The sequence below is a fragment of the Pinus tabuliformis genome, chromosome 3_1 (genome assembly GCF_031772625.1).
Source record: "Pinus tabuliformis cultivar Carrire ecotype Pingquan chromosome 3_1, CPIR1, whole genome shotgun sequence".
NCBI classification, from domain to species: domain Eukaryota; kingdom Viridiplantae; phylum Streptophyta; class Pinopsida; order Pinales; family Pinaceae; genus Pinus; species Pinus tabuliformis.
In genome coordinates, this window is record NC_142301.1 from 465,523,430 (window position 1) to 465,595,518 (window position 72,089).

General features: G+C 36.3%; 2 protein-coding genes across 2 annotated transcripts; both read left to right on the top strand.

Annotated features, from left to right (window-relative positions):
• The first annotated feature begins 36,833 nt into the window (after positions 1-36,833).
• LOC149187771 (uncharacterized) lies at positions 36,834-37,301 on the top strand. The gene has a single exon (XM_089409756.1). It carries the CDS (start codon positions 36,834-36,836, stop codon positions 37,299-37,301), a length of 468 nt encoding a protein of 155 aa, XP_089265882.1.
• A 776-nt stretch (positions 37,302-38,077) lies between these two features.
• Positions 38,078-39,262, top strand: LOC149187772 (uncharacterized). Its single transcript, XM_089409757.1, has 2 exons — positions 38,078-38,725; positions 38,870-39,262. The coding sequence occupies exons 1-2, from the start codon at positions 38,078-38,080 to the stop codon at positions 39,260-39,262; spliced, it is 1,041 nt and encodes a 346-aa protein (XP_089265883.1).
• Positions 39,263-72,089: the final 32,827 nt, after the last annotated feature.

Sequence of the window (72,089 nt, forward strand, 5' to 3'; positions counted from 1 at the left end):
ATATGATTTTATGAAATGATTTATGAATGTTAAATGGTGTAAATATCGAAATAATTAAAACGTTTTTGTTTTTGTTTTTATTTTTATTAATTTCATATATATATATATATATATATATTTTTTTTTTTTATTTTTTTGATTTATAATTTTATTTTATATATATAATTATATAGTTATTTTATATATTGATTTATAATTATAGTTATGGTTAATTATTATATATAACGAAATGTAGGTATAAATTTTATCAAATTTATTTAAGATAAATTTAAGTTATAATTTTAGAAAAATATTATCACAAAATTTATATTGAGAAATGCATTCTAATTAGAGTATTACAACAAATTAAATATACATTTGTAAGGACTATAACGTTTACATAACTAGGTATATTTTTTCAATCATGATATCTCTTCATACTTAAAGTACATCAGAAGAAATCTTACTTACAACTAAGGTACATCAACTACTCATAATACATGAAGTTTAATGTAAATAAGATATGTCACTAAACAATCTTAAGCACCTAAGGTTGTAACTTGCATGTAACACATTCCAATGAAAGATTTATATTGGATAATAAGTTAAATAGGTCCTTTACCACACATCCTCCAATTAAAAAGTGGTAAGGCGGAGTAATCTCAATAGAGAGGATGGTTGGAAAATCAGTAGATGTTGGGTCCTCGCTCTCTCTTCCTAGTCGCTTCCTTCCTTTCCGCCCCTCCTCCTCCCCTCCCCTCATTTCTGGGCTCTTCTCTTTATAATCATTTAATAATTTTTTTATTTTATTTATTTATTTTTTTAGGTTTTTATTTATTTTTTATTTTTCACATTGTGCCTGTAAGTTATTTATTTATTTATTTATTATCATTATTATTATTATTATTTAAATGTGTTTTATTCGTTTATTTTTTTTTTTTTTTCTTGGGTCTTATTTCTTATTTATTTTTGCTATATATTTTAATTTGTTAATGACTCTATTTATAGTTAATTATACATTCTTTTCTAATAGTTATAGTTTCTATATATTTATCCCTTTTAACAACCAATTAATTAAACTATTTATTTAGTCCCTTATTACATCTAACTTCCTATTAATTTAAATTATTTAAATTATTTATATAGTTATTTTCGAGGTTAGGACCCTAGTCCATTTTAGCCGTTGGCCTAGCTAGCTATTTAACATGCAAAGTTGGATCTGGTTCTTCAACTTGCCCTAACGATGAACCATATTGGCTCGTTGGAAAAGCGTGGACAAATGATAGATATTGCGATTTACGCCGAAAAATCTCTCGTAAACCTGATATGGATCACAGAAGCCTCAATTCAACAAAGATACTTGAATGTAAGAAGCATTACTTCTTGTTTTCCATCAAATATTGACATTAACACATTTACACATACACAACAACACATAATTGTCATACATCAATCATGCCATCAGTAAGCATGTGATTCCTTTACGCCCCAATAATCTAGTAGCTAATTGTAATTTAATGTACAAAGACTAGTATAATATTACATATTCCGCAAATAGAAATCTTACCATATTTTTTCTTATTTTACTCATATTTAAAAAAAAATTCCCTTTCGAAACTCAATAATGACTCCATTATCACTAACGAAGAGCTTGTGATAGGCTAGAACTCTTAGAATAAATTATGTTACAATGAAATCAACCTCATAAACATAATCCACATAGTAACGACCATTAGAAGAAAATGCAGTAGTTAGATATAATACACCGAACTCAACCATTTTGATTTTGATTGTGATTTTCTGCAAAAGCACTAATAGCCGTGTTGTCACATGGTTTTACGTGAATTCTTTGACGGCCACCGCGATCCTGTCCTATATACTTGGCCACCGCGATCCTGTCCTATATACTTTATCCTTGTAGCCGTAAACGTATAATAGGATATATTTTGAAACTACATGTTTTCATAAATGGAATTCATATCTTCTGATATCGATGCTTTTTTATAAATTTAATTGGGAGTGAAAATCAAACATATACAGTTTATCCACAAATACCAATATTGCTTTAAAACTGTGGGATATATCTTTTAAGGGTCTGCTCACAGTTATTCTAAATTTTATTTTAATTGTTTTGGTAAATAATATAAATTAAATAATTGTGAAATATATATAAACATTTATTTACAATAAAAATCAAAATCAAAATATATATTGTCCATATGGGGTAGTTCAAGTGGCAAGGGCCGTGGAAATGAAGTCTCACCGAACCGGAAGTCTTGGGTTCAAATCTTGGGTTACTCTTCCCCCGTAGAGGGGTACATAATGGACATGTAAATCGGAGAGTCCCACCCCAGCTTACAAAAAATCAAAAAATATATTTATTTGTAATAAAAATCAAAATATTTTTATATAATACATTTTATATTTTTAATATGATTAAAAATTTCATAGAATCTAACTAAATTATAATTTTATTCTAAATTATCATTACTATTAATTATAAAAACAATTAATATATATATATATATATATATATATATATATATATATATATATATAATTATTTAAAAAAATATGAAGCAAGATTCTTAACTATGTAAATTCACTTTTACTTTATCATGAGCATTTTTAACCTCTAAATAAACTTTGTTATAATACTAAGGTTATCAATACCACATACCCTAAAAATCATAATTCATTCCATATTACACTTTAAATACTGGTATGACATTTTTTTAATTAATTAATTTAATTAAAAGGAGAAAAAGGACATAACTACTCTAGAATAAATTTCAACTTTGATGTGTGACTACTACCAACAGAAACGTTCTCTTCAATCCATCTAATAATACCATGGGCCAATACCATCGCTTATCAATACCACATGCCATAAAAACCATAACTCATTTCATATCACACTTTGGATACTCTTATCATATTTTTTTAATTAATTAATTTAATTAAAAGGACAAAAAAGACATAACTATTCAAGAATAAATTTCAGCTTTGATGTGTGACTACTACCAACAAAACTATTTTCTACCATAAACCTAATAATAATTGATAATTAAATTAAAATTCTCAATACCTTATTTTAAAATATATATATCTTTGCTACCATGGTTACCCATTCATTCCATCTTTGTCAACATAATTACCCATTCATTCTAGTTTTAAAAAATAACTATTAAAATGATCGTCATAATTATCCATTCACCACCTTAAAAAAAAATAAAATAAGCCCCAAGGCTTAGCTCAACTGGTCAAATAAGTGCCTTGTACTTCAGGAGGTCGCAGGGTCAATTCTCCGCGAAGCCCTTAGGGTTAGGCCTAGCTATTGGCCCAAGCTCAGATATTTGCGGGGTCACAGGGTCAAGGCCTAGCTATTGGCCCAAGCTCAGTATTTGCGGGGTCACAGGGTCAAGGCCTAGCTATTGGCCCAAGCTCAGATATTTGCGGGGTCACAGGGTCAAGGCCTAGCTATTGGCCCAAGCTCAGATATTTGCGGGGTCACAGGGTCAATTCGGGGAGAAGCCCTTGGGGTTAGGCCTAGCTATTGGCCCAAGCTCAGATATTTGTGGGGCTTCATATTCTTGATCAATTGCGGGCCTTCATACCCTTGATCAAGCTCAGTGGATGTAGCGGGGCTTGATACCCTTCATCAAGCTCAGATATTTCTGTGGATGTAGCGGGGCTTGATGCTCTTGATCAAGCTCAGTGGACGGTGGATGTAGCGAGGCTTGATACCCTTGATCAAGCTTAGATATTTCCATGAACGTAGCAGTGCTTGATGCCCTCGATCAAGCTCAGTGGATGTATTGGGGCTTGATCCCTTGATCAAGCTCAGATATTTCTGTGGACATAGCGGGCCTTCACGTAGCGGGGCTTGATACCCTTGATCAAGCTCAGATATTTCCATGGACGTAGCGTGGCTTGATACCCTTGATCAAGCTCAGATATTTCCGTGGACGTAGGCTTGATACCCTTGATCAAGCTTAAATATTTCCGTGGATGTAGCAGCCATGCGAATGTCAGTGAACCACCAGAAATAAATAAATTAATTAAAATTAAAAAAAAAATATTATAAAAATATTAAAATAACTATCAAATTCCGTATGCACACCCAAAAAAATTAAATTAGTTTTATAATGTTTATTTTGTAAAATAAGTTTTAGTGTTGAGTTTTAGTGTATTAGTCATTTGATTTATGATAATTGTTATATTGATAATATCATTACTACATTAAACAATACTAATAATATTATTAATTTCGCTTAATTTTTTTATCAAAATATATTATAAACTTATTATATATGCATGTATAAACAAACAAAAATTTCAGTGAATTAAGATTTTAGTTTTGAATTTTACTTGGTTAGTTATTTGATCTATTTTATTATTATTATTATGTTGATAATACACTAATAACATTTTTGATTTCATGAAAAACATATGTTATAGATATTAACTATTCATTATATTTCTAACTTAAAACGGAGAAACAAATAAAAAATTAGACAAAAAAAGTGTCATTATTAAAATAATCATTAAATTGAACATAGGCATACGCATATTTTATAAAATTTAGTTTAATTTTTTTTTGAGTTTTATTTAATTAGTTATTTGATTTATGATATGTGTTATGTTATAATGTTATTACCACATTAAATTATACTGCTTTTACATATAAATAACATTATTAATTTCAAAAAAAATTCGTAGAAAAGTAAGTTTTAAATATTTATACTCTGATAAATATTTATTATAATTCATAGAAAAGTAAGTTTTAAATATTTATACTCTTATAAATATTTATTATTAATTCTATTTCAGTGTATATATATATATATATATATATATATATATATATATATATGCGCTTGCTATTAAATATTTATACTCTTATAAATATTTATTATTAATTCTATTTCAGTGTTATATATTTATATTTATATATATATATATATATATATATGCGTTTGCTAGAGAGACAAATGTTTTTAATTTAATATTTGATATTTTATGTAAGATATTTAGAATTATAGATTTTATAAATTTATGTTTTTACCAAAAAATTCCATCTACTAAATCATTTTATCAAACTAGTTTAAAAAAAAGTTTGTGTAGATATTCATAACTAGTTTTAACAATAATATTGTTATAGATAAAATAAAATAAAAGAATTATAGTTTAGGATCAACATTAACAATAATATCTTGTCCAAACAATTTTTTGCCTTTATTGGATTAGTTACATTCTTAGTAAGAGTAACAAAGACAGACTCACTCAAATATTTTGGTAGGCCATCAGTAAGAGGTAGGGGGATATGCTTCCAGATTTTATTATAAGGTTTGATATTTTTCCAGCGAAGTTGAGAACTCTAGTCTCCTTACATATGAAAGCTCTTACTCTTGACGGCCAGCATCTCCACAACATTGGAAGACTGTGGAAAATTGTAGGATGAGAGCATGCAAATTTAGACTTCATTGCAGGAAGATCCAAATGTTCAAAACTGCAGGAGGAAATGTAGTAAAAGTAGCATCAATTGGAGGAGAGTCAGACAAGTACAAAGACTTTTCCAATCTTGTAGAGGCTTGCAAAAATTAATGAATCAAAGCAACTACAAAATAAAATCGAAGAGTTGAAGAAGGAGGAGCAAATATTGATAGAAAGGAATCAACTTTAGTAGGATGAGGCCCTCCAACTATCACAACCAATGGATGAGAAGCTTCAGCAACTTCAACAAAAGAAGACATAATTGGATAAGATGGGTTCAGAACACGTCACATAAGCATTATTAGAAGAAGTTCGCAGTGAGAAAAAGTAGCTGGTAGATATTCTGAAGCAATTAGACAATACATACAACAATATTGCAGACAAGATCAAAGGAAAAGTAGCTAAGTGACTCGATATGAGTCACATGTGAGTGTTGGGGGCCTCCCGGGGGCAACACAACTTAAACATGTTTTGGGCAAGGAATCCGAATTTTGTGGGTAAAGCATGCAATATAAATGGTGCCGCAGAGTGCGAAGTGGACCACGCAGTAGAGCAGCAGAGAATAATGAGGACTGCATAAAAAAACCACCACACAGTATAGGGGCTTTGTGGCGAATCCCCTCCCTTTTTGTAGAAGCATATAATATTTTGTAAAAGTTGAATGGTTTTGGACAATAGTCCCTTGTATTTTGGAAACAATGGTATTGTGTCCATGGCAATGTAGCGATGTAATCATTCAATGTAATAGTATATATAGGGATGAATAATAAAGAAGGAATGCATGAATCAGATCAAAATCTATGTTTATGGTTGTATTTTTGTGATTTGTACTTCAGAGAAAGAGACAGGGCTTTGCTGTTGAGTGCGTAGAGGCTTGGGTCTACAACTTAGTGCGTAGACAACCTACAACTGTGTGCAAAGGTGAAGAACTATTTGTTGTGCCAAATTCTCTATTATAAGCAACAATTATTATGGACGTAGTCCAACATTGGGATGAACCATGGTAAAGTATGTGTCTTCATGTGTTTCTTTGCTTATTATCTGCATGTTATTTCAGTACAAAGAAGTTTATGGATGTTTATGATATGTTTAAGTGATTAATGTAATTATGTGAAGTAATATATAAGTGTGAAGTAGTTCATGAATGAAAATTAGTTTATAAGTGTTAAAGCATAAGAAAATACAAATTTACCATATTGTAGTATCCCTCAAGGCTACAGAAACCTTGTTATGCAACCTCCCATAATCACTTCGGGTGAGACTGTGATCTTCTTTCATGTGATTGCTGAAAGGGCCAGTGATTGAGGGTTTTGTTGGTGCGCAATAAAATTCGAACTTGGGTCAGCCCAACCTAGACCAACACTCCCACATGATCCAATCATTTCTCTCCCTTCGTGAATGAATGTGAGAGTCAAATCCCCCTCCTCCTTGCCTAGTCTCATCCTCCATAATTTTCTTGTCCTCGTTTCCTTATGAAGGTTCCAAATTGTGTGGGCCTTTGTACCTTCCTTTGTAGCTTATTCAATTATAAGAACCAATTCATTAATTTTATGCACCATCCATCTTTTAATGGTTGTCTAACAATTCACATTTTCCGCACAAGAAAACCTCAACAACCCAAACAAGTAATCCTCCTCCTCAACTTTGGAATATGTGTCCCTTTAACTCAGTCCCATTTTTAAATTTCACATATTTGTAAAAAAATTATTTAGAATGCATTTTATGATAGAGCCATGGGTGGGGATGTCACATCCTCAACACTTGAGTAGTTTTGGATGCTTTTGCATAAAATACTCTTCCTTCCATGTGTAATATTTAGTAGGTATGTTCTTCCACTTAATGAGATACTATAAAATCAATATATTTTGTATCTACCATATTCTTCTTTTCATGATTGCTTCAGACTCCATTATTATTTTTCCTTCCTTGTCAAGTTCTACCAATATACTTTGAACTAGGATCTTGTCACCTATAACCTTATTTAAGCACGAAACATGGAAAATTGGGTGTACTCGCGAAGATGCAGACAACTCCAATTTGTATGTCATAATACAAATCTTTTACAAAACCTTCTAAGGACCATCGTACTCATGGGATAATTTATTATCCTTCTTATTTTTCTTGAGGGACATTTATTTGTATGGTTGTAGCCATAAAATTACCCAATCACCCACATCAAAACATCTTTCACTATGATGTTGATTATTTTGTTGTTTCATTTGATTTTGTGTTTGATTTAGATTATCCTTTAAGATCTAGAGAACTTATTGTTGATGCTCGATGTGATATTCCACTGCTTGAACCTTAGAATTGTCTCTTAAAACCAATGTGATGGATGATGGATGATATCCATAAAGCACCATAAATGGGGTCATTTTTGCTCTGGTATGGAAGGAAGTGTTATACCACCATTCTGCCAGAGGTAACCACTTGACCCATTGTGTTTGTCTATTAGACACAAAACAGTTAAGATATTGTTCCAAACATTTGTTTAGTATCTCATTTTTCCTATTAGATTGAGGATGATAAGATGAGTTATGAGCTAGTTGAGTACCAAGAAAAGAAAATAATTTTGTCCATAAGTTTCCAATGAAAATGGGATCTCTATCACTTACAATAATCTTTGGGTTTCCATGTAGCTTTTGAATTGTTTCATGAAATTCAATAGCAACTGTATTGGCTTTGAAAGGATGAGATAGTGCACAAAAGTGTGCATACTTGGTAAGTATATCAACTACCAACATCATGACACTCTTTCCTTCAGAGTTGGGTAAACCTATGATAAAATCCATTGAGACCTCCTCCAAATGTTGACTTGGAAAGGATAATGGTTGTAAAAGACTCGAGGTATGAATTATCTCACTTTATCTTGTTGGCAACCCAAATGTTCTATTGAAAAACTCTAAATATCGTATTTAAGGCCATCCCACAAAAAATACTTCTTGACCCTGTGGTAAGTTTTTTAAAATCTTGAGTGCCCTCCTATAGGAGACGTGTGCAATTCCAAAAAAACTTTTTGTTTGAGTTGGGATCTATTACATGGATATAAGAATGTTTTGTACCACAACGAATCTTTTTTCCAAATAAATGTATAAGATACACTAGGATCTTAGTAGTGTTGCTCTAGGTACCATCTCAATAGAGAAATCTATCTCCCTATGAGGAGGTAACCCAAGAACCTCAATTGAGAAGACATCTATATATTTATGCAAAACAAGTTACCTCTTTAGAAGCTCTGCTTACTCATATTCAATTTCACCGCCAACTTTATCATTATAGGAAACTTGTACTGCTAACAGCATGCATCCTTTCCTACTCCTATGTTTATTTTTCATAGCAGTGGTTAGTCATACTGAAATGCGATTTTTCCTTCCCTACAACACTCTTTCTTCTCCTTTCTTATCTAAGCATTCAATTACCTTTCCATAGAAATATACCTTTTCCCAGTGTAAGTACAACCTGTCCATACCTAAAAACATGCCATACACACCCAATGAAAATAAATTTAAGTGTTTCATTGTGTAAATGTAGCTGAGCTCAAATGCATAGGACCTTACATAATGGCTGGCCTTCCTTTTTGTCCCAGTTGCTAGAAACATTGCCCATGGTTCTTCATGCAATTCCCTAACTAGGTTGCATTTGTGAACAATCTCTCGGCTAACATAACTATAGTTAGAACCTAGATCAATTAAAATGGAAACAATTTTATCATGCACCTTACCTTCCATCTTAATGATGGATGCCTGGTGATCTAGCTAGCGGTTATCCATTGCTCCATAAATTCTTGGCATGCTCTCAGCTACCTCACCCACTGTGAAAGCTTCTTGAGAAATATATATATTTGGTCCAATTTTTTTTTTATGTGGACAATCCCTTATTTTGTGGTAATCACCACAAGTCCAGCATCTAAGTGGTTCTCGAACTTCAAATTTTCACTGACCTGACATTAGTTTCTGTACATTGTTCTTAACAACAACATCAAATTTCTATTAAAAAAATTGTCTTCCATGTGTTTATTGCTTACCTTATCTCTTCTTTGAGCTTTTCTTGAGCCAACTATTCTTGTGTCCAACACTTCTTTTGGACTACATATAACTCTTGATTTCTAGCCAACATTTTTCCTACTGATAGTAGTACATCAACACTTCAATAACATCCTTCAACATAGGTGGTTCTAGCAACTTGATTTTATCTTTGAATGTTATAGGCAACCTACTAATAAACCTTTTGAATTTTGGCTTTCTTTTTTTGTGAGATATGGTATGTAACTGAATAGTCCTAGGAAGTCACTGACATATTTCTCATATGATAGCTACCCCATATTGATTTCATAGAACTCCTTTTCCTTTCTATCCTAATAACATCCAGACAGGCATTGTTCTTTGAAGAGCTGCTCAAACGCATCCGAGATCAATTCTTTCTAAACAATGGTTGTAACATTTTTCAAATCCGCCTACCATATATATACATTTCCCTTGAGGCTATAAGTGGTGATTATAGCTTTCATATTTTCATTACAGTCGTGTATTATAAAAAACTTCTTCATACCCAATAGCCAAGCTTCTACATCCAATGCTTCCTTCATTTCCCCATCAAATGTGGGTTGCTTGGATTTCTTAAATTCTTCAAGAATGTAATTCTTTCCCTTGCTTTCTAGATGATGTTCATGATGGTGGTGTGAATGGTGATGGAGCTTCCTAACAGTAGAACTATATATTCTACTAGAATTATTCACTTGTGTGCTAGTTCCTCCTCTTGGCATGCTTAAAGATACATCTATTGGCATAGTGTCCTCGCTTCCATGCTTGTGCCTTTTCTTAGACCTACCAAAATATGATCCATTTTCTTTCCCTTTTGTTGCATGATGACTCTATATGTCTCTATGACTAGACCTCATCTCAGACTCCCACTGTCTCTACCAATCCGATAGACTTTGCAGGATAACTACATTAATATTCTCTTTCATTTCCTAGGATTTTACTAGCCTCTTAGTATCGGCCTTGAAGCTTCTCACCTTAGTGCTCGAGCTTCTTAATGTGTCCATCCAGTATGGGGAGTGATTCTCTCCCGCTTGGTCCATTGAAATTTCTTCTACACTAACTTTGACTCAATCACTTCCATGTTGTGATTGATCATAGTTGTACTCAACCATTCCAGTCACCATTGCTATATTTCCTTTGTCTTATGTTGCCTGCGATGTGTTGTCAACCACACACACTATTAGATTTTTCATGTGAGAATCAATTAAACATCATAATAATCATGAACCTTGCATTCATGGAGCTTCCATGGAGAACCTTACTATGAGACAACAATCATGTTAACATACTAACCACATTTAATAATTCATATGCATTAATCACACAATATGTAATTTCATCAACAAATAAGAAACTAGATTGTGTACACCTCTCCATAAAAACAATCCATATTAGCATATAATTTTCAAATAAGTAGCAATTATTAATTTCACATTCAAGCCTATGATCTTAGCTCAACAGGGTACTACTAGCTCATAGCTCGCATAGTCAGGGCACCCATTAAACCTAGAATTAATTAGTTAGGTCAACTTTCAACACCTAATAATTTAGTGGTTAGTATTCTATAAATCATTACTCACTCATGATACCATCCAATCCAACTGTTGAACCTAGATCCTCTGATATGGCCTGTAACATACCCAACCCCTCAAATACTATTAGGGGAATGATGTAAAATTCCCCTTTCTTTCTCTCCACTGAATTTTACTTAGGCTTCCCAACTTATCATCAAAGCCTCACAACTAGAGCTTTCACTCTACGTGTTTATGTGTGTGTGTGTGTGTGTGTGTGTGTGTGTGTGTGTATGTGTGTGTGTGTGTGTGTGTGTGTGTGTGTTTGTGTGTGTATGTGTGCGCGCGCTTGTATGTATTTATTGGGCCTTGCCGAATGCAATGACCTTTTCTTTCTGCATCAAACTGACACCTTTAATCATAACACCCTTATGCTTCTAGGGTGGCTAGCACTGGACATGCCACCCTGCTTACCTTGTCCTGACAACTCCTAAGCATGTTCCTTGATACCCTTTAGGATATCCCTTTCTAGCTTATGAGAATGGTGGGATCACACCACCCTCTTCCAATTGGCCCATAGTAATCCGACTATTAATTATTGCCATAACCTCCCACGTCACCCCGAGCTTACCATCCTGACACTCTTCTTGTTTCACTTCTTGGTATGTCCACAGTCGATCCATCAAGATAACCTGCTATGTGGTTCCATTTCCCAACCAATAGGTTCTTAGCCTTAGTGCAAGCCCTGCCATGCACCCGCCTTATGTCTCCCTACTTCTCCCATCCTCACAATTTCTAAAGAGTGACCCTTTGTTGACCGTCGAGCTTACGAGTAAAAGGTGGTTGCTCCCAACCAATGGGGATGCATTATAGCTGACGAGCCTCTCCATGAGGTTATGCCTACATCATCTCACTAATCACCTCCATTCCCTTTCCTTTGTTGCTCCTCTTGCACCTATAAGTGAGAATCATCAAGCTTACTTGGCATGTGGGCCTTTCCACACCAATCTTTCTTCACCTAGTGTATGTGGAGGCCCTCGTAGCTTTACCCCACCAACTCACCTTTGGTCAATGGCACAGATATTAGGCATACGCCATCCTTATTTCCTATCCCAGTTCCTTTTCACTCGCATCCACCTTCATTTCTCTAGTTTCATAGGAATGGGTTGACATGTCCTAGGTCTAGTTCCGACCAATCAAAATACCACCAGCTCACCTATCACATGACCCACTTCCCCACGAATAGTAGCCCCATCCAGTACGAGCACTTCCACTCACCTACCTTACATCATCCTACAAGGTCCTACCTGACAGTTTCCATAGCCACTCCCCTTTGTACTTCTAGATGAGGGCCACTCGGAAGACTTGGCAGATAGGGCCTCCTCTCAGCCAATATTGTACCCACTAGATTTTATGGCCACTGACATCATCCTACTATCTCTTGGCACCAATAAACAAGATACTTTGGGCTACGTTGTTTGGTCCGCACCACCCCTAGACAATGAACCCTCGCCAAGAATTTGTGTCATCCTTTTCATCCCTCACTGACATCACCCTTCTCAATACTTTTACTGCACCATATGAGTCTTTATGTTAATCTGTCTAGGTTGGAGGTTCTAGGCCACATTGCCACTTCTTCATCCAATCATGTTAAAGGAAAATCAAGTGCGCCAATCTATGGCTACCACAACTACAGTTTTGATCAGTGCAAGGATAATATTTTCTAGATCTTCGTTATAATTTAAATGCTTCCCAAATTGCACTACATTTATCTGGCTCTTATCTCTACCATGGCCTAGCTAGTAGAACCCTAATAACCTTTAACTATGAGCCTGATCTAGTTTTTGAGTAGCATCGCAAGAGCTTGCCTCAACTCCTTATTGATTGGTCCTGATTGGTTATTTTGACTATGGAGTTGCCAAAAACTTTCAGTAAACACTGTGAATGGCATCATCATCCAATGTCAACAGTGATGAAATTTGCTTACTAATTCACCCCACATTGCTACCCCTCTTGAGTTCATGACTTGATATTGACGAGTTCTTAGCCATCTAATATTCTTTGTGTCAAAGCAAGGAATTCTAAGTGTGCCGATGTAGGTGATCCTATAGTTCTGTTCTATCATGGGCTTGCAGTGAATCCCTGAAGAGATTCACCTCTCCTTCCACACAACAAGTGTTTCTAACTTCAATTCAAGAATACAAGAATCTCTATGGCACTTTGCCGAATCAACTGGTACGCTACCAATGATGCAAGGAAGCTAGTGAAAGACATCTGGGTTTCCCATAATGCAAGTTTGACTAATCCTTCATGCAACACATTCGACTACCCTTGCACTTAAAAGATAGGGTATCTCTTCTAGTGTTTAAGAAACAACTCTTGCGTAAAAATCGCATGCTTATAACCATACGAATAATTATATGTATGCAACCATAGACCCTACAAAGCAAGCAACCTCCTTGTAATCACTTCACAATAATAAAAAGGGACTCTATGCCCAAGGTTTCCAAGTGTTATTCCATATCCTTATGGATCCTTTCACTGCTTGTGGTAGTCATGGTGATGTTAAGCTATTCACATATTTACTATTAGCAACATTATTTTGTATTTCATACAAAACATAATTCCAATGTAGAGTTGTAGCATAGTCTATGTTCTCAAGTTCATTCGTTTATATTTTTTTGCATATTATAGGTTATGCCAACATTAGAAAATTCTTCAAATATCACCTTTTTCCATTCCAAAGGCGCATTCTTGAGAAATTCATTTAACAACAAAAGTACTTTCATAAATGCAACACATACATATATCTATGCATATTTTTCATAACCATAAAAGCCGTCTCCACATAGAGGTGTAAGCACATTCTCACTACATCAAAAAACATATTACATTCCAGAGATATAGAACCATTTGAAGCAAAACTACACCATAAAATTATCAATGTGTAAACAAGAACATATGGTTGCTTATTTTTTAAATTTGTAGGAAAACTCAGTCTAGGATTAGGACTCTGCACCCAACCCTAGACACTTGGATCCACACTTACTTGCAGATATCACCCCCCAGCCAGATTCTAGAGACTAAGGGGCATGCTTGAGGGATTATAACACTAATTTCCAACTAGAATAAGGAATCCAAAGGACCACTTCCTCAATCCCACCAGTGGACCACCGCCATCTTCTTAGCACAGGGATATGAGAGGTTCTTACCTCATCTTGAGTGCATACACAGTGATTCATTCCCTTCTAGGGCGTCCAAATGCCACTATAAGAGTAATGCAGTAAACATAGACCTTAAATCAAGGCTTCCTTTTATGTTGCTTTAGGATCAGCCTCTTACCAAGATTTAGAGGGCTCTAGAGTCTGTAATCTCAAGCCATAGCCTCCAGGGGACCCAGGCTACTACAGGGCTCTAGCCATATCATTCCATCCTAGAGCCTCCAAGGATCCAAACTATTACAGGGCTCTAGAGGATTTTTCTCAACCCACAACCTCCAAGGACCCAATTTTTTATAGGGCTCCAAGTATCCTATCTCAACCTACAACCTCTAGGGAATCGAAGTTGTTACCGGGCTACAATGACTAGGAGCTCAATCCACAGCCGGCGGGGAACCCAAGAGACAATCACATTCTCTTCTCTTCTCTTATGTTCTACATTGCCTATGTTGAATTCTCTTTGTTTGGTGTCATGGTACTTTCTTCTCCCACTCCTCCCTCATGCTTCAATCATTTCTTTCCCTTCATGAATGAATGCGAGAATCCAATCCCCCTCCTCCTTGCCTAGTCTTTTCCTCCATAAGTTTATTTTCCTCTTTTCATTGTGAAGGTTCCCAAGTGCATGGGCTTGTGTACTATTGCAACTCATTCCATTTTAAGAACCAGTTCCCTAATTTCATCAATGAATGAGCTTTTAATGACTATCCAACAATATAGATTTTCTACACAAGCAAACCTCAACATCAAAGCAAGAATTCCTCCTCTTCATCTCTGGAATATGTGCCCCTTTCACTTAGGCCCCTTTTTAAATTTCACATATTTGTAAAAGAAATATTTGCAATGCATCTTATGAGAGAACCATGGGTGGGGCTATCACATCCTCAACACTTGAGTATTCTGGATGGTTCTTTATAAAATACTCATCCTCACATGTGGAACGTTTAGTAGGTAAGTTCTTCCACTTAATGAGACACTTTGAAATAAATATATTACATAGCTATCATATTTTTGTTCTTGTCATTGTTTTAGTTCCCAATATGATGTTTCCTTCCTCTGCAAGTTATGCCAATATAGTTTGAACTAGGAGCTTGTTCCTTATAACCTTCTTTAAGCATGAAACATGGAAAATTGGGTGTATTCACAAAGATGTAGGCAACTCAAATTTATATGCCATAGTACCAATATTTTTAAACACCTTGTAAGGGCTATAATACTTCTGTGATAAATTATTATCCTTCTTATTTTTCTTGAGTCACATTTGTTTGTATTGTTATATCTGTAAAATTATCCAATCACCCACATCAAAACTTCTTTCACTGCGATGTTCATATGTTTGTTGTTTCATTGGATTCTATGTCACCATTAGGTTATCCTTTAAGAGTTGGAAAACTAGTTGTCGATGTTTATTGTGATATTCCATTGCTTGAACCTTAGAATTTTCTCTTAAATATGATGTGATGGATAGTGGATGTTATCCATAAACAACCATAAATGGCTTTATTTTTGATGTGGTATGGAAGCAATTGTTATACGACCATTCTACCAGAGGTAGGAACTTGACCCATTGTGTTTTTTTATTAGATACAAAGCAATGAATATATCATTCAAAACATTTTTTCACTATCTCATTTTTCCCATTAGATTGAGGATGATACGTAATAAGACAAGAAAGTAATTTTGTCCAAAAATTTCCAATGAAAATTGGATCTCTATAACTTACAATAATATTTGGGTTTCCATGTAGCTTTTGAACTATTTCCACAAATTCAGTAGCAATTGTATTCGCTTTAAAAGGATGAGATAATGAAAAAAAGTGTAGATACTTGGTAAGTCTATCAACTAACACCTTGATGACACTCTTTCCTTCATACTTGGTTAAACATGTTATAAAATCCATTGAGACCTCCTCCCAACATTGACTTGGAATAGGTACTAGTCGTAAAAGGTTCAGGATCTAAATTATCTCAACTTTATTTTGCTGGAAAACCAAACATTATCCTATAAACCTCTGAATATCATATTTAAGGCCATCGCAAAAGAATTCCTTCTTGACCATGTTGTAAGTTTTTAAAATCTTGAGTTCCTTCCTATAGGAGAGGTGTGCAATTCTAAAAGAACCTTTTGTTTGAGTTGGGATTTCTTACATAGATATAAGTGATCTTCGTACCACAATCAATCATTTTCCTAGATTAATGTAGAAGATTCATTAGAAGGCTTGCCACAACTTTTTAATGAGTGTCCAAACCTCTTCATCATTCTTCTACTCATCCCTTGATTTTGTTATCCAATCAGGTTTGATATTAGAAATGACAAAGAGAAATTCCTTTACATCCCCATCCCTTCTTGAATGTACATATACAAAACAATTTTGTTTCCCTCTCTAGTAGATGATTTCAAAGCAATAACCCAACATCTTTGTGACTTATTTTTTCTACACTTCTAAGGATAATCTTTGTTCCAAGAAGCATTTAAGACTATCATGATTTTTTTTTTTTACTTTGAAGAGTCTTCCAATTAGCTAAGGGCACCATTGCTTCAAAGCATGTAGTATTTCCAACATTTCCTTCTAATAAATAGTTTTGTGTAAATACTTTCCCTTGATTGTTTGACTTTCAAAAGAAATGGGTCTTCCTTCTTGTATTAAAATATTACGAATTACATTTCCTAAGGCATCACATTCCACAATAAAGTTTTTTATGAAGTCTAGTGTAGCTAAGAATGGAGCTCAGGACATTGCCTCTTTAAGATGTTCTAAGGACTTAGTTGCCTCTAGAGTCGAAAAAAAATCATCTTTCTTTAGTAATGTTGTTAGATGTGATGGTATTTTCCCATAATTCTTAACAAACATGAGAGAATACCCTGTCAACTCGAGAAATGCTCGAAGATGCCTTAAGGTTGTGGGGATTTTCCATTCCTTTATGGATTTAATTTTGTTAGAATCTACCTTAACACCCTTATGAGATACAAAATGGCCCAAATATTCCACTTATCATACCCCAAACAAACATTTGGAGGGTTTTGCATAAAATTGTTTGTCCTGCAATAGTTTGAGCACCCTATCAACATATTGAACATGATCTTTCCAAGACTTGTTATAGATCAATATATCATAAAAAAATACTAACAAAAAATTTCTAAGAGTTTGAAACTAGAATTCATCAAACCTTGAAATGTGGAAGGTGCATTAATAAGGATAAAAGGCATGGCCAAAAATTCATAATGACCTTCATTTGTTCTAAATGTTGTTTTTGGAATGTCTTTTGTCTTCCTTCAAATTTGATGATATCTTGAACGAAGATCCAACTTGGTGAAATAAATTGCTCCATGTAGTTCATCAAACAATTCTTAATGATAGGGATGGGAAATTTATCTTTAATAATTAGCTTGTTGAGGTATTTATAATCTAAACACATATGAAATGATCCATCCTTCTTGTTGACCAATTTTACTGGAGAAGAGAAAGAACATTATCTAGGTTTAATTATACCTACCTCTAGAATTCCTGCAACCATATGGTCAATTTCACTCTTCTAGACATAGGGATATCTATAAGTCTTGATTTTTGGAGGAACACTTCCTACAATTAAGTGAATAGCATGACCATGATTAGGAATAGGTGGGAGAATATCAAATACCTTGGAATGATTTTCAAGGACTCTTTGGAGATTCAGAGAAATGGATTACTTAGATGTTTGAACATTTAGTGAGCTCAATTATGCAATTACCCCACATTGTTCTTTCCTTAAAATATTTTTCATGCCATTAGAGTTCATTTTATTCCTAGTTTTCCCTATGATACCTCTTAATTCAACCTCCTTTCCTTCCTGAAAAAATTTCAAGAAAAGTTCTTGAAAATTAAAATCTATCATCCCAAAAGATTGTAACCATTGGACTCATGATACAACATTAGTACCACCCATTGGAATGGAAAGAATCATACTATTCAATACATATTCCCCCATGCTTATATTGATATTATGGCACTGCCATAAAAATTTATATTTCCTCCATTTATAACCATCATTTGACACTTTGGTGTTGGATATAGAAATAAATTAAAATCCTTGGCTATCTTAGAATGAATAGAATTATGGGTACTACTTGAATCAATTAGAAATATTACCCTTTTCTTCTTGATATATCCTTCTATCTTGAGAGTTTTGGGAGTGGTAATTCCCACCAATGCATTAAAAGATATGGTTGGATACATTTCTTCGTTTTCAACCCCCAGGGTTGGTTCTTGGTGTATATATTCTTCTTTCGACGTTTCTTATTACATTTCTTCATCTTGTTCACAATCCATGTAAAATAATTTCTTCTCAACACACTTATGACCTTTAGTGTGTTTTCTATCACAACTTAAACAAACACCTTTTGCTCTTTTTTCCTCTAGTTTTCGTGGTGTCAACCTTGTAGGTCATTGGAGGCTAGGAGCAGCAACAATTCCATCTTTATAGTTGTGAGTGTGTTGTACCAGTTACAACCACCCTCCAAATTTTGGCCTGTACCAATTTCGGAGCCTGCCTTGAGATTTTCACTTGATAACTAAACACACGCAGGTTCGCTCCGTGACCTCATGTGAGTGCTCACATCCTCCTTTCATTTCATTCAAGTTTCTGCATGGTGGTATCTAAGTCATGCTTGCCACCATATTCTGGTTATGATCGAAGTCTTCACTTTGTATGTGCTTGTTGTGATCACTATGAAAACCTCTGTCACACTCACACGTGGAGTCATATTCATTGTCATGCAAGTGTCATCTTGATCAATGACCAGTCAATCATGGGTGTCATGCTTGTCACTTGCACCATCGGTCAGTCATGTTGAACATGTGTGTCTGTATGGTTTGGGTCATTTTGTCATCGAGTCATGTGAGTGTGTGTTCGTATCATCACCTATGCGTATTTTGATCGTTTACACACTTAGTCATTTTTGTTGAAGTTGTGATAACCAGACTCCCCTCTGATACCCAAACTATCACCCTGCTTTTGTTCCAATCAACTGTCCACCAGAAACAGTGCAAAAGCACCAAGCTAGTCTTTTCAAGTTGTGCTGCCAGCAAGAATTTCAATCAACCCTCATGCTAGCCACCTAGACAGTCAGACCTGACAATCACCCCGGGACTGACTCCCCTCAAAATTTGTGCAGAGGCCACTAACCTTACTCCCTTAGCTGATAGAGGAAATTGCACAGATAGGTCAAATAGGCACCAAGTGCCCGTCCCTGTTTACCTCGGAAAATTGTTCAGTTTTCCCAGTCATTCATCCCGATAGTTGACTGACTGTTCATCTTAGAAATTGCGCAGTGTTCATGAGCAGACCTTTCGCTACCCATCAGTCAGCTCAGCTCAGAAATTGCACAAAGATGATCAGTAGGCCGACCTCCTGGTCATAGTGTCGTTTCCCTTGCCAGCAAACCCTAACAGCACAGTATCAGTTCCCTACAGGAATTGCGCAGTTTCTACTACCAGTGTCTCCAACAGCCAACTGGCGGTCCCCTCCGGGAATTGCACAATTTTGGCTACCAGTGACCCCAGCACCTAGTTGCCAGTTCCCTCTAGGAATTGCATAGTTTTGGCTGCCAATCTTCTGGGCAGTTTCGCCAAAAAATTACGCAATCCCTGTCTGCTGACCCTTCATGCAGCCCAACCCACTCTTTTGGAAAATTGAGGAAATCTGGCCGTCCAGCCCCTGCTACCCGTCCATTCTGAAAAATGTACAGATCATCCCTTCCTTGCCTTCATGTAGCCCAAACTATCCCTCCAAAAATTTCCACTATTTTGTCTCCTAGCTGAGCTAGACCTCGCAGACAGTCACTGTCGACTCATATTTTTCGTCTTCATCAGTCAGTGACTTTTGCATAGTTTTCATTAGCAATGCCCGGAGCCATCTTCCTGCTTCGCAACCTTACTGCCTCTCCCAGTCACCTAGATCTAAAATGATCATGTATCATGGTAGACTAAGAGGTTTTGGATTTGATGTCATCTTGTCATGAGTGACTGCAGTTATAGGTACACCAAGAAACATGGCAAGATGACAAACATGATTAATGAAGGGAGCACATGCAGAAGGACAGGTTCACCAAGAGATGAATGAATGATGCATGTGAAACGGACGAACGCGACGAACATGCACCTTCACGAATAGATGAGCCTTTCAAGCCGTCCAACATGCAAGCAAGGAACAACATGTTAAAGCTTCATTAAGTGAACTAAGGACCATTGAAGACTCCGCACACTTTTCCGTGCGGATGTGAAGCTATGATACACCATAAAGACATCCATCACCCAACAACACTGTAGCTTGACATGCACTCCAGTAGCAGCATGAATGTACCAACACTGTCATGTCAAGTCATGTTGAGTCATGTCACCCACATCTCCACTATTGGCTTGTTGTCTATCAATGTGATGTAACATGGAAGTTCAAGAGACCCACTTGTTGAACAAAGAGGACTTCATGTATGTCAAAAAATCATGGAAGTCAAATTTTCATGAGGGTAGTTGAACAACCATAAGGGTCAGTTTCACCCCTTGGCTATAAATACCCCCTCATTGGTACATGGAAGGACCTTTCCACCTTAGCTCCTCCCACATAGCCAAGAAAGCCTATAATATTTTCCTTGAGTAAGTAGTGGCTCTAACGCCCCGCACTCAGGGTTAGTGATGTATGGTGTAATAATGTGCCTTGGAACTTTCACTTAATTCAGAAGCCTGGTAACAGGCCAACATGTTTTCACACATGTATTGTATCTATTGTAAGATTGATCTTTAACACTTGTAATGCATTTTTCTTTAACATGTGTTCTACATCTGAACTATTTCATTTCTTGTAATGCATAATCTATTAATGGAAATGTGTTGTATATGCTGTTAACATTGTCTCGCTTATGTAGTCTGCTCTCCCGGACATCAGACAAACCTTTCACATGAATCTTACTGTAAAAACTGTTGCACTCATTCAGACTGATCTGTTGAGTGCTTTACGTGTTATCTTACCTTGTATGTTGTGGTTTTCACATCAGTTTGGACTACTCCTCCGGAAGCTGTGCATGTCTTATTGTGTTGTGTGTTCCTAGTAGTGTTGGGACTACTCCCAGTCAACCTGAAACTCACTCTCGCCCTCTCCCTCGACAGTGAAAGAACCACTGACACAAGTGACACTTACACTCATCAAGCATGCATACCTCACTTCTCGAAGACAAAGGAAACAACTCTCCTATGTTGATAAGCAAGAGTTGAGGAAGATCTTTAAGATAATGGCAACTGGGCCATCATACTGGATGGGATTCCTACACCAAACGATGTGAGGTCTATTTGGGACTTCATACCTGTGAGATCCCTTGATGTTGGCGGGTCCAGCACCATGAACATTTTGGCGCTAGAAGGAGGGCCAGATGACAAGCCGAGTCCTCACATCTGTTTTGAATCTCTACATATATATCATGACTAACTACTGAGTTTCTCTTCTAGAATGTATGTCTTATTGAAACAATTTCATCGTCTCGAAAAAGCTCTCGGATAACGTGTCTCATAAAACATTTGATGGTGGAGGCTACGTAGCCTTGGTTAGGCACACAGTCGGTATTGTAGGCTCATGTGAAAGACATGGATTCCTTGAAGAATACATTCATTCTCTTGCTCATCTAGTCGCAGAGATAGACCGTGCTTTTAATCACTTTAACTAGAAACAACTTGATCAAGAAATTTTGAAATTACAAAAAGCACCTGATGAATCCGTTGATCAGTTCTACACACACTTTTGTAATCTTGCATACTGATTCCCTGAAGATGAAATTGATTGGGAATTTCTTTGTGGAATATTTGAATATATTCTTCATGTATCTGAACCCCACTCAACACGCTTCAGTGATGGAGCTATGCAATCATAGGCAGGCATAGTCACAGTCACAAGTGATTGTCTGCCTTCACCTCATCAAACAGCTCCACCACTGCATAGTGATGTGGGAGACCATGCACATGCCTCTATTGATCTGTCACACTCTCCCACCCCACCTGCTCTTGAGATTTGCACAATTTTTTCTTGCAAGCCTATTGGCGACTCTTTCCCTCGATCTCTATCCTCGCGTTCTGTTGATCCTCTAGATTGTACTGTCTTGTGTTCTCCCATTCTAGACTCCTCACCTATTCTGAACGAGGATCAAGCTATCGACAAAGTTCGTGTTATGCAGCCAACCTGTGCCATCAATCATGATGAGTGTGTGTGCGAATATAAAGAAGAACCTGCGGTGAAGGATGACTCGCTTCCAGCCTTGCCACATTCGCTTCATCCTACTAGTGTTGATTTCCCTTGTGAAAACACAGTTATGGATGTTTCTACTTCTGATCATTCACAAGACACCTCATATTTCAGTCTGTAATTACAGTGTGGAGAGCACTCATCTTACTCAGAAAATATATTCAATCTGTCATTTATCTTTCTTGAGAACACAGAGGGTGAACATCTTCACTTCTCATCTACCCCTCTTCCTGATTCATCAAATCATGAGGATGTCGAAAAACATCTTGAATTTTCTGATCTTGGTTGCCGTGATCTATCCACTTCCTCATTCGATCTTGATGTTGATTTAACTGTTATCAATCTATCCAAGGCATTGGTCTATGATGATATACCTTTCAACGAATTCAAAACCCTGTATACTATTGAGGCACTTCAGCTCGAGCTGATGGTTATGTCAGGCCCTCGCTCTCCTGACATTGGTTTCACTTTCGGTCAGGAAATTTTTGAAACACTTAAGGCTCCTCATCACTCTCTACCTTGCATTAAAGGTCAACCAAACACCTATATTTCACTTCCTCCACTCAAGCTACACGATCCCATCGCTCATGAGTTGGAGGAATATTACAGAGCAAGCACACATGCACAACATAAGTGGCCTACCATTCTCACATTTGCTTGCACGTCATAGTCAAGAGAATGCACACAATAAACATCTGCATGCAATGTAGCACAACACCATGGCAACTCCTGGGAGAGCATGTCATGTGCGATCACTCATCTTTGTTCTGAGGTTGCTCATAAACTCAGAGTGTGTTTATCTTCACTATTATATCTTTCTTGTTTATTGGCTTGTATAGTTATCTTGTTCACGAACCATGCCTTCACCAACATGGGTCAACCAATGCACTGGTGGCCACATTGGAAGTATCACCTCACGTGAGATGGCCCATGCACCATTAGTTTAGGAGTAGGAATAGTGTTTGCTTTTTTTCTTGTCTTTGGTTTCTAGTTTGCATGATTGTTTGCTTGTTGACTTGGTTGCTTTGCTTGCTTGTTGTTGTTTTCACTTTGTTTACTTTTCTTACTATATTTATTTATGTTGTTTTGTATGATTGGTATATTAATATTTATGTTCTCGAAAATAAGTTCTACCAACTACTACGTTCTAGCTTTTGAATAGAGTATGTGGCTGAAATTTGAGGAAAACTCATGACACTACAACACTTGGCCAATATTGTGTTCGGCTTCTCTGTGCTTGGTTGTAGCCTTCGACTAATGAAGTCTTGACGGAAAATACCAACCATTTACAAGGTCCAACCATGAACCTGTGTCCACACTAGGAAGCTCCATGCCTATACTCAACCTTATTCTCTTTGTGTTCAAGCTCATCCAACTAGTAGAAATGGAGAAAGGGAAAATCTAAATGAGAAAACCTATGTCAAAGGTCCTACATCCTTCCTTGAAGGAACAACCTCTTCTTCTCCCAATAATTCAAGATCCCTCTTCCACCCCAAAAATAAATAAGTGCCTATGCATAGTCCTCTTCAAAAATACAAGGACGAAAGAAGAGAAAGGCTTCCTACGTAGAGAGGTGAAGCATGCAACTCCACCGGGGTACTGACTAGGATCGCTGGTAGTGGAGTAATTTGTGTGTTCTTGTGTGACTCTGTGGGGATACTGTCGAGGCTTGGTGGCAGTGGAGCAACACCAGAGATGAAAACATATACTTTGAAAATCTTCAACTTACGAGCTAATCTACCCTTCCGAGATTTGAAACACTGAGATCTAAGCTGAACATTTGATTGTATTTCATTTAGTTGGCAAAGATTGAACCATATATATCCATGGGGTAAGTGGGGAAGCCGAACTAACCCACACAATGATTCAATACTCCCCAAAAGACCAATGCCCTTTGCTAGCAATGAATCGAAACAAAGAAGCTGGAGTTCTACTAGTGTGTCGCCAAGTGCTGTAGCAGCTACAACCACCCTCCAAAATTTTGGCCTATACCAACTACGGAGCCTCCCTTGAGAGTTTCACTTGATGACTGCACACATTCAATTTCACTTCATGAGCTCGTGTGAGTCCTCGCATCCACCTTGCTTGTTCATTTTTTTCAAGTTTCTACATTCTGGTGTCTAAGTCATGCCTACGACCATGTGCTGGTTAAGCTCAAAGTCTTTTCTTTGTATCTGCTTGTTTTGATCGCTAAGAAAACATCTGTCACACTCAAAAATGGAGTCACATTCACTGTTGTGTAAGAATTGTCTCGATCAATGAACAATCAATCGTGAGTGTCGCACTTTTCACTTGCACCATCGATCAATCATGTTGAACATGTGTGTCTGGATGGTTTGGGTCATGTCATCATCGTGTAATGTGAGTGTGTGTTCGTATAATCACCTATGCATATTTCGATCATTCACACACTTAGTCATTTTTGTTTAAGTTCTAATGACCAGACTCCCCTCTCACACCTTCACAATCACCCCGCTTTTGACTCGATCGACTATCCACTAGAAACAACACAGAAGCACCAAGCTAGTATTTTCAAGTTGTGCGGCCCACAAGCATTTCAATCAACCCTCATGCTGGTCACCCAAATAGTCAGACCCAATAGTCACCTCGCGACTGACTCCCCTCAAAATTTGTGTAGAGGCCAATAACCTTACTCGCTCAGCTGACTGAGGAAATTGAGCAGACAGGCTAGACATACACCAAGTGCCCATCCCTGTCTACCTCCAAAAATTGTGCAGCTTTCCTAGTCAGTCATCCTGACAGTCGACCGACAGTTCATCTAAAAAATTGTGTAGTGTTCATGAGCAGGCCTTCTATTTCCCATTAATTAGCTTAGCTCAAAAATTGTGTAGAGATGATGAGCAGGCCATTACCAGCAACCTGTTGCGGAAGACTATCAGTTCCCTCCAGGAATTGTACAGTTTCTACTGCCAGTGTCTCCAGTAGCCAACTAGGATTTCCCTCTAGGAATTACATAGTTTTTACTACTAGTGACCCCAATAGCCAGTTGCTAGTTCCCTTTGGGAATTATGCAGTTTTGGCTGCCAGTCTCCCGGGCAGTTCCCCCAAAAAACTGCGCAATCCCTACATGTTGACCATTCATGTAGCCTGGCCCACTCATTTGGAAAAATGAGCAAATATGGTTGTCCAGACCCGTTACCTGTGAATCGCAAAAAATTCACAGAGCATGCCTGCCTTGCCTTCCTACAGCTCGAACTATCCCTCCAAAAACTTGCGAAATTTTGTCTCCTAGCTAAGCCAGACCTCACAGAAAATCACTCTCGACTTATATTGCTCGTCTTCATCACTCAGTGACTCTTGTGTAGTTTTCCTCAATAGTTCCCGGAGCCATCTTCCCGCTTCGCAACCTTGTTACCTCTCTCAGTCACCTACATCCAAAATGATCATGTGTCACGATAGACTAGGAGGTTTTGGATTTGATGTCATCTCGTCATAAGTGACTGCAGGTACAGGTACACCAACAAATATGGAAAGAATAGGAACAGGATGAATGAAGGGAACAAATGAATAAGGACAAGTTAAGCAATAGACGAATTAAAGATGCATGAAAAACAGATGAACGCGACGAACATACACCTTCGCGAACAGATGAGCTTGTCAAGCCTTCCAACATGCAAGCAAGGAACAACATGGTAAAGCTTCATCAAGCAAACCAAGGACCATCAAAGACCTTATGCACTTCAACATGCAGAGGTGAAGCTATGATACACCATGAAGACATCCATTACCCAACAACATTGTACTCAAAATGCGCTCAAATAGTAGCACGAATGTACTAGCACTATCATGTCAATTCATGTCGAGCAATGTCATGGGTCATGCCACCCACATCTCCACTATAGGCTTGTTTTAAATCAATGCGATGTAATGTGGAAGTCCAAGACACCCACTTGTTGAACAAAGAGTCATGTAAGTCGAAAATTCATGGAAGTCAAATGGTCATGAGGGTAGTCGAAAAACCAAAAGGGTCAGTTTCACCCCTTGGCTATAAATACCCCCTCATTTGTACATGAAAGGACCTTTTCACCTCAGCTCCTCCCACATAGCCAAGATAGTTTGTAATCTTTTCTTTGAGGAGTAAGTAGTGGCTCCAACACCCCGCACTCGGGGTTAGTGATGTATGGTGTAACAATGTGTCTTGGAACTTTCTCTTAATTCAAAATCCTGCTAGCAATCTAGAACGTTTTCACACATGTATTATATATGTTTTAAGATATATCTTTAACACTTGTAATGCATGTTGCTTTAACCTGTGTTCTACATCTGAATTGTTTCATTTGTTGTAATGAATAATCTATTAATGGAAATGTGTTGTATATGTTGTTAACATTGCCTCACCCATGTATACTTGTCTCCCGGACATCAGAAAGACTTCTCACATGCAGCTTGCTATAAAAATTGTTGCAGTCACTCAGACTCATCTGTTGAGTGTTGTACTTTTTATCTTACCTTGTATGTTGTGATTGCCACATTCGTGTGGACTATTCCTTTGGAAGTTGTACATGTCTTGTTGTCTTGTGTGTTCCTAGCAGTGTTGTGACCACTCTGAGTCAACCTGGAACTCACTCTCACCCTCTCCCTCGACAATGAAAGAACCATTGACACAAGTGACACTTACACTTACCAAGCACGCATACCTCACTTCTCAAAGACAAAGAAAACCACTCTCCTATGTTGATAAGAAAGAGTTTAGGCAAATATCTAAGATAATGGCAACCAAGCCATCATATTGAATGGGACTGCTACACCAAACTGTGTGAGGTCTAGTTGGGACTTCATACAGGGGAGATCCCCTGATGTTGGTGGGTCCAACACCATCAACAGAGTGGAAGACCTCTTTGTTTCCTTAATTTTTCTCTCAAATTTTCTTGCAATCTTGAATGCATTCTCCAATGACTTAGGTTCCCAAAGGTGAACCTCATGCGCAATGTTATCCTTTAAGGTACCTATGAAGACATCCATAATATTCTCTTTTCTAATATTAGTTACCTTGATATTCACTCTTTGGAAGTCCTCTATGTGCTCCCCAACTAAACTCTTTTGCATGAGATTTATCAATTTCCTTAAGATGGTATTTCTCTTTGTATCCTCATAATGTGCTATCAATTCCTCCATACAAATTTCCAAATGAGAAGCGATTTGTGAGAACAAATTCATCGATAATATACACACTAATTTGGTTATTAATATGAAGATTGTGTACCTTTTGTTTATGTTGCACATCATGTAGATCAAAGAACTGATCCATCTATAGTATCTATGTTATCAGATCCTTGCCATCAAACTTTCTCATAAGACATTTTTAGTATGGTTGGTCTTCAACCCAAAGTTGGAGTCTCTAAAATAATGATTCACATTCCTTTTTTTCATCATGATTTTCATGGAATAGCTTGTCACCATTAGGAAGCCTTTCTTGTAAAAATTTCGTCAAGAATTCCTTCAAGCCTTCCACGCTTTCTTTTAAACCTTCCATGTATAATTTTAAACCTTCCATGTCCCCATTTAAACCATTCATGTCCTCTTTTATGTTGGCTTTCAAACCTTCCATGTCCCATTTTAAACCATCTATCTTAACATTCATCATTTCTTCCAGTTCATTTATCGGTTGCTCTTTGTGAGAGCGAAATTTTTTGCACTTGGTCCCATAATTTTGATATTTTATGTTGCATGTATTCCTCTTCTTCATGTGTCACAATAGAGATTTCTGAGGGATTAATGAGCATAGAATTTTTTGTTTTGGAGGAATTTTGGAAATAATTAATGATATTTGTGCTTCACTATGCCCTTTGAATCACCTCAAATTGATTTTTTGAACAAAAGTTATGCAAATTTAAAATATACACCTTTTAGAACTTAATTTTGAGCTTGTTGATAAGGCTAAACTTGAAACTATTTTATCTCTATCATTGTTTCCTCCCAAGGTCTAAAATTTGATCCTACGATAGCCCTTTGTGTCATCTTTCCAACTGCAACAATTAGACTGAGATTTGTTTCTTCAATATAACATTATGCCAATTCTCCCATGATGACCTCATAATGTACTGGTTCAGTAGATAAAAATTGTATAGGATGCTAAGTTTCATTGTTTTAACCTTTGGCCTTAAACGTGTACCCACCAAACTATAGTTTGTGCACCTTTATTCAATTTTAATCGATGCTCCAAGAGAAACTTATGATGATTACAAGAATTATGGAGCATGCAGTAACCCTAACTCCATTGGAGCATATCTCTGAAAATATAGTGAACCCACATATTAAATTGTAACCAGATGTTCATCAATATTTCACCTTCATGTGGTATCGATTCCAGGGTCTGAAGCTTCACAGAATAAAACAAGTTATATCGAAAATTCCATGATGACCCGTTTGAAGTAGAAAAACCATGGAATCAAGATATATGATACCAAATGTTATGTATCTAGATAAAAGAATAATACATAAACATAAGAAAAGGTAGATAAAAGGCTAGATAATAAGCCACTTCAAGGGGAGAACCTCTCTTCACATAAATTAAAAATTATTGGCTGATTCAAATGACAACACCTCCTTGGTATATATAAGAGTCTAAAGGGTCAAAATATAATTAGGGATTACATAACAATAATAATGTAGGGGCACAAAAATAACAATATGGGGCTACACTAGTATTATAGGGACCTCATAATTTAGATCACAACCTATCTTGTATCAACAACATTCTAATTCTCAAACCTTTGTAGAAAAATGAACCAATTTTGAACCTCAACTAACAAATATAATCAACGTACAATCTTCATTGGTAAGAAATATTCATATAATAGGCCTTTACAATAAAAACAATGGAGTTCCCAATAATATAAACATAATCCTACAACCTCTACAACAATAATACTCAACCCATTTATCAAATTACAATTCTAGTCATTAGAAATAACTTCATTCATTAACAATTTCAACAGGTCAACAGCTCCAAACCCTAGCAAGGTTTGGCATTTTGTTAGCCTAAATACCTAGATCACCTATTCAAAAAAATAGTGTGTGTTTAGAGATAAGACTCTAGATAGATGCATTCTTTTATACATCAAGAAATATTATGTTAGTTAGTTTTGTATATTAGAAATCAATTGTGTATCCTTTCTATGATCATATATACTATATTGAATAAAAAAAGTGTTCAAAATTATCCTTTGTTGTTATGTTTATATTTGGAGCCAATAATAATGAAAATACTGTATTTGGTGGCTCTCTTGATTTTTTTAACCTTCCAAATACCAATGTCCACATCCAATCCAACTTTTGAGAGTTAGTGCTCAGCCTAGTTCATTTCCATGTAACCATCATTGAAGGTGACATGAGGGAAATTAGATACTGTATGTTTGAATTTTTTGGAATAAATTATATAGTGATTAGTTATGTAGTTGAGAGGATCCCTTCATCAAATTCACCACACGAGGAGAATATGCATATATATGAATTTTATAAATCCCCTATTCATGGAAAATGTGAAGTAGAATATTTAGAGGAATAAGATCAACAAATTTGTTTGATGATCTAGCCTACGTCAAAAAATCCCAAGGTGGCTAGTTTGTATATATACTTTAGGTTGAGGTTGTTATGGCTAAGAGCTAATACGAGTCCAAAGAGAATCTAGGATAGCCAGACTTTTGATATCAATTTTGAGATATGGGAGTACCTTGTTTCCAAATATGGTATGGTTATGATCTAGCCAAACCCCCAAATCTATTCGAAAGTGGAAGTTCTTTATGCCACTTCATGTATCATGAGAAAAAATATTTTTGAAAGGGTTTAATCAATCTAATGTCCCTCCCAAATATAGGGCATTCCCTATTATTGTCAAATTTATACCCAGACTAATTTTATTGAGGAGAAATCAAGGTAAAGGTGGAATATTTATTCTTCTACTTGATGACTATAGAAAGCACATGTGGGGTTCTAGAAATAATATTTTTTAAAGGTTATCCCATGTTGAAGCCTTGTTTCAAATGAGAAGACACATAAAGAGTGTTACTTTTGCAAGGAATTTGAGTTCTCATAGATTATTCCCTGCTACGGAGATGGAATTAGTGGACATATTGTGTAAGGGATAATATATATACTTAGAATTATATTCCCTAGTTCAGCTTGTGCCCATATAAGTTGGTAAGATTGAAATAATAGGGAAATTAACGAGTGTTGGAGAGTTTCAACATACAAATCCCAATCACGTGCCAGATCAGCTTCAATTCATAACTCAATGCTAGAGGCCCATATTTTCATACCACGAATCACAATCCTTTTGGGAGACTTAATTAATAAATGGAAAACCTCACTCTTTAACCTAAGAATCAATTGTTTATGGAGGAGCTATTTATTTGAGCTCATAATCCATGGATGTTTCCCTATCAGTACCTGAGATCCATCATTAATTTTCCATTGAAGGCTATGACAAACGAGGGTAGAATCCTAGGTCATGGCTTTCTAGATGATATAACCATTATAATATTATTTGGTTGGGTTCCTAATATAATCCATTATTGTGGATAGAGTTATGTATTTGTTTTGTGTTAATTATTCCCATAATCCTTCCCCTTGAATTTGGCACTAGATACTCTTGCTAGCAAGTTCCCTTGAGAAAAAGGAGATGTTTATGAGACGTCATCCCCACTATACCATGGGTATACCTTGGGGACTGCAAGTGATCTCCACGATGCCAGCACCAATGGACCTCTATCCTCCCCTCTTGTTGATAGGAAATGGAAATATAATTATTAGATATTGTCTAATATTCCTTTCAGGATCCATGTGAGGGACGCCTAATAAATATTTAAATCCTTTATTACAAATTTATAAGGACCCACTTTTCTATGCAATGAAACCAAATATTTTACTATACATGTATTATCTCTTCAATATTTTCTAGTAGCCATAAACAATCCAACTTCAAATAGTTTATTAATTTCAGAATGAATCACTAGAATTTAATGCCTATCTAAATTTCCTCAGATTGGAAATATAGTTTATTTGAATTACCATGTAGTTGATTTTCTATGAGTCCCCACTAGTATATTAAATATTTATATATATTTATAGCTATACCTATGGAAAAATAAAAATCATGGAGCGATCTAATCTACTCAAGGTGCCATAGATTCCCTTCACAAAAAATTAAGTAATTATCAACAAGGAGTAATGGTGAGAGAATAAATGATGCCCAACTATGATACCTCTAAAATCATTCCTATTATAGACATATTTTATAAGTATACTATAAATTCCTTTGACAATTAGAAGAAAGAGATAGAATGAGAGAGGGAAACCCTATTGTTGTCATCTTTCAAAATTAAAGAAACAAATGGTTGCACCATTTATAATTACTGCAAAAGCATATGAACTAATGTAGTTTAAAACCCAAGACACAAAATAGTGGAATAAACCTAAATGAATAAGAAGCAAGTGAATGTAGAGCTAGTTGATTATGTCAAATTTCTTTCATAGATCCACCTTGTACACCACTACTTTCTAATGAATAGAGTGAATGGAGTGTGGCACCTCTTGAGCTTTAAGTATGGATCTCTGAATTTCTCTTCCTTTTAAAAATATGTATTGTTATAAAGAGATATTGGTAGAGAGAATATCCTTGAGGTGGAGAGCAATGATCTCAAATATTATCTTTTATACGAAATTGTAGAGGGATACTCTTCTAAATTGCTCAAGAGAGGATGGGTTGTTTATTTTGAGAATGAGGGAAATATAAGTGGTGTTAAAATGTGCTAGGATCTAACCATAGATTATGGAGTATTTGTATTCTACCACCTTGACCAAGTCATCCTGATCCATAATGTAATAAAAATATCTAATAAAGAATTATATCAAAATCCTATCAGGTTTTGGGATTTTCCCTTTTTTTTTTTAACTATGAAGGATCCATTCCTACTTCGTTGGATACATCAACCATCATCTATTCATTCCCTTCTTGGTCTATAAATCATGTGAAATGAGATATCGCCTGAAGAATTTTGTTGATTTGAGCTCTTAAGTCTTCCTTGTATAAGATATTGATGTGATACCTTCCTCCACCATGCCACTGAAGCAATTATCTGGGGAGTCATCATATTTTTCTATTTCCTATATGGAATTAATGGTCATTCAATGGTTGGAAATGTTATGGAAATATTTTGTATTCGTTTCCTGATTATAGATAGAATTCCTAATTTCATTCTCCAATCCTTCTATCAGTCTAATAGAATGTTCCTATTAAAATACTCCAATATTTTTACCTATTTCCTTTGGAGATTGAAAAAGAATCCCTTTCCCTCTCCTTCAATACATTTCTTTATTTTATTTTTTTTGTTTCTTCAAGTAGATTTGAATTCCCCTTTTTTTTCATATTTTCCCATGAGATGGTAGTATATTTTTATCTTTGAAGGTTCTTTTGGAAATGAAGAGGGTGAATTGCTTCATTATAAAAACTATAGGGTCACTATACATCCTCAATTACTTGATCAAAGGTGGTATCTTCAATCTAATGGATGTTAAGCTTGAAGGGACTAGGATGCTTATGTAAAGAGATGTCCATTTCTACAATGGTAGGGAAATGATTTGACTCACCACTAACAAAGACCTAGTCATGAATTTTGAGTTTATCCTCTAGGAAATATTTAAGAATTTAAGAATATCCAACATTTTTGTAATCCTCGCATCTTCCACCATTTAATTCATCCATGTGGGCAGTAATTTTGGGAATGAATGTTAAGTAAACCCACCCCCTCAAGGAGGTTGAGGAGGAACTCTAGGAGAGGATTTAGATAAGTAGTTTGACCCCAGTGCGAAGATAAGATCTCCCCTAATAATCACTCTATCTCCACTAATTAGGGAATTTTGGAATGCAGAGTCCCAAAATTACTTCCTTTCTAAGTAGGTCTCTGCTAATGGTGCTAGATATCACCAACATACAGGGGGTATCACTGATGTGAAGTCCAAAATAAAACTTACACCATTTGGATTATGAGCCCCATTCAGAGTATTTGCCTGACCACCATAACGAAAAGGTTCATCTTGGTTTCAATGGATAATAGAAGAGATTATATGCATAAACCTTGAATAAGTAAGTAAGTTGACACTGTGAAGTACCAATTGCAGGATGTAAAAGGAAACCTTCATGAGGGGAGACATGAAGTGAGTCTCTAGGAGGAAAGTAATAGAATTATCTTAGAAGAGGCACATGATAACATGGAAATATTAGTTAGTGAAATAGTTCACACAACGATATTAAACTGAATAAAACACACACTCAACAATAAGAGTACCAATGCCACCAAAATATTTCAATTTCTCCAGTACATATAAACACAACATATACTGTAAGCATCCCAAGAATAGACCTAAAACATTTGTGATACATGCATGAAAATGTGTTGACTTATAGAGATTCACTTATAAGGTGAAAAATCCAAGTACATCAATTACAATGGTGAACACTAGTTCCAATTGTGGAACATTAAGTCACTCCTTGCTTCTCCAAAGAATATTTTTTCTCTCCAATGCCAAGTAGAGAAGCCAATATTGGCTCTCCAAATATTAAGCCTCCAGAAGTCTTTTTCTTGAGTTATGAGGTTTCTTTTATAATAAGGGCAATGAAATTTCATATCCCCATGACTCTTGAATTACCCTCATGACTCTTGTACTACTAATGTGTCCTTTTGAATTCTAAACAACTATTGAACTTCCAATTTCTTTTGGAATTCTCTATATGATTTCTCGATCGTAAAGACATTTTCTCCATATATGACTAATTGAATTTCCACATTCCACATATGACTCCTAGACTTCCACACATTACATTATGTCTTTTACAATTATTACAATACTACATCATGACTTCCACATCATCATATGATGAGACTTGACATGTCACTATCTTTGATGACTGGGACTAATAGTGACTGATGACTTGGAATTTTTCTAGTGGTGAAATGGCTGCCACTTATGTCTTGATTTATTCAAGAAACTTTAATCTCTTATGTCATCACCCTCCAAAGGGTATTTTATGTACTGGAGTGTTTGTGGTATTTTGATCATTAAGGTTCAGGTGTGCTCTTCGTCCTTCAAGTAACTTAATTTTTTCTCTTTGCCCTATATTCCCCATGCATTTCTACCATGATGTTTCTCGAATACCTACTTCCGCAATCATTCATGATAAGGAACGATGAGATTGAAAATATCCTATTCTACCATGCTTTATGCATGTTTTCTATTCATTAATTTTCAGTGTGCCTGAGGGGGAAAAGGGGCTTATGGGCACATGGGTGTACTTCAAAAGGCTGAAGGGCTAAAGGGGAAATGATTCATGTCTTAGGCATGCACTCATGTGCTCAGAATAGGGAGACAGTTAAGGCATGATGCATGACGCAAATATAAAGGATGAAGGGGAAGGCTATGGGGTTCCTAACTGCATTGTGCGCTCAAGCGAGAGAAAGAGGGTGTAGAGCACTCTTGTAGGCTAAATTATGTACCTTCATGCCTTCAGAGTGTGCTCATGCACTCAAGAAAATAAGAAGCCTCATTCCTTTAGGTTGAAGGAGTGCTCTCAAGGAGTGCACATTCCTTTGGGTCGAAGGAGGGCACATCCCTTTAGGTGAAAGGGGTGAGATCAAAGGAAAATATTGAGGGTGCATAGCGAAAGTATGAAGCTTGATGCCTTGAGAGTGTTCTCATGCACTCAAGAGACCAAAGAAGGCACATGATGCAAGTTTGAAGGCTGAAGGATGAAGCTTCGTGCCTTGGAAGTGTGTTTATGCACTCAAAGGGTCAAGAGGGTGTATGGTGCATTATGGAAGGTTGATAGATGGATGTTAAGGCCTCTGAGGTTTGCTCATGCGCTCAAGGAGGGTGCATTCCTTTGGGTCAAAGGAGTCCCAAGGAGGCTGCATTCCTTCAGATCGAAGGAGTGCGCTCAAAGGAAGGCTTGGTTTTAGAAGGGCACAAATTGGAACAAGGAAGGGGAAATATGGATTAAGGAGTGCTCTTTTCACTCTTTGAGGGTGCATGACGTAATTTTGAAAAAAAAAGGATCTCCCATCAAGGCTTTGGGTTGTGCTCATGCGCTCTTAGCCTTAATGAGCTCATTTTGCAATTGAAATTTGTCAAAGGTTGGGTGATAAGGCAAGGGGCGAATAAGATGCGTTTAAAAGTAAAACCATGTGTGACTGATACCAGATCTTCGAGAAATTATAGAAAATCTTTAGAAATGATAAATGTGCATCAAAATTACACTTTTTACACATTCCCTAAATACCACGAGTGAAGTGTGTGCGACTGCAACCCAAAATTATCGTTTTACAACAACAAAGATGTTATGACCATGAAATGAACCTAAATATGTTCTAATCAATGCAACAACACTTGATGTCGGACATGGATGGCACAATAATAGCACAAGATGAGAAGGTAGTGTTTGGTGAGGAAGGATGGAGTCTGCAGTGCGAGGCGGATATGGTTAGGGTTTCGGTCGTATCTCTTGTCTGCAGCTCACCGCGCCCGTACCCGGTTATCTCTCCCGGTTCCCGCACCTACATCCCCGCCGCGCCTACGAGTCTATCCTCCATATGACGCTCTGCAGTTACCGTCTTCGCATCGCCCTGTTTCCTACCGTTTGATGCCCTCCCTTCCGTTACGTCTCGCTATCGATACCCGTATCACACCTTGGATACCTGTGCTCCGAGGCTCTCACCGTTTCGAGGGTTCCGCTAGCTGGCAGTATGGAGGACCTTGATGCTGTCGATTACACCGAAGATCCGTTGAACAGCGTCTCCATCTGGCGTACCCCCTCTTCCAACTCACAAGGTATGTATCTCCCGGAACCTTCGGATGATTTTGCTGCTTTCTCTGCTGGTGACTCCCCGCATCCTCCCGTTATTCTCCCGATATTCCCCCCTCTTGGCCTGCATTGTCTACTCCTCCCCTCTCGCCGGCCTCCCTGGGGTTTGTCACGGGTTGCCTAAAACCTAACCCTAGTTCCTCTCATTCTGCAACGTATCAATGGCCCTACCCTACCGCTCCGTCTTCGACTCCCACTCACCCCGCCGCCGGTTCACATTCGGGTTGTTTCTCTGATATTCCTCCTCTCTCGGATCCACTCCCCATCACTGGTTCCTTCCCCCTGCCCTCACACCCATTACTAACCCTCCTCGCAGCCTTGACTCCCCCCCGGCTCCGTCTCCCCCTCTGCCTCCTCCTCCGAGAACAGGACCGGGTAAAAAGTACCGTTGCTTCAGATCCAGGGAGGAAGACATTTTCCTCCGGCTCGAGGAGGACATCCAGTGGGGAGACATCATGGAATTTGCTGATAGGATTATGGTGGGTCGCATCAGAGGCCGAAATTACTCGGCTGCACGTTTAAAGGCTTGGGCCACAGAAGTTTGGGGACAACACTTGGTTGACATACCCTTCGTGCAAACCTTTGTGAGGGGATGGTTCGCATTACGTTTTGCTCGTGCGGATCACACAAATTGGGTACTCTCCTCTTTCTGGCACTTTGAACATGCTCCGGTTCTTCTGAAACGCTGGACTCCCATGTTCGATCCGGCCACGGAACAGATCGGAATCGGCCCCGTTTGGATCAGACTCCCAGGTCTTCCCCTGCAATTTTGGTCCGAAGATATCTTCCGCAGAATTGGCAATGCAATTGGGGTCTACATGGATTATGACAAATCATATCTTCACACAGGCATGATGGCATATGCGCGGCTTCTCATTAATCTGGATACCAGGGGGGGGCTTCAAGAATATATCACTATCTAGTGGAAGGACTTCTCCAGGAAACAGATCATAGACTACGAAGGGATCCCTTACAGATGCCGCCGTTGTCATAAGGTTGGTCACCTCTATCGGGACTGCCCACTTTTGAGAAAAGGGCCGGCACAAGCACAGGGTGCGGCACAGGAACGACCCTCCCCACCTCCAAGTCAATCTTAGACTGCGGTGCCCGCCGGGACTCCAGTACAAGCTGAAGCTGCTCCTCCCATACCGACTGGATCACTGGCGGAAGAACCCACCCGTGCATCGCCTGCTCCCGTCCCAGATGACTCTGAACCGGCGGGCGACGATACACCGGGTATGTCAGCTGTCTCCACTTCTATTTTACTCTCTTCTTTGCATGATCTGGCTACATCTGTCACTTTGCATCGGGCTGTACCCACTACTCCTCCCGCATCCATATCATCCATTCCCTCCTCCCGAGTGCCCTTTCCTCCCTCCACCCTCAATTGTCCCATCCCCTCCCCCTCTCTCTATGACTCGCCTTGTCCACCATCTCTCCCCCCGCTGGCGACCGATCCGCCACCGGGGTCCGTCTCCCCGGCCCCCCCTCGGTACTCTCTCCGCCCCCGGACTAGAGGGATTGGTACTGACGCTATTGGGCTGATCCTCGACCCTTCCCCTTCTCACCAGAAGCTCTCGCGAGGGCGTCCATCCCGTCTTTCAAAAGCCAGACATGCGGCTGATGCCGAAGTCGCACTTGGTCGACAGCAGACCATCTTCAGTGCCCTTAGAGCAAAAAGCCCTGCCACTCATCCGACATGAAGACCTTATCCTTCAACTGCAGGGGGTTTGCTAGTACACCCAAAAAACTAGCCCTTCGAAGACTTCTCTCCCTCTCTCTTCCAGACATCATCTTTCTACAAGAAACGCTCTGTAATGCAGACACCCTTATACCATCCCTCGAGGCCTGGTTACCTAACTGGACCTTCCACGCTATAGATGCATCAGGGAGATCGGGGGGTCTGGAAATTGGTATCAATAACAGAGCGTTGAGAATAATTAACTCCTGGGGTGGCAGAGGATTCATTGGCATCGATGCCTATGTACAGTCTATGGAAACAGTCCTTAGACTCATTAATATATATGGCCCTTGCTCTGACAGAGCGGCCTACTGGCATTCTCTCTTGAACTCTGTTCTCTTTCAACAGGATAACATCATCCTAGGAGGGGATTTGAACTTCACATTGGGCTTCTGTGAATCATGGGGGCATGCAGCCAGGATTGACCCTTTCTCGGATACCATATCCACCCTTCTGGAGGAACACCACTGGATCGACACCCCCATGACAAAACTGCAACACACATGGTCAAAAAACAGGAGTGGTGAACAGAGTCTGGCCAGGAGGCTCGATAGATTCCTTATTAAAGAATCCCTCCACAACAGGATTGCTCGTATAAGGCAATGGGTGGGATCTGGAGGCATATCCGACCACAGACCAATTTATTTGGAATTCTCTGATATTCATAATAAAATTAAAAGCCCCTTCAAATTCAACTCCTCTTGGTTAAAAGACCCATCAAATATTCAGATGGTCACAAATTACTGGTAGAGCCACCCCATCGAAGAGGAGGAACACTTCACTGAGTGTTTCATCAGGAAATTATCGGAGCTTAAAAGGATCTCGAAGGCCTGGGCACACCAAAAGAGACTCCGTGATGATCAATCCTTGCGAGAGGCTGAGGACTTCATTGCTGCTCATGAAGAGGAGGATGGTGGCATCTTTCCCACTCAGGAAAGGAAAGACCTTTACATGTCTCATATTCTAAAGAGATCCCAGATCTTGAAGGACAGGGAGGAAAGCTGGAGACCTCGCAGTCGAGCCATTTGGCTCGCTGAAGGGGATGACAACACTCGTTTCTATCACAGATTCACCAATGGGAGAAAGGCTATCAACACTATATGGGAGCTAAAAGATGAACAGGATCATGTGATCACTACTTAGAGGCAACTATCTAAGCTCGCCACAGACCATTTCAGAAGCATTTATGAAGCACCTTGTGAAACTAACATTCTTGAAATCATGAGAGTGGCTGAGAAATTCCCCAGATTCGTTGATCCGGAGGAACATGATGATCTCACTAAGGAGGTGACATTGGCAGAGCTGGAAGCAACTATCAAATGGTTCAAAAAGGATAAAAGTCCAGGCCCTGATGGCTGGACCATTGAATTCTACATTTCCTTCTTCGACATACTGGCAGATGACCTATTGATAGTCATTGAACTTTGCAGACAATCGAGCAGGATCTCCATTGCCATCAAATCCACCTTCATCACCCTTATCCCCAAATCTGATCAGCCTGTATCTTTCAATGACTTCAGACCCATCTCTCTCTGCAATTGTCTCTACAAGATTATTGCAAAGATTATTGCCAACCGACTGAAGCCTATATTATCCCGCCACATCTCATCTGAACAATTTTCCTTCCTTGACCATCGTCAGATTCATGAAGCCATTGCCACTGCACAGGAACTCCTTCACACCCTCCATACTAAAAAGCAAAAAGGCATGATCCTCAAAGTCGACCTCACTAAAGCTTTTGATAGAGTAAACTGGTTATACATCAGATTACTCTTGACTCACCTTGGCTTTCCCTTTCCTTTCATTAAATGGGTCATGTGTTGCATTACTGAGGTTGCCTACAGTGTTCTTCTTAATGGAGAGGCCACTCCCTTCTTTACATCGGAAAGAGGGCTCAGACAGGGTTGCCCCCTCTCCCCTCTTCTTTTCCTCCTGATTATGGAAGGCCTGAGCAGACTTATCTTATCAGCCAAGGACAAACAACAGCTCTCGGGTATCTGCATATCCAACAATTTTCATCTCACGCACTTACTGTTTGTGGATGACATTCTCATATTCCTCAATGGAGGACTGAGTGACACCACAACACTTCACAATATATTTCTACTATTTCAGCTTGCTACTGGAATGATGATTAATGAAGGTAAATCTACTATTACGACAGTTGGCTGCTCTCGCCATGAAGCTACTTATGCATCCCAGCGGTTCCCCTTCACCTCATCTAGGCTTACTGATGGCATCAAGTACTTGGGTTACAGGTTGAAGCTCCTCGGCTACAAAATAGCAGATTGGACTTGGCTCCTTGCCAAGGTGGAGAAAAGACTCCACATCTGGTATCATAAATACCTCTCTAGAGCAGGACGCCTCACGCTCATTAAAGCTGTCATCGAAGCCACGCCTGTATACTGGATGACACTGGCTTGGATACCCCATGGAGTCCTAAACAGAATACAGAGCATATGCACCAGATTCTTATGGAATGGTCAGCAACCTGGGAGAATCTTCGCCTGGGTAAAATGGGACACCATTGCCAGACCTAAGCGATGGGGTGGATGGGGTATCAAGCGACTTGATCTGTTTGCTAAAGCCCTAGCTGCTAAACTAGGCTGGCTACTCCTGACTACAGACAGCCTCTGGTCACGAGTGGCACAAGCAAAATATATCAGACCCTCCCATCTCATGGATTGGTTCCGACGACATCACAACCCAGGTTCCAATATCTCAAATATTTGGAAGGCTGTTTTACTCTCCCTACCGCTTCTCAGGGAAGGCATCACTTGGCGCATTAAGAGTGGACAGGACGTGAGAATTGGCATAGATCCCTGGGTAGGATGCGGCAACCTACACAGGCTCTCAGACGACCTTATCAGACACCTACATGACAGGGGAATAACTCACATCAATCATATAGGGGACAATGCAAACACAGTATTTCTTCAACAGGCCTGGTACTCATCCGCTACCTTGGACATACCGGATCAGTGGCAACCTGAATGGAACGCTTTTACCGAGGCCCTCACTCAAGCCAACATCAGACTATCTGAAGGACCCGATGAACTCATATGGGCCATCGCTAAACACGGACATTATACTCCAAAAGAGGGATATCTGAAGCTTATGGAACCTTATAAACCCCCGGACATCCTTCCTCACTGGAATAAGATCTGGAAACTACAGGCCGCTCCACGATGTCGTTTACTCATGTGGAATATCATTTTCGACAAAATCCCCACGGGAGTAAACCTCTTGAAGAGATCCTTCCACGGCCCATTCAGATGCCACCTCTGTTGTTGTGAAGAGGAGAGCACAGATCATCTTTTCATCCACTGCTCTGTCATTCGAACATTCTGGCACAACATATCTGCACATATACCTGACCTCAAGGATTGGAACGGATCTAACAGCAAGGAAGCTTGGAGCAATTGGATCAGAGACCACGCGGGCAGACTCATAAACTTGCCCCTGCTCGTTTGTTGGGCTATTTGGATAACCCGTAATCACATCATCTTTAATAACAGGCCCCCTAACTGGCCATCCATCCTGAGCCACACTATTGCTGACTTCAATCTTCTACCTTCGACTGAGAGGAGCATACCTACCCGCGCTATTACACCCCTCAACATTGATAGATCCAAGCCTTGGGCCTTCTTCGACGGCTCTGCCCAGGACACTGGCTGTGGCGGGGGTGCTGTCTTATATTTGAATGAATCCCACTGCTTTAAGATACAGATCAAATACCAAAATGGCACCAATAATTTCTCTGAACTCAGCACAGCCAAACATATCATATATTTTGCTATACAAAAACAGTGCAGACATCTCCAACTATTTGGCGACTCCCAGATTGTTTGCAATTGGATAAATTCTGCATCACATTGTTATACTTACTCTTTGAGAAATATCCTAGATGAAGCCAAAAGACTGATCACTTCTTTTGAATCTTTTGACTGTCGTCACATCTACAGGGAGCAAAATGAAGAAGCGGACCAACTGTCAAAAGAAGCAGCGCACAGCCATCTAGAACAATGGCTGATACAGGAGAAGATCGATGGAACCTTCCATCAATATTATCACCGGCCCTACATAGATCATAACAGGAATGGGTCACCAACCCATCCATAACAATAGACATGGAAATGGATATCTCTTTTTGAAATATGGTTCTTTTTTTGTTACAGTTCATCATGACTATTACAGTGCTCCCTGCGTGGAGCTAGACTTTGATATTTAAAATTTTGTATATATATCATATAGACTGCCTGCGAGGAGATCCAGAACACTCAAGTTATTTTTTGCTGAACTTTGGCTGGCCAATGGTCACATATGAATATGAAATATGCATCTGCAAAATGTAATTTCTCCCTTTTAATAGAAATTACGACTTTTTCCTAATGGGAAAAAAACAACACTTGATGTCATTCAAGGACACTTGAAACTCATATAATAACATGAGATGACATTTGATGATCACTGAAAAACTATATATGATAGTGATAGTATGCTCCAAAATTCACATGTAGTGAAATTTTGGAGTGTCTTTAGGGGAATTTTGAGGTCTAAAATGGGCCTCCGAAGAAAAATGTACAACCAAAATCAGGGAAAATTTTACGAACCACCCTAAATTTATATGTATAATAAATGGGAAAATCCCCATGATACATAGGAAAAATGGGAGGCGATTTTATCACTATATATATATATATATATATATATATATATATATATATATATATATATATATATATATATATATATATATATATATATATATATATATATATATATATATATTGGTGAATCTCTCACCAGATTATATTATCTTGTAAATTCCTGGTGAATATTTCATTGAATTATAAAATCTTGTAAGATCTTGTAAGATCTTGGAAAAGCTTTCACTGAATAATAAAACATTGTGAAGTCTTGGTGAATGTTTTGTTAAAGCATGAAACCATATATGACAATAATAAAACATATTAAACTGTAATATACTAACATACATGTTTGGAAAAAAGAAACATAATTTTCACTTCCTACAAACAATGTTGCAAGTTTTAGTGGCCATGTTTGTCATGGTAGGAGAGATTAATGTTTTCTATACCACTTTTGTCAAGCTACCACTTTTTCCAAGCTATCAAATTTCTTTCTTATTCCATAGACTCCAACTGTGAGATAAAAAAAAACACATCAAGTTTTTTTACCCCAACACACCAACAAGTAGCAAGCCCCAACTATATAATATAATGAAGTAGTAGGTATCCCAAAAGCCTAAAAGGGATCTAATGGAGAGAAGTGACCATTTTCAGAAGCCTTCCAATCAATATATAAATATATAAATGTAGATTTATTATTATTTTAATTGGAAATCTTCAATTAGATAATAAAATTTAATTACGTCTCTCCCAATCTAAATTTCTTATTAGCATAATTCACTACCTTCATACCATTTTTAACAGCGTTGTAACATGTGGATTAATTCCCTTTTTGGTGCACAATCTCTGCCTTTTAGGATAATATGGTGCAGTGACCCAAGCACTACAGATCATTACGATAAACCAAGAATAACAAAGAAGATGAAAGGTTGTACAAACCAACATATTTTTCAAACAACTAATCCAAGATCAGCACCTTAACTTTTTCACGAAGATATCATATTGAGAATGTTTGAAAATGGTGGGAAACCTGGGTAGCGACTATCACTCTTCTACGAGGGTGATGCAGAAAGAGTTAAAATTTCATTGTTTTGAATTTTTTTTGTTAAATCAAAAAAACAAATATTAATGGAGATATCGATATTTTTTACTAAGTTTTGTGAAGTGACTAAATGTAGCTTTAACCATTCACCTTAATATTTTTTTTACAATATAATTTCCTAAGTCTATTTAATATCTTCACTATCATGAAAAACAACCTATATCCATCTTAACTCAACATCTACCACTCTTAGAGGGATGAAATCTATTTATCCCTCCCAACACTTGGTAGACCTGGAATTAAGATGGATCTAAGCTGATAGAATTTCCCCTTTAAATAGTATATGCTCGCATGAATATCATGGTATTACCATGGGTTATCATAAACCTAGAGCTTAGAAACTACTATTAGTAATTTATAAAAATTAATAAAATTAATAAAATTAATAATTGATTTTTATTTTATTTTTTTTATTTTAACAAAGTTAAAATGTTTAAGTGACGTTAAATTACAAGATCCATTTTTACTCTTGATCTACCAAGCCCCAAGAGGGATCAAGTATTTTTTCACTCTATGTTAGTTTGCATATCACGATATTTGATCGAGAGTAAAAATGGATCTATGCTAGTTTAAATCCCCCCTTTAAATAGGTTGCATTCCATGTGAATACCATGGGTCAATACCATGTGCCATCTTTATTTTTATTAATACTAATATTAAGGCTAATAATGTTTTTTTGCATGGTATTAATAATAATTTGGCCCACGGTATTTGGCCCATAGGCTTCACCTAAATATAACACGTTTTTTGAGTGTTCGTAAATATAAGGTGACTTATGGAGTAAATATAAAAAATATTTTATTTATTTACTATACCTCTCGTTTATTTATATTTTTATTAATTTGCCATACCTCTTTTATAAATATTGTATTTTCCGATATGATTCAATTAAATAAAACCTCTTTCTTGAGCCCTCTTAAATAGAAAGAGGGTTATGGACTAAATATAGAAAGAGGTTTTATTTATTTACCATACCTCCACTTTATTTATATTTTTATTTATTTACACACTTGCGTGTTCATAAATATAAGGTGACATATGGAGTAAATATAAAAAAATGTTTTATTTATTTACCATACCTCTCGTTTATTTATATTTTTATTAATTTACCATACCTCTTTTATAAATATGGTATTTGACCCATAGGATTCACTTAAATGAAACCTCGTTTTGAGCCTTCTTAAATAGAAACAGGGTTATGGACTAAATATAAAAAGAGGTTTTATTTATTTACCATACCTCTAGTTTATTTGTATTTTTATTTATTTACCATACCTTTGGAGTAAGTATAAAAAGAGCTTTTATTTATTTACCATACCTCCACTTTATTTATATTTTTATTTATAACTATCATAAATACATTTTCTTGAAAATGAGGGCGAATGGAAGATTGTAGCTCCTAATTTCAAGGGCTAAATTTACTTTCTTTACCCTCTCCCTTAAAATAAGGTGGGCTAACTTCCATACCTAATTTTTTTATAAAATAAATTTGAGGCCATTTCTAACAATGTACTATAATACAAAATAGTCTCCCGATAAAAATATAAAACCCCTTAATTTAGCCCAGGGGCGAAAATTCGCGTACTATAATACAAAATATTCTCCCAATAAAAATATAAAAACCCTTAATTTAGCCCAGAGGCAAAAATTCACCCCTAAAATTTTCAATGACCAAATTGAACTTTATAAGAAATAATAAGATTCAAGATGATGATGTCAACCATGGGGGATGATTCACCATTTTTGGAGTAAAAAAGTAAAAAGATTAAAAAATAATAAAACTACATTTTCAATTTGTGTTTTCAACTTATCTCCCCAATGTTTTACTTAAATTTCAAGCGGGAGTACTCATTGGATGCAAAATTTAATTCCTCATCCAAATTGTTCCCATGTTGCATACTTTCGATGGACCTTGCTACTCAAAAAATGAAAATACATGAAAAAACGTTATTGCAATCACGTTTTTCATCTATTTCTCATTTTTCGTGTAATAGGGTCCATTGAAAGTAATTAACATGGATACTCCTTGGAGTAGAAATCAAATTCTTTATCTAACGAGTGTTCCCGCTCGAAATTTGACTAAACCCATAAGGAGATAAGTTGAAAATAAGAGTTGAAAAGATAGCTTTTTATTTTTTCCCTATAAAATTTGATGATGTAATTTAATATTATTTTATAATTTCTTTAGGAGACCCATTTTAGACCTCAAAACTCCCCTAATGCCTTAGAAACACATTGGGTGGACTTCATCTTCTCTATCCGGGAATAACTTTCGGTTAAGTGTGAACTTTCATGAAGTATGTATTTCCTTGATTTCCACTTTTCGACACAGATTTATACATAGCATCTCACTTTTCTAAACTCAATTAAACACATAAAATATACACCCTATCATAGTTGTTTCAATACAAGAATGTGTAATGTGCACGACGAGTTTATGATATTCAGAGTATATTCAGAGTATAAGTTTATGATATTCACAACGTAAATTCCACACATCGCAATGTTATAACAAAAGTGATATATCATAAGACCGAGGAACATCTCAATTGCAAAATATGATAAGCTATTGAACCTAACAAAACAATAAAACACACTCTTTTAAAATATCGTGTCTGGATAAATCACAAGAGTATCAACATGCTCCCCACATGTATCATTCCCAACTCCTGAGATTGCAATAAAGTTATTTATTCAAGAGTGAGCCTAAGGAAAATCATAAAGCTAAAGCTAAAAAAAAAAATTGCGCTTAATAATAAACCCATGGGTCCTCTACAATGCCACGTCACTTCTTGAAATTTCATAATCGCTCAAAAGCTTTCGCCCATATCCATTCTCTGTTACCCCCAAAACCTTCGATTGCGATATTAGGATAATGCAATTATCACAATCACACATCTCTCATACTTAATAAATGGATAAAGTGATACCACTATTGCATATTGGTGGGGTACTTGAAGATAAGTTTTATTTACCATTTGAAAAGGTTTTGTGATGTGATATATTAATGAATAATAAATAACCACGCGAAGCCATGATTTCAGTTATTAAAGGATTCTAACAGTATTTATGATTTCAAAGCCCAAGGAGATTTGATGGCCTGTTTAGATTGATTCGCATTTAAACTTCCCTTTCCATCATTTCAAATCCTTATGTGTTTGTATTCTTCCACGTTTAACTCATATTGCTCCTCATTCCTCTGTATTCACAATTTGCAGGTTTCACCCGAGAAAGAATTGTGTAACATGATGACTAAGTCGAAGAAATGAATGAAACCTAGTGAAGCTACATAATCTTCTACATATGATGTAACATAAATTCCCCCATTATTCTCAGATACAAGATGCACTATTGACAGTGGTACTTCCTCATGGGAAACCATATACAAGTTGTTGGAGAGCGAGCATCCAAGAATAATTCAAAGTAAAGCAACAACAGACACTACTACCTCTTTTGAGGCCTCCCACTTTGAAGCTACAAGTTCTTTCCTTCACAGAATTGTTGCTAGACCTAATATTTTACCATACACCGATATGGTAAAATGGATAATAGACAATATTAACATTATCGATCGGGCATTCTAGACTTCAAGGCAAACGGTTATTGGGTCCTTCATAGCAAAAGACTTAAAGAGCATGTATCATATATGAGACCCACAAAAGGTTTATGATAAAGCCTTCCTCGAGAATATCACAGCTGAGAATAAGGAACCATTAGACCCAATTAAACAATGGAGGTCCAATTCAAACAACTAAAAATATGATAAATTGAGTATGTATTTTATATCAGCTCTCATCGCTTCCTATTCTTATATTGCAACTATGATGTGTAGATTGTTTGGATATGCCGATACCACCAAGTTCTATGTTGAGTGGGTTCCCCTAATTAATGCAGTAGTAAATTATTTTATAATTGAATTGAGCACTATCTTGTCTAACAACCTTGCCTTACAAATTTGGGAATATAGGCAACACCAATATGTCACCTCTAGAATTGTCCCACCATTTTTTATGAGTTCCTACATTATGGATGAAATATGTTTCACTACCATTTTCTCAACTATGAGGTGGAAATGGAATATTAAATATCCTACCCTCATTCACATATATCACAAAATCCTATGGGAATTCATTTTCCAAAATAATTTCTACAAAATCTGCCAAGGAATTATGCTACCCATCCACCAAGTTGTTTTTGACAAGAGGGCACCAAGGTTATCTGATGAGGTCAAAATTGATATTTTACCAATAGGTAGGTGGTTTAGGGAAGAGCTATTTACTTATGTCTGAGTCTTTGGAATCATATCACCTCCCCATGTTCTCCCATGGTATGTACGAGATAAACTGCTTTTTAGAGAAATTTATTACCTAACTATAGGGGATGGGATAACCAAGACCCTAAAAGAATCCAAAAAGTCTCTTTGGCCTTCCTTTCACCTCTAATGTGGTGTTCATGCATTAAATTATTTCAAGTATGCTCTTCTTGAAATTGATCACATTACATTTTAAAACTTCTCACCATTCCTGGCAAACAATTTGATCCCAATAAGGTTGCACAAAACTTCACTGCTTAAATGAAAGTAAGACAGTTAAAACATGAGGATGATGATTTTGATGACTTGTTTGAGTGAGATGAACTTTTTTCACAAGGGAAACATTTAGCTACTCTGAGATTGGACCCACAAGAGTTAGCCTAGCTCCACTAAAACATGAGGAAAAGGTTACAACAGGTCCCTTTAGACCTCTTAGAAATACCACAACTAATTGTTCAAAAGGAAGAGAGCTCAAGACAAATCTCAAAAAAGGGCTCAAAACATAGTTCCAAGCATAATTCATAGAGGAAATCAGAACAAGTTTTCGAACATATTTCAGAGTAGAAATTGACACAAAGCTTAGAACATGATTCAAAGCATAACTCAGAGCACGACTCATAGAATATCCCAGAGAAAATCCTAGAGAACATCCCAGAGAAGAGTCCATAAAAGGACACTGAGAAGGAATATGAAAAGGCATCAAAGGATAAAGAAGTGGAATATGTTTCCACTAAAGTGCATACGTATGAATCCCCTCTGGAAAATCAACTAAATGAGGCAAGGAAACACTTTGACCAAAAACTAAGAGGACAGAAATGGGAAAAATATGTTGAGATGGAAACAACATTCAACACACCCCAAAACACTGGACAAAGCTCACTTGATGGAAGGGCTACTGACAAAGTTGTTACCACAGAAGAATTTGAGATCATCCCAACCTTCCCTTAAATCAAAACCATTCTCAGAGTGGAGGCAATTCCTCCTCTTAATGTCTTTTTCAGTCCCAAGCATTGAGATGTAGTAAAAAGACAAATGAAAAGGAGGAAAACAGAAGCATCATCAACAATAATTCCTGATAATGAGACTATGGATGTAGTGTGGAAGGATATCCGCATGGATCCTTAAGACAATTTGGCAAAACTATCACAGTTTGTAGGTGCTTATTCATATGCTACTATTGACAAGGTGATGGAAATCAAACAATTGGTAAGGGAGAAAGAAGAAAGAATACATCAGCTAGATCAGTAGTTGGTAGAAGAGAGACACAGTGTCGACCAGTAAATGAAGGCATAGAGGGCCCAATTAAAGCATATATTTGACCAATTGAAGCTCCAGTGCGAAGAAGAAACAAGTACCAAAGATATTCAAATACAACAACTACAATTTTCTATGGATTAGTTGAAAGATAATCCTAAGGTTGAGGATTTTATAAAAGAAGCATTTGAACTCAATTCTTTATTATCTAAGCAACAGGAAACATTCTATCACAACCTATCAATCATCAATCCAATGTGCAAGCAAAGTAATTCAATGATGAATCAATCATCCGATCTGAGGATCACTTTTAATGAGATTGGTGATAATATTTCAGCATGCATAACATGGCAGGATACTTCAGAGGTCAGAGCAGCAGATCTTCCCAAGATAGAGGAATCTCATAAAGACATCCTCTTTACCGATTGGGATATTCAACTAAAGCAAGCAGAACGAGTAGTTTCAAGAGCAACTGATGGTGAAAATAATATCATTGAAACCATTAATGATAATTTTCACAATGCTAATTTGATACAGGAATTCCCACCTAGGAGTCTCCCCGATATCATATCCCTAGAAACACACTCATAAGAAACTTTCATAGCGAGAGAAGGGGCGATTAAACAACTAAAAAAACTTCACTGGGAAGTATATTGGAGATATCTGATAAATCCACACAGTCAGTGGGTAATGCTACGCTGCCTCGTTGACTCATCCATGCACATGCTTCCTACTCTCTCAGATGTAGTGTGTATAGGACAGCTACAAATGAGTACATCTAAGCCTCCCGAAGTCAAGCTGATGATGGATATCTACGAGGTCAGAAAACGAATGAAGGAATTGACACCATTGCAACCTTTATCTTGTCATTGCAATACTTTTTATTTTATGTAGTTATGTCACTTATTTTAATGAGAGTTCTTTAAACCTCCTCAAAACTTTCATGTAATTTCTACTTTATTACTTTATTTTTATTATATAAACCCTTCCATGTCTTTGAACAATAGGTCCCCAATTTTATAAAGAAACAATTTAAAATCTTGCACTTCTATACTTTTAACTTTTATCCTTGTAGAATTACTGGATCAAAGTCGTGAAGTTTTGTGAAGAAGGCTTTTGGAAGCTTGCAATTTTGTACTTTTGGAAACCATCTTAATGAAAATACTGGACTAGATATATTTACCTCATGAGAAGAGTTATATGCATCAAGTACTTCTATCATTGCGTATTTTTTTTTTATGAATTACTAGCCATTTCTCCTTATATTGTTTATGATATGTATCTCTTTTCATGTAGTTCTCTATTCATTCACTTATAAACATGCTTGGACTATTATCTTTTAATACATTGATGGACAAATTTTCCAACAATATTTGATGCGATATATGTTTAGCAATTATTTTGATTAACTATTTAATCAAAATAATTATTTTAAATGACTTTCATTTTTGTTATTGTTTGATTAATCTTAATTATCTTACACTAAAGAAAATCATTGTAGATAGTAGAAGCATATGTAAAATCCTGGGCAATATATAGATCAGTTAAATATATATGTATTTCAGTTGAAATCCACCCCATCTATCACTTTTTTTTGGTAATAAACACCCTATCCATCCTATCACATTTTTATTGGGAAACCGGTCCCATTATATCCAATATGAGCCATTAATCCAAATGGATAAGGGACAGTATTCAAGTCCCCGACCGGGTGGTTTCCGCCATGTCATTGCAGCAATTTTCCAGGCTTCAACATTTTGGCACTAGTAGGAGGGCCAATACTATTAATGGAAAAGAGAACTCAATATAAATTAACAAGCCATTCCAAGAGTCACTCCCCCTTAATATCACCTTCAACTTCTAGATCCTCATCTAAAACTCTTATTTATAGATCAAAAGTTGAGCAGTCATCTCTGAAATATCCTAGTACATTTCATGAAGAACATTCTTTAGATTATAATCCTAAATCACCCGAGGTCTAGACTTTAATAAATAAATTAGACGAAATCTATATTTCAGCAGAAAATCTTGTGCCATATTAAGCATTTGAAGGAAATATCACTTCTATTTTGTAGCCCAATTAGATTCTAACTCATTCTTAGAGAAAAAATCTTGGAGTTCCTCCATTTGAATTTCATCTTCCTTATTTCCAGAAGAAGACTAAGAAATCTGAGCCGCAGACATCAACTAGTGAGGTTTTATCAAATTCCCCTCCACAAACACCTTCACTGCCTCCACTCATTCCTCTTAATACCCATTCTTCTCAAGGTACTGGTGCTAGTTCATCTAGCCCAAGTAGACAACCTGCCTCTTCTTCAAAACAAACTGCCTCAATATCCACTTCCCCTCAAACTCCAATAATGGCAGGACAACAACCACCACCAGTGAGACCATGCTGCAATCCTTGATTTGTGCAAATGGAACCACCCCTCCATGATCTACCTAAGCATCCTGAAAGATGGCCACGGAAATTTTATCGTGATGATGGATTTCCTGCTGAAGAACATCTCCATGATTATATGATAGCTATTAATCTTAATGGAGTGGCTGAAGAAGATTGTGTAGTAAGATTACTTACCTACACCCTTCAAGGATCAGCAGGCTCATGGTATTTTTCCTTACCACCAGGATCTATAACTAACTGGGACATGTTTGAAGAGAAATTTTTAGCCAAATTCGGGATGACTACACAATCACATCCCTTATATATGATCTTTCTAATTTAAAAGCTAAATCAGGGGAAAATATCAAAGATTTAAATTCCAGATTAAATCAATTGCTAAACAAAATCCCAACCACATCAAGCCCTGGTGTTGATGCCCAAATTGAGTAGTATATTTCTTCTCTTCCTTCCGATATAGCGATTTTTGTATATAGAACCAATAAGGCTACTTTGGTAGAAAAAATGAAGGAAACCTTGTCTGCAGAAAAGACAATAGTTGCATTGGAAAAGTAGACAAGCCACAAAGATAGGAAAATGAAAAAGGTTACATTTAAGGACGAATCAAAGAAGAAAGCCCCTAAGGATCCTTTTGATCATGAAGGCCTGAAAAAATTCCTTAAAACCATGTCAAATGAAATGGTAGAGATTAAGAAATAGGTAGTTGAATCCTATTCTAAGAAACCTTTTAGATACTTCAAGAGGAATCAGGCATCTAATCCTCAACCACCAAACACAATATCCAATGTTGAATCTGATTTAGATGAATATAAAGAAGAACCTGCATTGAGTGATGAACAGACTGAAGATGAATAATTGGTTTAAGTACATGGAATGTGGGATTTTCTCCTCCTTACTTCTAATGATGAGGATGAGAAAGAAGTTCTACCTGTGAGCACTAGGAGTAAGGGCCTTGCTGATTCAGCATAATCAAATCAGAATAAAAATCCCTCAACCTTTGCTAACATGGATAATGTGGCCAGTAAAAAGTCATCTCCTAAATCTCCTCAACGAACTCCATCCTCATCTAATCCTCCATCTTGATCTAAAACCTTGGTAGTTACTAATACCATGGAGTATAACATAATGTAGGACATGAAGAAAACCAGAGTGAATATCTCTCTTCATCAGCTTAGTAATATTAAACACCAGAAAAAGTTATGACTGAAAGAGTTGGATGCAGTTCCTGCTTCTCCTCTTCTTACTATTGTGATATCACAAACTGCCAAAGGAATGGGCAAGCCTCCCAATGATTTATCAAATAAGGTCAATCCTACTGATGCTAACTTAATTAGTGACATATCCAATTCACATACTTCCCCTTTCCTCTTGACTTATGAAATGTTCAATAAAAATCTACACAACTTCTTAATAGACTCAATGGCCTCTTAAAACATTTTGCCAATAATAGTCTGCACTAAATTAAATGTTTCACCCCAAAATTTTGTTGTTCACATTGTGCAACTTGATAGAAAAAAAGTTTAGATCTTAGGAGAAATTAATTCAGTCACCATTAGACTCTTTTCTAATCAATTTTTTCTTCAAGTAATTGATATATTAGTTGTTGATATTCCTGAGTTCTATGGTTTAATTCTTAGTAGAGACTGGTCTAAAAATCTCCATGGCTATTTTGCAATAGATTGGTATCACATGTGGCTCCCTTACAATGGAAAGCCAAACCAAATCAGAATTGACCGAGAAAAGAATTTGAAGCATATAGTAACTGATTTTTAAGATGAAAATGAGCCAATAGCTTTTAACAATAATATCATCAAAGACTACTCTACTGAGTCATTTTTAGGAAATTTCAATGCACAGAAGTCACCTTTTTAGATAACTCTGTTACTTCCCAAATTGATAACTTTTCTCAAACAGATTCTTCCAAATGTATAAATCTTGTAGATAAACCACTAGTTAAAACTTTGTTTTAGGCATTATATTTTGATGAATCTAAATCCAATGATGGTGCAGGAGTCACTTGTATATTAATTATCCCAGAAGGAGAAAAAACCATGCTATCAAGTAGGGTAGAATTTGAATGAACAAATAATACCACTGAATATGAGGCACTGATTCAAGGTTTGTATAAAGGAATAGGCCTTGATATCAAATATATTCAAGTTTTTTGAGATTCAAAAATAGTTATAAAACAAGTAAGAAACACCATTCATTGTCTCTCTGAACATTTAAAATATTACCAATGATTATTCCAGGATCTTACTTCACATTTTTTAGCATTCAACATCTCTCCTATCCCTAGAATTCAGAATGCAAGTGCTGACCTTCTGGCTAATATAGCATCCAAGATTGTACCATCAAAGGATTACAGTCCAGATAGGTTTTCCATTGAATTAATGTTTCAACCATCCATTCCTGATAATGTCACCAATTGACGCGTTCCTTAATGATGACGAGGATATCATAAGATCTTTGACATCTAAAGGGTCATATGACGATCAGATAATTGATGAGAGTGAGAATGATAATCAGTTAAAACAAAAGTCCAATGAGAATCACATACCTAAATATGTGGTAAAACTTGAAGATTTCTATGATGTTAAGGACAGATTTGAGAAGGTTACTAATTCTAAACTCCAAATTTCAACCTTAAGGTTTGACCTAATAAACCTTGGAACTGATATCAAACCTCAAAACATCCTCGGACTTGGTCTCTCTCTTGATAAGAGATCAACCCTTATTTATCTTTTTAAAAGTATAAAGGTATATTTGCTTGGAACTATGATGATCTCAAAATATCTGATAGCTCTGTCATACAACACATCATTCCCATGATATCCAATGACAAACCTGTACAACAAAAATTAAGGAAAATTCATCCTAATTTAGAAAGTCAAATCAAGTCCAAGCTTAATAAACTCCTTAAAGCCAATATTATCTTTCCTGTTAGGCATTCAAAATGGGTTTCAAACTTAGTAACTATCAAGAAGAAGAATGGTGACATTCATATCTATATAGAATTTAGAAATCTCAACAAAGCTTGTCAGAAGGACAATTTCCCATTACCGATTATGGAGCAAGTACTGTAATCAATAACTGGTTCAGAATTAATGTCTTTACTTGATGGATTTTCAGGATATAACCAAATCCTTGTTCATCTAGATGATAGATTAAAGACTACATTCAAGACTAAATGGGGAACCTATGCATACCAGAAAATGACTTTTGGTTTAATTAACGCAGGGGCAACTTTCCAAAGAGCTATGGATACAACCTTCAAAGGTATGATAAACAAAACTATTGTCATTTATTTGGATGACATAATAGTTTATTCTAAGAAGACAAATAACCATTTACATGACTTGAAGGATATATTTGAGCATTGCAAAAAGTATGGAATTTCATTAAATCCAAAGAAGTCTTATTTTTCTCTAAATGAAGGTAAGATTCGAGGGTTTATTGTATCCAAAAATGGCATTTGTATTGGTCTAGATAGAATAAAATAAATTGCTGAAATATCTCTACCCCATAATAAAATATCTATGCAGTCTTTTATAGGTCAAATCAATTTTGTTAAGAGATTTTTCCCTAACTTTTCCCAAATTGTTTTACCATTACAAACCATGATTAAGAAAAATTCAATATTTAAGTGGGGACATAATGAAAGAGAAGTTTTTGATTTGATCAAAAAAGCCATTATGAATGCTCCCTCTTTAACAAATCCAATTTTTCCTAATCATTTCATTTTTTATACATTCACTTTTGAAACATCTTATGGTGTTGTTTTCAAGCAACTTAATGATCAACAAATCGAAGCATCCATCTCTTTCTTGAGTTTTGATTTTCATGGTGCTAAACTAAATTACTGGAAGGTGGAAAATGAAGCTTTTGTTCTTTTCAAATCTGTTAAGCACTTGAGGCCTTTTCTCCTAAAAACCCATACTAAAATAATAGTCCCATTCTCAACAGTGAGACAATTACTTATGCAAAGGGAAGTAGGAGAAAAAGGGGAAAATTGAGTAACCTCTCCGCAAGAATATGATATTGACATTACACCAACCAAAATTGTTAAAGGACAAGGTTTTTGCAGGTTGCTTACGGGAGCTTCCAACTTACCAGCAGATGAGGACTCAGGTAGTATTGTACACATATCAAAGGTACGCCTAAACGATTTAGAGCCCCAATATGTGGATCTCATTTTCTATTTGAAAAATGGATATGCTCCCCCATAACTCAATCATAAAAGGAAAAGGGCTTTAAAATTGAAAGAAAATGAATATGAAATCATTGATTATGTATCATTCAAGAGAAATTATTATTCTATACTATTAAGATGCCTTGAAAAGTTTGAAGCACAGAAGGTTTTGCAAGAACTCCGTGATGGACCAACTGGTGGACATTTTGGAGGAGATACTACTACACATAAGATCCTGCATGTTTGTTACTATTGGCCAACCTTGTTCAAAGATACGCATGAATATGTGACGAAATGGAAAATATGTCAAATTTCTACTAGAAGACAACAAAAACCTGTCTTACCTCTGAAGCCAGACAACATTGAACAATATTTTGAACAATGGGATTGGATATCATAGGTGAGATTGTTCCTCATTCTTCAAAGAAACTTAAGTATATACTTACAACTACAAGCTATTTTACTAAGTGGGTGGAATAAATTCCACTAAAGGTAGCTAATTATGATGTTATCATTGAATTCATTGATCAATTCATTATTACTAGATTTGGCTTACCAACTGCACTTATGTTTGATAATTTATCTTACCTTTCAGGAAATAATATGACTGAATTTGCTCTTAAGAGGGGTTTTAAACTTAAGTACTCTTCTAACTACTACCCTCAAGGAAATGGTTGAGCGAAATCAACCAACAAGAATGAAATAAGGATTATCAAAAGAACTATTGATCAGAGCCAAAATAATTGGCATAAATCTTTCACATTTTCTCTATGGGCAGATTGAATAACCGAGAAGGCCTCTATAGGAACTTCTTCATTCAATATAGTATATGGGAAAGAAGTTTTCATCCCTTCAAATATAGCCTTCCATCATTAGCCCTAGTCCAATTTATTGAAGAAACACCTTCTTCTTCTTTACAACTAAGAAAGTCTCAAATTCTCAAACTAGAAGAAGGAAGGGAGAAAGCCAAACTTACACATGCTCGCCATTAATAGCTAGTCAAATATTCTTTTGATGCAAGTTCGGTTTCCACAAAGTATTTTAAAATTGGAGATCTCATCCTTAAATGGGACAAGGCACATGAAGAAAAAGGAAATCATACTAAATTCTAGAAAATGTGGCTTGGACCATTTTAGATTGTTGAACAAGTAGGCCCATCAATGTTCATATTGCAAGATTTATCAAAAAAGAGAGATTATCTTCCTCTAAAAGGGCTTATTTTGGAAAAATTATTTTCTTAGAAGATTACGTATTCTACTATAATATTATTGCATTTACTTTTTGTGTTTTCTTAGAAAAATAATGTTAAATAGCATCACTTTTGGCTTTGCAATAAAATCTCTTGAAACATTTTAAGATCTTTCCCTTTAAAAGTAGAAATTCTTAAGGAAATGATCACAACTTTTGAAAATTAGCTAAGTATCATAAAACTTTGAAATTTTATTTTCCATTGAAGTTGTAAATTCTTTGAAAACCTCAACTTTATAAAATCCTTTTATTCTATTATTAGTCAAGAAAAGTTATCTTTAACAAAGTAAATACTATTTACAGCTAAGCATCTCCAACTCTAAAATTATCAACCAAAACCCTTAAGGAGTCAATGATTCTCCCCATCCATTAACTTTACCATTCTTAGAAGGAAATTCAAAGATATATTAACCTTAAAAGATAAGGGGTCTCATCAGGAGCCTGCTTACCATGTTCATACGGAAATAATAGACTGACATTATCAACACTAAATATCAAACCAGGGTAATGGATTATGATTATTGTAATCTTAAGCCAAGGGATTTCATCATGAGTGAGCTTGCTCAATTCAATTACAACCAATGAATGGAATTGTCACCTTCTGGTCACCAAACTAGGATAATGACTTTTAGGTAATAAATGTTGTTAAAATAAAGTAAATAAATAAAAAAGAAAAATGATATATATATATATATATATATATATATATATATATATATATATATATATATATATATATATATATATACATACTTTTGAAATTATATCTAAATACTACACTCTTATATGTATGAGATTATAAATCATTGATGGTTAAAGGGTTACCACGTCAAGGCTATGAACGCCTACTGGCAACAATGACTCTACCTATAAGAAATGAGTATATTAAAAATGCTAAGTTGTGAAAGCCCCGTACTTTATCTTTACAACTAATTAATGACTGATATAGACAAAAATTATTTTCATCTTTAAGAGGATAAAAAAGAATTATAATTAAATGATTTTTTTTTTTTTTATGTTCAGAGCAATTTTACTTATCTAAATATTTTGAAAATATTTTTCCTTTCATGAATTAGTTTTACTTAGAAAAGTTTTAGAAATTTAATTATTATTAGAGATAATTGGTTCTTCTAGTGAATCCCCAATTGTTGTACTGTGCAACAACCCCCCCCCCCCCCCCCCCCCCCCATTTATTTTACATAAATGACTTGGGATATTATTGTACAAATAAATAGAGAACCTTAAAAATTGAAAAAACATGAGAATATAGTTTAGTATAGGGTTTTTGTCAAGAAGAAATTTGATTTTTTAATAAACAAATCCTTGTAAAAGCTTGAATGGCTTGAATAACACTTACCTTAAAGAAAAATGACAATATCGCATGTTGCAAAGTTTCAAAGAGGCAAAGTTTCTTTGCCCTTTTGAAACTTGCAATTGTGATAAAAGATAGCCCCTAGGAACCAAAACATATCTATTCCTTAAAAAATATTAAGTATTGATGATATTCCTTCACAGCGGAAATTCCCTGCATTGCAATCTTATAACAAAAGCGATATATCATAAGACCAAGGAACATCCTGAGTGCAAAATGGGATAGGCTACCAGACCTGAAAAAACAATAAAACACACTCTTTTAAAATATTGCATCCAGATAAATCGCAAGAGTATCAACATGCTCCCCACTTTCATGATTGTCAATTCCCCCAATTGTGGTAAAGTTATTCCTCAAGAGTGCGCGTAAGGAAAATTATAAAGCTAAAGCTAAGAAAAAAACGTGCTTAATAATAAACCCATGGGTCCGCTACAATGCCACGTCACTTCTCACAATTTCGCAATCCCTCAAAAGGTTTCGCCGATATCCATTCTCTGCTACTCCTGGAACCTCCGATTGTGACATTTTGATAACGCAATTATCACAATCACACATCTCTCATACTTATAAACCAATAAAGTGATATCACTATCACATATCGATGGGGTACTTGAACATAAGTTTTATTTACTGTTTGAAAAGGTTTTTTGATGCGATATATTAATGAATAATAAATAACCATGCGAGGCCACGATTTTGGTTATTAAAGGATTCTAATGATGTTTATGATTTCAAAGCCCAAGAATATTTGATGGCCTGTTTGGATTTATTTGCATTTAAACTTCCCTTTCCATCATTTCAAAGCCTTATGTGTTTTTATGCTTCCACGTTTAACTCCTATTTCTCTTCATTCCTTTGTATCTCAATTTGGATATTTCACCTAAGAAATAATTGTGTAACATGATGACTAAGTTGAAGAAAGGAAAGGAAACTAGCGAAGATACACAATCTTTTACATCTTATGTAACAAAAATGCCCCCATTATTCTCAGATATGACATGCACTATTGACAACTGTACTTCCTCATGGGAAACCATGTACCAGTTGTTGGAGAGAAAGAGTCATTCAAAGTAAAGGAACAATAGATGCTACTACCTATACTGAAGCCTCCCACTTTGAAGCTACAAGTTCATTCCTTCACACAATTGCTGCTAGACCTAAGATTTAAGCATACACCGATATGGTAAAATGGATAATAGAAAATATTAACATTTCCAACATGGCATTCGAGACTTCAAGGCAGACAATTATTGGGTCCTTCGTAGCAGAAGACTTGAAGAGCATGTATCATATACCAAACCCAAAAAAGGTGTATGATAAAGGCTTCCGCGAGCATTTTTCAGATGAGAATGAGAAACCATTAGACCCAATTAACCAATGGAGGTCCAATTCAAACAAGCACAAATATGAGAAATCGGGTATGTATTCTTGATGTAGGAGCATTCGGACTTAGCCAACAATGTGATTGTGTGTTCGCATGTTGTGGCTAACATGAGATGAATTTTATTGACCTCAGTGGTCAAAATCAATTTTTAGTAGAGAGGGTTGGATCTCTTGAGTTTATATCTACTTTAATTATTGTAATACTTAGATCATTGTATTATTTCTAGAATAGGAGATAATTTGTTAGGATAGATGTGTATCAGAGCTTGAGAATAGGGATTTAATGGTTGAGTTGATAAAAATAGAGATTGAGTTGTCAATGTGATTAAGATAGGATTTGATCCATAAAAGAGAAAAAAAAATGTAATGACAGGGATGATCGGGAATAGAATGAGTAAGTGAGAGATTGAGTGAGAGATAGGATTGGAGATTGAAATAGAGGTCAAAAAACTGTTGTAATTGAGCCAAGGGGGCCAAGACTCTGTAATTTCTATTTTATTGAATAAATTTATGTGAACACCCTCTTCTAGTGCAGAAATTCTCTATTAACTGTGTATCAGTGTTCTGGACCATAATCAGGTATTTTTTCTCTATTTATATATTCTATAGATAAATTACAGTCGATTAGTTTTAAGGGTTAATACCAAGCTTAAGTGCTAAACCTTTGTTTAAGTATCTTTCTTAAAGTTTTGTATTTAGCACGTGGATAGTATTCAGAAAGTGGTAAGCAGCGGACAAAAAATGGTAAATGGTATTTCTCAATTTCATGGGTTTAACCTTAGTGGCGACACGTAGCATGAGAAAAGCACTTTTCTTGTGTGCTCTCAGCTTGATATTGGTTGTGCAAGAATTCACGCGATATTGCACGATAGTCGTTGGATCGGATGGAAGATCAACGGTGGAGATCGTCCAAGCTAGTTGATGGGTGATACGACGTGATATTCATTGGATCTATTGAAGCGAGATCAAAAATGCAGATTGAAGTGCTCAGCCTGAGGAAAAGTCAAAGTGGGAATGGCGGTGATTGGTCAGGAAAGTGAGATCCAGCAAAAAAAATACATGTACAAAATTTGTTAACACACAGCTGATTGGTTTTCAAGTAAACCATTAGTCTAATCCTAGACTACCACCTCATTTTCGTCAACCTCCTACGTCATTTGGTATCGGAGCCCAAAGATTAAGTTTTGCTACAACAAACATGCCACCTAGGAGAGGAGCTGGCATAGGTCGGGGAAGACTTGTAGTGAATGCAGTTCTGCTGGAAGATATTCGAAACCTATGTACCAGGAAGGAGACAATGGAAATTGCTCAAAGGAGAGCACCTGATGAAGGAGATGCTAGTGTTGCAGAAGAATCTTCTGAGGAAGAAGAAGAGGATGAATGTGAAGCTGCCAAACTTCTCAAGATATTGGCTAAAGCAAGTGGAAGGCCAAAGGTGGAAATACCTTTGTATGATGGGAATCTTAATGTAGAAGAGTTGATGGACTAGATCACTTCATTGGATAAGTATTTCGACTATGAGGAGGTTGATGATAAAAAGAAGGTGAAACTTGTAGTTACTAGATTGAAGGGTCATGCAACTATCTAGTGGGATGAACTACAAACATCTAGAGAGAGGAACAGAAAGCCCAAGATCAAATAATGGGATAAAATGGTGAGTAGATGGAAAGCTAAATTTATGCCAAAATATTATCAGTTAAATATTTTTAGACAATTACAAAACTTGGGGCAAAAAGGGATGACTGTCAAAGAATATACTAAAGAGTTTTATAAGCTAAGTATTAGAGCAAGACATGCAGAGGATGATGTAGAAAAGATTGCCAGATACATCAATGGCTTGATATATGACATACGAGATGAAATCAACTTGCTGACTCTGAAGACAATTGAAGATGCCTATCAAGGAGCTTTGAAGGCAGAAGAGAAGATGTTAAGGAAGTAAAATCAGAGGAATAGAGGGAAAAGTTTAGCAAGAGGTAGAGGAACTACCAGATTAAGATTTTAGCACCCTCACGGTGAAACAGAAAGTTAAAGTAGTAGACCACCACAGAGAGGAGGCTTTAGTTGAGGAAGATTTGTACCCAAAGGAAGAGGTCGAGGAAGAGAAATTCGATGTTATACATGTGGAGAATGGGTACATGGATCATGGGACTATCCTCATAATAAAGTAAGAAATCAGCGAAATGTGAATGTGGCTGAGGCAAAGGAAGAGAAACCTCAAATTGAAAACAAGGAAGAATCACCTGAAGTAGGAGAATCCTTGTTATTGAAAAGGGTATTGCTTAAAGTAGAGAAGGAGTCAGGAGAACTAGCTCAGAGAAAGAGTTTATTCAGAACTACATGCAAGTCCAAACAAAAATGTTGTAAAGTGATCATTGAGAGTGAAAGCACTGATAACCTTGTTTCTACAGAAATGGTGGACATGTTAGGACTAGTGAAAACAATACACTTTACTCCTTACAAAGTATCATGGCTGCAAAAAGGACATCAGCTTATTGTGACAATACAATGCAAAGTAAAAATCTAGATTGGTACTTATAAGGATGTGATATTATGTGATGTAATGCCAATGGATGTATGCCATATATTATTGGGGAGGCCTTGGAATTTTGATCGAAAAGTTATACATGATGGGAGAATAAATACTTACTCTTTAGAGAAGGATGGAAATAATCATACACTCCTCCCATTGAAGGATAAAGCAGGCAAAGAAGCGCCTGGAAATAGTGTTATTCTGATGAGTGGGAAAGAATTGCTGCAAGAAGTGAAGAAAAATGAACAGATACATTTTGCTATCATAAGGAGACCTAAGGTAATTTTAACTTCCACAAACTTTGATGATTTATCTGAAGAAATCAAAACTTTGTTGAATGATTTTGCTGGTATTATTGTGGATGAGTTGCCAAATGCATTGCCATGAATCAGGAGTATTAGTCATCACATTGATCTAATACCTGGAGCAAGTTTGCCAAATAAAGCAGAATACAGGTTAACTCCTCAAGAAAATGCAGAAGTTGGGAGACAAGTATAGGAACTGATGGATAAGAGATTAATTAGAGAGAGTCTTAGTCCATGTGTTGTACCAACAATACTCAGTCTAAAGAAAGGTGGTGAATGGGGTATGTGTACTGATTCTAGAGCCATAAACAAGATTACTATCAGGTATAGATTTCCTTTACCACTCATGGATGATTTGATGGATTGTTTAAGTGGGTCAAAATAGTTTACTAAAATAGATCTGAAGAGTGGATATCATCAAATAAGGATTAGAGAAGTAAATGAATGGAACAATGCATTTAAAACAAACAATGGGTTGTACGAGTGGTTAGTGATGCCTTTTGGACTCACTAATGCACCCAACACATTCATGAGATTGATGAATGAATTCTTGAAGGAATATGAAGGCAAGTTTTTCATTGTTATCATGATGATATTCTAGTTTTCTATAGAAGCAAAAAAGAACATCTGGAACACCTTAAGTTGGTTTTAAGAACTCTGCAGAAAGAGAAACTATTGATAAATCTAAAGAAATGTAGTTTCATGAAAAAAGAATTAGTCTATTTGGGATTTGTAGTTTCTAAAGAAGGTCTGAAAATGGATCCAGAGAAAGTCCAAGCCATTTGGAACTGGCCTATTCCAAGAAACATATTTGAGGTAGGAAACTTTCATGGTCTTGCAAGTTTTTATAGAAAATTTATCAGAAAATTTAGTGAGATTTGTGCACCAATTATTGAAAAAAACAAAGATACTAATCAGCCATTCAAGTGGAAAGAAGAAGTAGACCGAAATTTTAAATTGCTGAAGAAGAAAATTACTGAGAAACCAGTTTTAGCTTTCCCTGATTTTGGAAAAGTTTTTCAAGTTGAAACTGATGCTAGTGGAGTTGCAATTGGAGCAGTTTAAGTCAAGAACAAAGACCAATAGTCTACTTTAGTGAGAAACTAAATGAAGCTAAGAAGAAGTATTCTTCTTATGATAAAGAATTTTATGCTATTGGGCAAGCTTTAAAAAAATGGAGACATTATTTGCTACCAAAGGAGTTTGTATTTTATTCTGACAATCATGCATTACAGTTCATTAGCAACTAGCCAAAATTGAACCAGAAACATGCCAAGTGGGTAGAATTTCTACAGAGTTTTACTTTTGTGATTAAAAATACAAGAGATAAGTTGAACAAAGTTGTTGATGCTTGAAGCAGGGTAAATTTCATTGTGCAAGAATTAAGAGTTGGTGTTGTAGGATTTGAAGAAATGGTTGATATGTATAAAGATGATGCAAAATTAAAAGATATTTATGTAGTTGTACAAAATCCAACAGTTCATAATAGAAGCCAATGGTTAGATTATCTTATCCAAGGAAATTTTCTATTTAAAGGTAACAAATTGTGCATTCCCAAATGTTCTATGAGGGAAAACATAATCAAGAAGAAACACAGTGGAGGATTATCTGGTCACTTTGGACAAGACAAAACCTTTTCTCAGGTAAATGCTTTTTACTATTGGCCAAAGAAGTAAACTAATGTTAAGAAATTTGTTGAGAAGTGCAGGATTTGTCAGCATGCTAAGGGGAGAAGCCAAAATATAGGATTGTACCAGCCATTTCAATACTAGACTGACCATGGGATGAAATTAGTATGGATTTTTTTTTTGGGGTTACCTAGAACTCAAAGAGGGAATGATTCCATTTATGTTGTGGTAGATAGATTTTCTAAAATGGCACATTTCATTGCATGTAAAAAGACTAGTGATGCAACACATATTTCTAATCTATTTTTTTCAAAAGTTGTAAGGTTACATGGATTGCCTATAAGTATTGTGTCTAATAGGGATACAAAGTTTGTTGGGAATTTCTGGAGAACTCTTTGGAATAAACTAGGTGCCAACCTTAGTTTTATTTCAACATATCACCCTCAAATCGATGGATAGACCGAAGTGGTAAACAAAATCTTGGGGAACATATTGAGAAGTTTAGTGTATAACAATCCTAAGCAGTGGGATTTAGCACTTGCTCAAGTTGAGTTTTCTTATAATGAAACTCCAAACCGAAGTATTGGGATGAGTCCATTTCATATTGTTTTTGGAATGAATCCAAGAGGTGTGTATGAGATCAGAAATTTGGGCAAATAGGAGACAAGAAGTGAAAAAGATGAAGAGTTTGCAGAACAGATGCAAAGACTATAGGAATATGTTAAAGGTATATTGCAGGAAACCAGTGGCAAATACAAACAGAGACCTGATATGAAAATAAGAGAAAAACAATTCCAAGTGGTGGATCTAGCGATGGTACACTTGAGGAAAGAAAGGTTTCTTGTTGCGACTTACAATAAACTAAAGATGAAAAAGATAAGGCAATGCAGAATTGTGAGGAAGTTTTCAACCAATTCTTATGAAATTGAATTGCCAGAAGGAATTGGAATATCACCTATCTTCAATGTTGCAGATTTGTATTCATACAAGGAGACAGAGTCAGAGCTACAAAAGGAACCTATAGAAGATGAAGTTAAGACTTTAAATTGGGAATAACAAATGCCAAAGGTAGTCAAGAAAGACGTGGAAGATATTTTGGAGAAAAGAGTATCCAAAAGGACCAGAGGACAAGTTTATTTTCAGTATATAGTCAAATGGACAGGACAGCCAATGGAGGATGCTAGTTGGTTAACAACAACATAATTACAGAAGTATGGAGTAAACCCTGAGATTTTGATGAAGAATTATTTTCTTCCCCGGGAGACTAATGAAAGAGCATCCAGACTTAGCCAGCAATGTGATTGTATGTTCACATGTTGTGGTTAACATGATATGAATTTCATTGACCTGAGTGGTCAAAATCAGTTTTTAGTAGAGAGGGCTAGATCTCTCGAATTTATCTTTACTTCAATTATTGTAATAATTAGATCACTGTATTATTTTTGGAATAGGAGATAAGTTGTTAGGATAGATGTGTATCAGAGCTTGAGAATAGGGATTTAATGGTTCAGTTGATAAAAATAGAGATTGAGTTGTCAATGCGGTTAGTATAGGATTTGATCCATAAAAGAGAAAAAAAATGTAATGATAGGGATGATCAGGAATAGAATGAGTAAGCGAGAGATTGAGTGAGAGTTAGGGTTGGAGATTGAAACAGAGGTCAGAAAAATTGTTGTAATTGAGCCAAGAGGGCCAAGACTCTGTAATTTCTATTTTATTGAATAAATTGATGTGAACACCCTCTTCTAGTGCAGAAATTCTCTATTAACTGTGTATCGGAGTTCTGGACCCTAATTGGGTATTTTTTCTCTTTTTATACATTGTATTGATAAATCACAATTGATCAGTTTTAAGGGTTAATACCAAGCTTAAGTGCTAAATGTTTGTTTAACCATCTTTCTTCAAGTTTTGTATTTAGCACATGGGTAGTATTCAGAAAGTGGTAAGCAGTATCTCGCGTAGACAAAAACTGGTAAATGATATTTCTCAATTTCACGTGATTAACCTTAGTGAGTGACACGTAGCACAAGAAAACCACTTTTCTCATGTGCTCTCAGCCTGATATCGGTCATGAAAGAATTCACGCAATACTGTGCGATAGCCATTGGATCGGATGGGACAGATCAACGGTGGAGATCGACTGGGTTAGTTGACGCGTGATACGACACGATATTTGTCGAATCTGGTGAAACAAGATCAATGGTGCAGATTGAAGCGCTCTGTCTGAGGAAAAGTCAAGGTGGGATTGATGATGATTGGTCAAGAAAGCGAGACCTCAAGAAAAAAAAAAAAAAAAAAAAAAAAAAACGTACAAAATCTGTTAACGTGCAGTTGATTGGTTTTCAAGTAAACAATTAGTGTAATCCTAGACTACCACCTCATTTTTGTCAACATCCTAATTCAATTCTATATCATCTCTCATTGCTCCCTATTCTTATATGGTAGCTATGATGTGTATATTTTTTGGATATGCTGATACCACCAAGTTATCTATTGAGTTGGTTCCCCTAATTGACGCATCAGTAAATTCTTTATAATGGATTGGTGCACTATCTTGTCTAACAAACTTGCCTTAAAAATTCAGGAATATAGACAACATCGATATGTCATCTCTAAAGCATTCCCACCATTTTTTATGAGTGCCTACATTATGGATGCAATCTGTTTCACTACTACTTTCCCAACTATGGGGTGTAAATGGACTATTCAAGATCCTACCACCATACACATATATCACAAAATCCTGTGGGAATTCAATTTCCAAATTCATTTCTACAAAATCTTCCAAGGAATTATGCTACCCATCCTCCAAGTTGTTTTTGACAAGAGGGCCCCAAAGTTATGTGATGAGGCCAAGATTGATATTTTACCAATAGGTAGGTGGTTCGGGGAAGAATTTTTTACTACTGTTTGAGTCTTTGGAAGCATAGCACATCCACATGTTTTGCCATGGTATGTACCAAATAAAATGCTTTCTAGATCATTTTTTTACCAAACTGTAGTGGATGGGATAACCAAGACCCTAACAAAATCTAAAAAGTTTCTTTGGCCTTCCTTTCACCTCCAATGTGGTGTTTATGAATTACACAATTTCAAGCATGATGCGCTTGAAATCGGTCACATTACATGTTTAAAACTTTCCACCATTCCTGGAAAATAGTTTGACCCCAGTAAGGTTGCACAAAGCTTCACTACCTCAGTGAAAATAAAACAGTTTAGCAAGGAGGATGATGATTTTGATGACTTGTTTGAGTCAGCTGAGTTGTTTTCACAAGTGAAACATTTGGCTACTCTTATATTGGGCCCACAAGAGTTAGCCCAATTCCATGAGTACAGGAGGAAAAGGTTACAAAAGGTCCCTTTGGATCTATTAGAAATCCCACAGCTAATTGCTTAAAAGGAACAAAGCTCAAGCCAAAGCTCATAAAAGTGCTCGAAACATAGTTCTGAGCATAATTCAAAGAAGAAATTAGAACAAGGTTCCGAAAAAACTTCAGAGAAGAAATCAACACAAAGTTTAGAACATGATTTAGAGCATAACTCAGAGCACAACTCACAGAAGAGCCCAGAGCACAACCCAGAGAAGAGTCTGGAAAAGGACACTGAGAAGGAATTTGAAAATGCCTCAAAGGAGAAATAACTGGAAGATGTTTCCACTAAAGTGCATACAAATGAATCCCCTTTGAAAAATCAACTGGATGAGGCATGGAAAAAGTTTTACCAACGACTAAGAGGACAATAAGGGGACAAAGATGTTCAAATGGAAACATCATTCAACACACCCCAAAACACTGGAGAGAGCTTGCTCACTGGAAGGGCTACTCACAAATTTGTTACCACAGAAGAATTTAAGATCATCCCAACCTTCCCTTCAACCGAATCATTCTCACAGTGGAGGAAATTCCTCCTCTTGATGTCTTTCACAGTCCAAAGCATCGGGTTGTAGTAAAAAGATAGAGGAAAATTAGTAAAACAGAAGCATCATCAGAAATAATTCCTGATAATGAACTTATGGATGTAGTGTAGAAGGATAACCATGGATCATTTAGACAATTTGACAAAACTATCATAGTTTGCAAGATCTTATGCATCTGCTACTATCAACAAGGCAGTGGAAGTCACACAATTGGTAAGGGAGAAATAAGAAAGAATATAGTAGCTAGAGCTGCAGTTGGCAGAAGAGAGATAGTGTCAACCACCAAATGAAGGCACAAATGACCCAGTTACACCAAAACTTTAACCAATGAAAGCTCCAGTACGAAGGATAAACAAGTGCCAAATATATTCAAATACAACATCTACAATTTTCTATGGATCAGTTGATAGATAATCCTAAAGTTGAGGATTTTTTAAAAGAAGAATTACAACTAAATTCTTTATTATCTAAGCAATAGGTGACATTCTATCAGAAGTTATCGGTTGTCAATCCAATGTGAAAATCAAGGATCCAATCTGAGGATCACTTTTAATGAGAATGATGATAAAATTTTAGGATACATAACATGGAAGTATACTCTAGAGGGTAAAGCAGCAGATCTTCCAAGGATAGAGGAATCATATAAAGACATCCTCTTTACTAATTGCGATATTCAACTAAAGTAGGAAGAAAGAGCAGTTTTAAGAGAGTCATGCTGCAAATAATATCATTGAAAGCATTAATGATTATTTTCACAATGCTAATTTGATATAGGAACTCCCACCTCGAAGTCTCCTCGATATCAAAACCATAGAAACACATTGCCAAGAAAATTTCAAAGTGAGAGAAGAGGTGATTAAACAACTAACAAAATTTGACTGGGAAGTATATTGGAGATATCTTATAAACCTACACAGTCAGTGGCTAATGCTACCCTGCCTCATTGACTCATCCATGCACATGCTTCCTACTCTCTCAGATATCGTGCATATAGAACAATTGTGCATGAAGGCAGGTCAGCCTCCTGAAGTCAAGATGACGATGGATATCTATGAGCTAAAACAACAAATGAAGGAATAGACACCATTACAACCTTGAGCTCATCATTACAATAATTTCTATTTTATGTAATTTTGTCACTTATTTTAAGTAGAGTTGTTTAAATCTCCTCAGAAATTTCATGTAATTTCTATTTTAGTACTTTATTTTTAATATATAAACCTTTTTCATGTCTTTGAAGGGGATCCCCAATTTTATAAAGAAACAATTTAAAATATTGCACATCTATACTTTTAAAGTTTATCCTAGTAGAGTGACTAGATGAGAGTCTTGAAGTTTTGTGAAGAAGGCTTTTGGAAGCTTGCACTTTTGTACTTTTGGAAACCATCTTAATGAAAAACACTGGACTGGAGCTATTTACTACATGAGGAGAGTTATATGCATCGGGTACTTCTATCATTGTGTATTTATTTGTTTATGAATTAATAGTCATTTCTCCTTGTATTGTATGTCATATGTATCTATTTTCATGCAATTTTTTATTCATTCACTTGTGAACATGCTTGGATTGTTATCTTTTAATACATTGATGGAAAAATGTTTGAACGCTATTTGATGCGACATATGTTTAACAATTATTTTGGTTAACTATTTAATCGAAATAATTATTTTACAAGATTTTATTTTCTGTGAGTGTTTTATTAATGTTCATTATCATACACTAAAGATAATCATTGTAGATCATAGAAGAATAAGTAAAATCTTGGGTAATATGTAGGTCGGTAAAATATATATGTTTTTCGGTTTAAAACCACCCCATCTATCACTTATTTTTGGTAATCAACACCTTATCCATCGTATCACATTTTTATTGGGAAACTTGTCCCATTATATCCAGTTGGAGTCACTAATCCAAACGGATAAGAGATGTTATTCAAGTCTCCGACCGAGTGGTTTTCCCCCATGTTGTTACAGTGGTTTTAGAGGCTTCAACACAAGTTAAAACGTTGCAATGTGAATTTCAATCGTAGATGAGAAACTATAATGTTATATGATACGCATGATTGTGTTACTTGGAAAATCAGAATGCATACAACATGTATGTCAATTATGTTTCCAGTCAATCTACATATTGTGGATTGATGTTGAGGATTAAGTATAAATGCATGGTGTACATGAATGTGTCTTTTGTTAATGATAATGTTCATATGGTTCATTATGTAAATTAATGTGGGAAGAGTGCTAAAAGATAAATTTAACATGTCAGACAGTTGTGAACAGTTTTGAAAGACTACAAGGCCTTGGGTTGATGGTGGTTGCCTGCTCGGAGGGGTTGATGGCACTTGCCTACCCAAATTTCCTCTCCGTAGAGATAAATGATATGAGTAAGGGAAAAGAGTTGGCCAACATGGTGAAGAGGGTAAAACTCTTGAGGCAACTTTGTTGATTTGGCGCTTGTTGGAGGAGGCCAAAAATTCCTCATAGATGGGACATTGTCAAAGGAATAGACAGGACACTTCCAAGAGGAATGTTGTATTTGACCATGTGTGGTCTTTGAAATTCTTGAGCAGGTTGTCTAGTGGAATTCCATAATGTACATGGTATTGTCTCTCTCCAAGAACTGTCTAAATGTGAAAACCATTCAATCTAGTTGTGAAAACCAGTTCCCATGGGTTGTGAGGAGAATTATTTAGCCTATTGTGGTTCTCATAGCTAAAAAAATGAACTAATCAGCTATGTGTTATGTTAAAAACAAATTTTATATATAATTGTGTCAGTACTTTATGTATATTTTTTACTTAAAATGAGCCTAGTGCTCAGAAAGGAATCACTCGAAGTGTAAGTTATTTAATTGTATTACTAATATTTTAAATTTCCTAGCAGGGGTTATTTCAATATGCACTTGGTGCATTTATTGGTCGTTTCGATGATCAGAGAATGTTAGGTGCTCTATGAAGACTTTTAGGAGTACTATGTCGATGTCTTTAGTAGGAGCTAAGACAGCGTGCACTTGGTGGTGTGATTTATCAGTTTGATGATTAGAGTGTTGGTGCTCTCCAAATACTTATAGAAGTATTGTGATTGAAATATCACCTAACATTGCATAATTGATTGATAGTTAAAATTATTTCATTTGATTGAAAATGTTGTGACTAATATGATTATGTTGAATTTGTTAGTGATACATTATAGGGTACTTGCCATGGAGTGCATATGAGTTGTCACACCATTCTTAGAGAATTTGCATTAAAGTGACCATGACTTCCAAGAGTAATTGGTAAGTAATGGTAAGTTTGTATATATATTTTTATATTTCTATGAATTTGAATAATGGCCAAGTGATGGAAAGTAGAACATGCATATTTTTGTAGTTACAAATTCTTATGACTATCGATAAAATGTTTTTCTTTGTAAGTATTTCCTGGAATGAAATCCCTCATTTTGAAGGAGAAATAATCGTTTTAGGTTGCTTAGATTATCATTTCATGAGTATAAGTTAATGATAAAGACCGAGCACAATTTTTACTTCAAGGCGGGAAGTATTTAATATCCCATAATTACTTGGCATGGATAAAAAGTAATAACATTTACTTCTACCATTATGCATCAAGAATCATTTGCAAACATAATTGAATTTTAATTCAGTTGTTTACGAATTAAAATTGGTTCCAAAAT

Coding starts and splice junctions, on each gene's coding strand:
- LOC149187771 (XM_089409756.1), top strand. CDS start 36,834: ATGGAATTTGCTGATAGGATTATGGTGGGTCGCATCAGAGGCCGAAAT.
- LOC149187772 (XM_089409757.1), top strand. CDS start 38,078: ATGAAGACCTTATCCTTCAACTGCAGGGGGTTTGCTAGTACACCCAAA. Junction 38,726..38,869: donor TTGCTCGTATAAGGCAATGG/GTGGGATCTGGA, acceptor AATTACTGGTAG/AGCCACCCCATCGAAGAGGA.